Raw genomic sequence first — 72,089 nt, 5'->3', positions numbered from 1 at the left:
TCCTTTCAGGTAGTTGTAGAGAGCAATAAGGTCTCCCCTCAGCCTCCTTTTCTGCAGGATAAACAACCCCAGCTCCCTCAGCCGCTCCTCATACAATTTGTTCTCCAGACCCCTTACCAGCTTTGTTGCCCTTCTCTGGACACTCTCCAGAATATCAATGTCCTTCTTGTAGTGAAGGGCCCAAAACTGAACACAGTATTTGAGATGCGGCCTCACCAGTGCTGAGAAGAGCAGGACGACCTCTTCCCTAAGTATCTCAGTTGCTCACACAGAAATGTCTAGTTCCATCTGAGATGCTCTAAACGGTATTTTCTGGCCTTCCAGAAGACAACAGGTTGCATATAGGTTCTCTGTTATATCTTCCAAGTCCATATAGATATTTTGGATAACCTGTGACAACTTATATTGCAATAGGTGTCTATATATAGGTACCTGGAGAGGAGCTCAGGACGTAACTCATGTATGGAGGTCCAGACTGCAACACCTAAATTTAGGAGTCTGAGTCTGGAGCCTTAAGTTAGAAGACATGAATTTCATACCTAAAAATAGACACCATAGCTCCTGCAATTAGTGATGCATCCCTCTTTCCAGGAAGATATTTCCTTTCAGTTCAGTTAAAGTTCTTAAAATTTTAGAGTCTGGACAATTCAATCATAGCTTTTAAAGGCTAAACGAAAAAAGTTAAAATTACAGATTGGGGGGTTTCCTCTAAAATTTGGTTACATTTTCAAACATCTGAGGGATAATAATTTAAATGAAGAGTTGCTGCAAACAAATGGTCAAACCTACACTGCATACTGTGTTCATTTCATAAAATACTGTGGCTTTTTTAGCCACACAGCATCTTCCGCTACAATTTTTGTCTGTGAAGATTGCTTGAAATCAGACAGCAGAACATTTTAATATTTACTCAGAATCATAAGGGTAAGGTCTTTCTTTTAAAAAATATTAGGCAAATGGATGTGAAGAAAACATGCTGGTGACAGACTGGGTGAAAAGCAGCAGGAATATATCAAGGTCTTTAATTGAGCTCCATCACTCTTAAAATGTAATAGCTCTTTGGCAGTAGTAGCTGAGCTATTTTAAAGAGCTTTCTGACAGTAACCACAAGGCCATATTAATTTTCCTGACTCCTGAAAGCATTGGACCATCACATGATGCCTTAATACTCATTAGACTCTCTTCTAAACCACCTTTGATATGCTACAAGATTGTATAACAAAGAATAGACTTAGCTAAATTAATGTTCCTAATTTCTAGGACTGAAGTCTAAATATTGTTCCCCTGATCCTTTTTGAAGCTTTTTTTCCATGACTGCAACATGAAGATGAATAAGTGTGTGATATTGCCCTTTAGGCAAGAAGTGGTCGTTGACCATGCATAAGCTACTTATGAGTTGTGGTGTGAGTTAATAAAGTTTGAGAGTCCCTTGCAGTTTTCCCCTAAGAAGCAGCATCTCCCTGCCAGTTGGTGGTATCTCTTCATAATATCCAAACTTGTTATCAGCAAGCACTTGCTGATTCTATAATATACTGACAAGTTTGAACCACAACGTTATGCAACTTCTGTGCTGACATGTGAATGACAGCACCATGCCAAAATATCAAGCAGGACTTGCTGGGAACTGGTGACCAGAACTCATGTGAAAATTGTGTTTTCTTTTTTAAAATTTCTATTTGGCTTCCTTGATAGTTAATGGAGAGAGATAGTTATTTTAGGACATGTTTTCTTTAATCTATTTTGGATGATTATTTGTCAAGGAGCGAGTTGGTCATACAATCCTCTGACTATATTGACTAAATTTCCACTGTTTATAGAGGGAGTCAAACATACCGGGTCATATATAGATATCTACACTATAAACATCTACACTTTGTCATATACAACCCACACTTCACATTCAAAGTCAGACAGTCATCTGGTTCCCAAACTGTCAGGTTCTACTGCGGGTAGAAAGCAGCAGGCAGTGATCAATGGCAGCCTTCACATTAACAGAAACGGTTCCTTAAGTGATTGCACTTCCACCAGTCAACTTCCATGAGCAGATAAATGTTTCCTTTGGGGCATGCCCAGAACCATGTACATTTTGATGGCACTGAGCAGCTAAGTGTGTAATTCATATTTGTGTGCTGCCAAGATTTAAAACCCAATCATTCCTCCGAATCCAGTTGAGACATACAGAAAGCTTTTGCACCAATTGCAGGCTCAGCAAATTGAAGCATTTTGGTTTTTCCTTTTTATCCAGTAACTCATGGTCAGAGATTTTAAGTCTGTTTCTCAGCCAAGGAAAGCTAAACCCACATAAACCTGTCGTAACCATTAGACTGCAGTCTGGTGGGGTTCCATAATCCTCCTGACAGTTTTTTGGGGTTTTTCTGGTTTGTTTTTTTTTTTTTTTTTCTGTTCTACATGCTAATTAACAGTTACCTGAGCTTAAGAAAGGAGTAGGATTTGTGGTTAGCTGATGCACCCAGGAGACAGGTAGCTGCATTTACACCATGCTCTGATGAATGCATACATTATGCATATTATTTGGAAGCAGGACTGAAGTCTAGCTCTCTTCCCTCCAGTAAGTGACTAGCCTCTGGGGTTCAAAATTACATTTACTAATCTCTGTCTCTCTCAGTGGTCCAATTCATGCTGAATTATTGCATGCAAAGTGGGGCAGCTTAAGGAGAGGGTGAAAACATCTGCTTACACTGTACCAGACAAGTCCACAGCAGCTTTTGGCTGGAGTACCCTGTGCACCCATGTATGTTTGATCTCTGGAAGTACACCAAGGTTTCTCACTGTCGAGGGGGAGGGGTTCTGCAGAGCATCCTCCCAGGTAAAGGGTGGCAACACTTTGTCCCTGGATGAAAAGATTCCTGTGTATTTTGGGGATTTTTTTGGTTTGCGTGTTGGGGGTTTTTTTTAATGTAAACAAGACACTAAGTTATTTAATTCCAGGAGTGTACATAAAGCTGTGAATTCACTGTAAACAAAATGCAGATCCCCACAGTTCAGAATAAAATACTGAAATTTTCCAGGGTTGCAGAATTCAAGACACAACCCTCTGTTTTGCATGACTTATTGCCCAGCCTGCATGGTTTTCTATGGACAGAACGGGCTGTTCCAGCTGTCCTCCTTCTGCAGCTCCAGCTTGGATGCCCATGAATTCTACTCAGTGTCTTGGCACCTGAAGGCACTGTACCAAGTAGCACTGTGACACATTACCCACCTCCACAGATCTGACCCAAAGTGATTTATTAATTCTCACACAAGAAGTGTGCCGCGGACAGCAGGGTTGAACTTGTCTCCTGAATCTTAATGTAATATCTTATCTACTAGATTATCCTTTCTCTGAACTTTTAACTCCTGAAAATCATGACAATTAGATGCTCCTCAGTTGCATTTTAATGTCTCAGGATTCAGTCATGCACATATTGCCCGGGTCAAATTCCGATTTGTGGAATCAAAGACAATGATTTTTTCATGTTATGCTTCATGGGTAGGCATTTTGTAATGTTAAATGTAACTTAACTGTCCTGTTTGATGTATTGATGGTTTCTTTTCTATTTTCACTTGAAAAGATTATTATTTTCCTAAAATATTTTTCATATACAATAAAATGGAATTATTTCTTTCCCTTTTTCTCCCCTTCTTTTTCTTGTTTTTTAAACATAAAGTACAAGGGAAGTGTCATTCTGGTTACCTAGGCTTGAAAGAGAAGAGCAGTACCTCTCACAAGCCTCAAGAGGAAGTAAGTTTGAATAGCAGTAGTGCTTACTGGTCCTCAATGGAAATAAAGGTAGCTGAGCAGGATGATTGGGAGTGCCTAAAAAAAATAGTTTATTTTATTATATTTTATTTTATTATATGTGGGAGAGTTTAGTCCTCAAAACTCAGGGACACTCTACACAACAAGATAGTATGATTACTGTTTGTACAAACCAAGTAGCCCTGCATGGATCTAGTCGAACTAGCTGAATTACAATGCTTTTACCTTGAGGTACCAAAACCCCAAACCAGAGGTAGGGGAAAGGGAGGTTCTGTTCTAAGGTACATAGTTTGTTGTACTCCTGCTAAGCAGCAAAGATCACAGAGAGGCAGATAATGGCAATTGGTAGCTACTGAGAAAGCTTACAAAGAGGTATGGCTAGCTGCGGTGGGTTAGCAAGTAGCCCTACAGAGTCAGATGCGGCTAAATAAGGTCCTACTTATATGCAGACCAGTGAGAGACCTCCAGAATTCGGCACAACAACCTGCAAAAGGTGTTACAAAGGAGGTGGAGGTTATTCAATTCTTCTTCTAGTCACCTCATCAGAAAATGAAAGAGAGTTTTAAATTGCTGCTGTATTCTGGGAAAGGGGTATTTTCTTCCTGTATGCACTCTTTTCTCCTTTCTTCTTGTTTTGTCCATCTCCTCCATCTCCCTCAAAGAAGTGTTGTCAAGACAGTTGATTCACAATTTGGGAGCAGAGCTCTCTAAGTACTCAGGGAGTCAGATTTATCTTCCAGATTTCTGGGCAGGGGCTCAGAGTAGTATTTACAGAAACCTCCTGGAAAAAGAACTCAGTCATGCTGCTGCCAATGAAAAATGAAGGACTTACAGAAGGAGAGTCTGTTTACACCTAAATCCAAACCCATAACTTACAAAGGCTTAAGAATAAGAAAGATCATAAGTTGGTCTCATTTGTTCACTTCCATTTAGCCCCATAATTTCACTCAATCACTTTTCCATGGGGCCAAAGATCTCTTTGTGTCTTGGAATGGGCTCTACGTTGAAGAGTTTCTCTTCAAAACCTGAAGAAACCATTGCTGTGTTCAGAGGGAAGCTGGGGTAAGGGAAGAGAATAGTAAACTCACAGATTATTTGCCCTCATTATTAAAACTTAACTTTATCTGAATCTGTCTTTGTCTTCCTTCTATTGGCCAATGCTAGGTTTTCCTGCACTAATACTTCTTTAGGACCACACATAGTCACTTTCATAAATCCTAATAGGTGCAATTTCCATCTCAACAAATCTAAACACCAATGCAAACCTGACTCAACAGGAATATCTGAAAGAAAGTATAAACATTTATTTTTGGAATAAGAACCAGCCTCAGGATAAATTTGAAGGAGCTGTTTAATTGAGCTTTTCCTTACTCAGTATGCAAATAACAGCAGTTGAATTCCTAATGTGCCCTAATTCTTCAGAAAATGAAATCAATCTTTGCCGTTCTTAGAGCAAGCTAAATCCTTCCTTTGTCTCCATTATTCCCCCTGTATCTATCAGATCGTCAGCAGATGTTTATGCTATTCTCTGTGTAAGCTGTGATCTTGTTCTCTTATGTACTGCTCAAGAACTGCCAACATGATGAGAATATTACAGCCCTGTAGCTACTGCAAAAACAAAAGGGATGCCAATGACAGTGATTCGGTATCTATTTTAAGAAGAACAGCAGTCAGGCTCTCACTTTCCTTTATGCAGTCCTCACACTAATAATAATTATAGTCTATAGGTCTTTACCTGTAGAAAGACAGAAAGAAATTTGCCAATGTGAATATATATAAAAGAAAAAAAAAAAGAAAAAAAGAAGAAGAGACAACTTTTTAAGGTCTGGTAAGGCAGAAATACATGTTGCAGTGATGCCTTGTGTACAGTGACCCATCCCAATGAGCCATCCCACATACGACAGTTCCTTACTCCCCTCGATCTTACCGGACTGTGGTAAGGTCATGACAGTCACATATCTGAAACTCTAAGGTCCTAGTTTTATGCATATGGACACCATTCATCAACATATATCAAATGATACAATGAGTAATATCATCACCAAATCATTTTAAGTAACTTCCTGATCATGTTTCCCCCAATTTGGTGCGTATGCAAAAATTCAAAAATGTTAATTGAAAATAGAGTGGGCTTTGACTAATTTAAAGTAAAAGCTGCCTGTGATCGAAGTCTAAGTTACTTATAGTTTCGTATATTTATCTTAAGAACTCCAGCTCTCAAAGAATCATTAACTAGTGGGAGGAAACTTGCCAGAATTCTCTCTATCCACCCTCCATCCCTCTATTTGAGGGACGAAACCCTCAAATAATTTCAAGAAACACCCCTGTTCTTTTACAGATTAAAACATTAGATCCTGGCATGCTCACTAAGAAACAGACAAAAAAAAATGGATCCATTGTCAGAAGGAGCAGGAAAGAAATTTTAAGAAGTAAAATTTACGTGTGCCTTTCCTTCTAATCCTTTTTCTATTGAAGTGAGGAATTGTTGGTGAAAAATCAGTGTGGATTATCTCAGCAACCTCTTAGATATTTGATACACTGTTTACAGGGGAATGATCTGAGTTTGGGTGGCAATTAAGTCATCTGGTCTGTGATTGCAATCCAACTGCCAAGAAATTATGGGAGTGCTATTCACAATGAGCCTTGTTTTAAAAAACTTTTCTTGGGCAAATAGAGATCTGTGTATTTCTTTCAAGCAATTGTGAACACTCTTGTTACAAACATATATGTTCATTCATCCTCTGCATGCCAGGCATCCTAGGCACTTTCTATATACTTATGAGTTCAGTTATTCCTCCTTAGAGATAGACCTCATTTTGTAGGTTAAACCACACCAATTTAATTGCCTAAATATAGATATCTACCTGTGTCTAAAGTATCTAAGCGTTCATCATGGTCGATGAAGGTCTGGTCAATACTGTGGAGCCTAAAGAGCTGTTCCACTCACCAGGTGGAGGATGGTACATTAGGATGCACCTTCTAGCACCTACCACAGCAGGTTGATTTTAGTTTTCTATGGGTCCCTTGGGGCTGCCAGTGAGTCATAGCACTCAGGCATCCTAGGGCATCTCCAGTATCACTTGACAGCTATGTTATCACAACTGAATCAAGCTCCTCACTGAAGTAAAGGGGGCCTGGACACAACATACACATGTAGACGAGATGTTGTTTATATAGAGAGAGTCTGGAAATATATCCTGCCTGCTTTCAGCTGGGAAAATATTTACAGACCGTTAGCCTCTTTGGAGTTGAAATGAACAATTTCCTTTTCCAACAGAACACAAAGAAAAGGTCACTCTGATTTTGAGATAATGGCTGCTCTGTTATTTACAAGAGGGATAGGATATGAGCGTTGAAGGTCTTGCTTTGTGTATTCCAGACCATAACTTCCAGATGGTACATTATTCTGAGAATCTGTTTCAGTGAGGGCTACAAGATTTCTCTTCTCTAATGAGCAGTGAAGGAAGGAAGCCAATGTAATAGATAAAAAAATATTTGAGACAAATAAGATGCTTAGAGAACATTTTTCCTACTCTCCCAGTCACTTTCTGTTTTTCACTTTCTGGTTTTGGTGGTTTTCTTTGTGGCAACTGCTTCTGAAATCTGCTACTTAGCACTAGCACCTAATCCTCATCTCACTTCATCATGACTCACTTTTTTACTCTGGGGAAACAACTAATCATACTGCCAGGGATTTACAATTCACTGTGTCTCTGTATTACAACAAGATGACTCTCTGGAGAACTGGGTTTGATTCTTGCTTCTGACATTGAACTGTGGCTTATTTTTGGGTAAATCCCCTTTTGATTCTGTCTTGGTTTGTTGAAAAGTATCATTAAATTTAATTTACTTTGTGTCCATATTTCTTTTTCTACTCTTAGGTGAGATTTATTTATGCAAGGTAGGCAGGTTACTTGTCGAAGCCTGAACTAGTCATCCTTACATTCACCAGAGAGAAACAAACTGCGATAGGATGATTTGTCTAATTCTGAGATAAAAATGACCTCCTTGGGTGTGTATTCCTCTCCAGTGACTGTAAAAAATGGAGACTAGCATAAACTGAGAGATGTAGCTTTTAAATATTTATAATTAGGTGAGGTGAATTACATGTTTTATAAGTAGGACCTCAGGCAAAAATGCTTTAAGTATGTTGTTTATTTAAGTAGCCTGAATGGAGAGCTCTCATGATAAAATTAATTGTGGTCAATTAACATATCAGCCTAAATCATTCTGTAAAGCTTGAGAAAGCATAATAAATTGTTGTTTGTGTTTAGCATCAAAACTGAGAAGAAACAGAAAAAATACAAAGGTGAAACACTTGTTGTTGGTCAACCTTATTTTGCATCATTTATGTGGTCAGATAAAAAAGAACAGCATAACACAAAAGAATTTTTATTTGGGGTTGCCTGGTTTTTTTCTTTTTTCTGTGTCTCAGCTGTGTTTCTCTCTCTGGTGCTTGGTATCTTAATCTGTAGGATTTTCCAAATCGATCATCTGCTACATTCTAAGTAGGAAGCCTGTATGAAATGAAAGAATACTTACTCCCTTGCAATTACAATCCTACAATAACAGTCTTTTAAAAATATAAAATGTATCTGTCAAAAGGAAAGTTGCACATTCATGCTTACATCTGCTGTGGCTAAAATTAAATAAATAAAAATAAGAGTTTAATCTCAGCAAGAGGCATTTCAGGCAATTATAAAGGCATTAGTAATAAAGCATTCTAGCAAGAAGTATCTCCAGACAGATTGCAATATTCTCATTTCTGGATTTCATTAGAAGTAGACTGTATAAATACCTAAAATAATTCATTAAGTAAGCAGGGCCTCTCTTGGATAAAGAAATTAGGGTAAGAAACTTTTTGAGGCCTTTCCAGCTGTATTTTCAATGGTCTTTTGGTTTTGTGTTTAGCTGTAATGAAAAACTAGAGAGCACGTCTATCAGGACACGGATTTCATTGGGAGAAAATTGAAGAAAATCAGGACACAGGCTGCACAAAGAGCTTTAAAACAGAGCCAAGTGAATTACTTGGTATTGATACATGATTCAAAATGCACAATAATAAATTTGGAGCATCATTACAGCTTAAAATTTCGTGTTTATATGAGCTACCAAACTCATGTTGTTATTCCTCCGTTAGACTCTTCAATTACTTAACAGCACAGAACAAACAAATTGGCTCTTTTTGGACTACTTGAAAGATGCTTGACAGAGAAATGCTTGATTTACAGGAGCAATATGTGCTATAGATAAACATGCAGGTAAATTGTTCCTTTCTCTCATGAATTAATAGCACAGGGAAAAACTTTGCTGGCATTCCAGAATGTGAACAATCTTTGGGGTTTTTCTCTCTGCTCTTTGGACACCCTTACACTGAGGACTACCTTATTCCACAAAAGGCATTCCTGTTAGACAATAGGTCTAACAGGAATGGCAGAAGAAACATTATAGAAGGGTCCTTTCTCAGCGGAACTCCATCCACTTGATTAATGACTAGAAAGATGATTTATGCAATATATTAACAGAAACAGCTGTTAGCAATGATATTTATTAATGGCTGCATCTGTAATTAAGCCCTGGTAACAATGAAAAATAAAGTGCTTATCTGTAATATGTAAAATCTTCTAGAGATAGAAAAAGCGAAGAGCACCTCTCCGACGTTGGGTTTCCGTTGCGCTTCCTAGATTCAGCTGTCCCTGATTCAGCTCACTTGAATGCTAATTTCTTTCATTTTCATCCAACTTTTACTCTACAGAAAGGAAATAAGACCGGGCTGACCCATCAGGGAAAGGAAACTGCTGATGCTCAACTGGTTTGAACAGTTCTACATTGCTACCAGCTGAGAATGTGTCTTACAAAGCAGTGACTATTAGATGATAGATAGATAGATAGATAGATAGATAGATAGATAGATAGATAGATAGATAGATATTACTATCTAGAAGATATGAATAGGTAGAAAAATAGACAGACAGACAGGCAGATGAATAGATCTGCTGCTCTTTGATTGTTTCCGATGCCAAGATTGGAAGTCTAACACACTGACTGATTATCTTCCTCCTAGATACTTAATGGTTATAATAAAAGCTGGGGTCAACCTGCCAGCAGTTGCTCATGAAAAGTAATTAATCTGGTTTATACTCTTACCCAGGGGAAAATAAATTATGTATATATCTTCCTTTGGTTGTCCTTTGCAGGCAGAATTTCTCAACTTCTAAAGCACTCTCAATCTAGCTACAGAGTAAGGGTTTCTTTATTAAGAGAAACGGAAATTTAAGGTCTATGAAAGCTCCGAAAGATAATGTTAATCAACTGATGGTGAAAGCAATTCATAAACTTGAATTCATCTGTTCACCTCTGGATTCATACTCTCTGGTACCTAGAAGGAATCAGATTTTCTCTGTGTGTCACTCTCATGCACTACAAACTGCACATGTGGATGAACAATAATTTTTGGAAGAAACACTTTCTTCTTTTGGGCAGACAGATGAAGCTTCATTCATCTTATCTAAAAGCAAACTGTCTTTTGCCCTGAAATGGTCAGGCAGTTGGACCAGATGATCATTGTAGGTCCCTTCCAATGTAAAATATTCTATTCTATTCTATTCTATTCTATTCTATTCTATTCTATTCTATTCTATTCTATTCTATTTTTCAAGCTAAATTTGTAGGCAGCCAATGGAGACACACAGACACTTCCAAATGTCCATTCAATCTCCCTTGAAGACTGACTAACAGGGGTTAGATGGATTGGATTTCATTTTATTGGCTATAGAGATGGTCTATACAACCAGCTTAGATTTGATTTCTAACTTCTGAATACCTAATAGAAGGTAAAATAACTTCAGCTGCCTACTTGTTTTGTTTGGACTAATTTATTTTCACCACTCACTAAGTCTTCTTTTATCTCTATGAAGGCTTCCTGCACATACTCTTCCTGGCCCCCTTTCCCACAGCTTCCCCTGAGGCAATGTCTAGAAGATACAATGCAATCTAAATTGAGGATTTTAAGCTTGCCCACAGCAATTAGCCATGTAGGTTTAATTGCCATGTAGTCAGATTTATGCATCAAAATCTGTTACGCACCTTTGAAAAATCTCTCCCTCCACCTATGCAGTAATACACACATAGACTATCTTCTGCTTTCAGGCCTTCTGTCATGTAAGAGGACTAAACACTACAGTGATGCTGTATGGAGCCATGAATTTTAATTCTTCTGCAATTTGCATACCTAATTAAACAACTTGCCTTCATTTTCTGAGCACTGCCATCAGTGCTTGGGATTATGTTCAGTTCCCTTTACAAAGCTGCGTTAGCTTTGCATAAATTTTAAAAGAAATATTTCGTAAAAGAAGATGCTGCTTCTTCAACTTTTGCTGTTCTTATTCTTTCAGTCTTTGTTCTTCCTGCGACTCTGAAATTCTTGAAGTCTTCACGCTTTCATTTCCCTTCTCTTGAGAAGAGACTACAGTGACAGAATAGAATGAACTCTTGCCAGTGGCTTCTAACCTCCAGACAGGCATTAAAAATAAAATATTTTTTTTCTCAACTGCAACACCAAAAATGTGTTGCCATGGTAGCAACAGTGTCACTGTACAAATGCTATGATCAGTCTTCACAGATTCCATTGGTTGGGAGAGCTTTGCCTTATCATACAGCATGGTTGGAGGTTAAAAACATCTACTCTGTCATGCAGCAAGGGTGAGTAGTGCCAGTCAGTAATCTCAATCTCTCTTAGGGTACTATTTTCAAAAATAAGCAGGACACTAAGTAAAACCTAACACCTAAATTAGTGGAAAATAATGATAATTACATGGAAACTTCAAGCTGAAGTATGATCCACAGAATAAGTTATCACACAACGCGGCAGCTCAAGAAACTTTTGCATTGGTTCTTCATCTTCCAACAAATTCTTACCCCTCTAGCAGATGGTTCAGGACACAGGTCTCCTGTAGGATCTCAGTCATATCTGCTACCTTAAGTAATTCAAGGCATCTCAAACAATGAAAGAGTCCTGTGTATAGACAACTGGATCAAGTTCTTGATATTAATATTCCCACTTTTAGTGGTGTGATTTAGCTGTAAATACAGGCATTTAAATATAAGTGTCTGTGGTATAAGTTAGTTGTAATGCTTAAATCAGCTGCCTGTACAAGTAAAGAAATTTTTAGATGTGTTTTCAAAATGCCAGTTGTCTGACCTAGGTCCCATCTGTCAGTCCCGTATAACTGTCCTGGAAACCCTAAAGTAACTCATGTGATAAGCATCTCATATAATGTTAACTGTAATAGATGACTATGGGCAACTGAATAACATCTTAAGAAACTACCTAATTAGCTTTCCACATGAGATAGACCTCCACTTGCCCTTCTTGTCAGAAGGCCATAAGTTTCGTGCAGTTCCTACACTATATTTGTCAGCTTCATCTAGGTGTATAAGGTATTTCAGGACATCTCAAACAGAAGTAGGCATTCGTGAACAATTGAATTTGGCTGTTTTTTACAAGGTTAGATTTAACTGATACCATTCTCAACCCTTGATAATATCTAACACCTAATCTCTTCCGTGAAGCTAGATATAAGTGCTAATAACAACACATTTTTTTTAATTAATTAATAAGAAAAAAAATCAGTGCATCTCTAGAATCCAGGACAGAATTTGTTTCCTTTAACATAATATTGAAAGGTTGTTGTCTCAGTCTGACATAGGTGTCCTCTTGGCTGCCTTCATGAATTTAGAGAGAGAGATGTCACCAGAGGACAATTTATTTCATTTCAGGACACTGTGCCTAAGGTGATGAGTACTGCTCTCTGAAAGATGCCTGCTCCTCTCCATCACATATCCAGGGAACCTTGTTTTACTAGTGGAGGTTTAGAACATTGGTGTTAAAGCCAAGTCAGTCCTACCCATAGTATTTGAATTACATATTCAAATTCCTTGATTATGGGTCAATACGGTTCATACTTGAAATATATAGGAAGGCCACTATGAAAAAATCTTCCCCTAAGGCACGTTCAGTGTAAAGCATAACAGAAACCATAGAGCTGAAAATCTGACACTTTTTCATGTTTTATTTTGAAACTGAACTCCTGAAGAAATAATAAAGCAGATTATAAGGTTTTGTTTTTTTATTTGTCTTTTTATGTAAAACTTCATTTCGTGAGCACTGACCAAGCAGAGTTGTATAGAAAAGCAGATAGGAAAAATCAGTTTTAAGGACCATATTGCAGATCTATTTGATATTTTTAGTTTGCTCCCTGGAAAAAAATCAGAACATACAGCAGCAGGGTTCTCTTCTTCAAAGCCCTAACATCTGAGAAGTGAGAGGAATAAATTAAACATTTCACCTGTTGAAAGTGTCCAGGGGTGTCTCCTGAGTCTCCTGCAGAGGGCTGTGAAGTAAGCAGCATAGCAAACAAGAGGGGCAATGGAACAGGCTTTGACACTTCTCAGCAAGTTCACTTTGTTTCACCTGTTACAGAGCGATTGCCCTGACTTTCTGTCTAATGTGTAGGATCTGTCACTTCTGGTTTTCTTTTGTGGGCAGCTCCACTTACCGCCTTCTTCACCTTCTGCATCTGCAATGTCTCACAGAGCACCTCCCCTCTTTATTCTGTTTCTCCTTTAACTTTCTTTCTCATCCTGGGTATCCTACATGCCTTGTTTCTTTAGAAAGCAATGTGATATTGGAAAAGATTCAGCCCACTTTCAGCTGAAATTCAGTTAAAAAAAAGCTTGCTTGCAAATACGTGTAGTAGAGACAGAATTCAACTTTGATTCTTGAATTTGGATTCATATGCTGTAATTTAGACACTAAAAGTTAGACACCTAAAAATTAAACTTCTAAAACCCCTTTTAATGCCACTGGTGAGCGGTATCACGTCTGCAGTGTGGTTCATCTCAGTGTCTTACATGTTTTGCTTAGCATGTAGCTAAGCAAACTAAGCATGTAGCAACCACCCCCTGGAGGTGCCTGCATAGCTGGTTGACTGCATAGGAGGCCTGTGACACCCACCTTCGTTTGGATCACATGAAACCCAGCCATATGGAACAGTATTTCTGACCCAAGACAGTTTTTTATTTAAACAATTATTATTAAAGGTTATCAGACTTCTGCCATTTTAGTTTTGTTTTGCCACAATATTGACAAGAGAATCAGAAAAGGGTACACATGGGTTAGGAGGTCTTAGACGGTAACTTTTAAAGTTTACATCCCTGCAAAATGAAGAATAGCATGTATTTTTCAGCTACCTTATCAGGCTGACTTTTACCAGTAAGAGGTCAAGTTGCACTCTGCTTCTTAGGCTTGATTTCCTTTATATTTCATACATTGGCTCAAGGCTTAAACCTGAGCCTTAGAGCTTAATTCGCATGATTTCCGATACACCTGTACTGAAAATTTGAAGGCAGTTTTCTTCAGACTTGGATTTTTTCCTAGAGATTTTGGTGACTTATATCTCAGGCAGGATTTAGAATCACAGAATCATAGAACGGTTAGACTTGGAAGGGACCTTAAAGATCATCTAGTTCCAACCCCCCTGCCATGGGCAGGGACACCTCCCACTAGACCAGGTTGCTCAAAGCCCCGTCCAGCCTGGCATTGAACACCTCCAGGGATGGGGCAGCCACAGCTTCTCTGGGCAACCTGTTCCAGTGTCTCACCACCCTCAGGGTAAAGAATTTCTTCCCAATATCTAATCTAAATCTACGTTCTTTTAGTTTGAAGCCATTACCCCTAGGCCTATTGCTCCGCTCCTTGATAAAGAGTCCCTCCCCATCTTTCCTGTGGCCCCTTTAGGTTCTGGAAGGGGCTATAAGGTCTCCCTGGAGCCTTCTCTTCTCCAGGCTGAACAACCCCAACTCTCTCAGTCTGTCTTCATAGCAGAGGTTCTCCACCCCTCTGATCATCTTTGTGGCCCTCCTCTGGACCCACTCCAACAGGTCCACGTCCTTCTCATGCTGGGGGCTCCAGAGCTGGATGCAGGACTCCAAGTGGGGTCTCCCCGGAGCAGAGCGGAGGGGCAGAATCCCCTCCCTCACCCTGCTGTCCACGCTGCTTTTGATGCAACCCATGATACGGTTGGCTTTCTGGGCTGCGAGCACACATTGCTGGCTCATGTTGGGCTTTCCATCAACCAGCACCCCCACCTTTATATCAATTTAACTTGATATAAGCACCCCTTGCAGAAGGGAGCTCCTCACCAGCACTAACCATTTCCCTTTGACTGAGTCTAGCCCATGTGCCTCCTCTGCCAAAATCCCTCTTATGCCACCACTGCAGGAGCCCAATACATGCTCTCCAGCTGAGCATCTTCAGCAAAACAGTTCGTGACTACTCACCGTGTTCAGTTATTTGGGCTGCCCTATTGCACACCCCCCTAGCAATAGGCTCTCATATTTTCGCCCAGCACATGTCAATTCCTGCAACTCCTTCACTTACAGGGTAAACACAGACCAACCACAAAGGCCATGCACTCCCCTGCTGCCTTTCCCTCTGCACATGTTTACCCAATGTGAAATCAGCTACTTGATGTTTGTCCAATTTTGCTGATAAAAGCCCTGTTTTTCTCATCGAAAAAGCTTTTCACCACTCCAAAGCCCAAAAGCCTGTTAGAGGGGACATGTTTTTTATGAGAATCTTTTATCAGACTATATTCCAGTGTTGCCTGTATCCCCTCTTGCTGATGCCACACACTGGCACGGACTCTGGTTACAATCTCTTTATTGAGATATTTCCATTAGTTATGCTTCCTGGAGCTATTTTATAAATGCTTGGGTAAACAGGCATGCAGGGGAATAGTAATTTGGAAGAGGTGGAACTGTATGAATATACAGGGAAAAAAACATCTCTACATAGGGAAAAGCAGTAGAGGTACTGAGCAAGGCAATTCTGGGAAAATTGTGTGTGTGTGTTTGTGTGTCTGTGTGCCTGTGTGCCTGCTGGAACATTTTTACAAACTGAAAAAAAAAAAAAAGAAAAGCCCAATTTTTTCACTTGAGGAAAAGGAAAATAAGAGTTTTACATTTCTCCAATTTCTCCTTGAAAATATGCTGCAGATCAATGTTTTCAAATAGTTTCACATGGTTTAAGAATAGCCTCTCTTTGTGAATTGTCATTATGTCATAAGCAAAAGCAATATTAAGCAATAGCTCATAGGAGCCCTAAGGAAAATGTAAAAGTAAATTATTCAAAATTATTTCATGGAATTAAATTGTATTGAAATGGTCAGGTCTGATATTTGGGTCTGCTTTTTACTTTTTCAGATAGATCAAACATTTAAGCGTGAACTTGATAATCCTTCTTCAAAATCAATAATCTGTGCAAAACATCTTATATCTTGTATTCATTGAGGGAGGATTTTTGACACACGTACTAGTTTCCAAAACCAACCAAAAAATCATTAAAGGAATGTTCCAGCCAGCTGTAATGGAAATATTCTTAACTTTTCTTTCTGTAACTTTAATATTTCATTGCTCAAATATGTGCCTGTAAAGAAAGGCAAGTACTAATAGAAATGTAGTACATGCCCAAATACTGAGCAGCCACCTGCAAAGTGAAAGAGCAGAAAAATTAGAGGAATTTAGCTTCTTTTTGTCTCAGTGTGTCATTATACGTCATTATATATATATATGACTCACCAAATGTTCCTCTCTATCACATATCAGAAGTCGAGGTAGCAATGTTCTGGCAGTTTTCTTGATGGGTACAGAGGTAACCACTTCCTGCTAAAAGCATCTGAATTGTTTTCAAATAGCTGATAAATGCAAGTGCCAAAAAAGAAAGCAGGGGAAAAAGAAAAAGGAAAAAATAAACAAAGAGAGAGAGAGAGAAACAAAAAGTATCCAACATTTTAAATGTGAGCCATGAATTAATCCAATTAAATTATTTTCTCCACTGTGTCTCTGGGAGGAAAAAATATTACTGGTGTTCCAATAGTGGCTACTTTATTAAAAGCCATGCTACTGTTTTTGCAAAGCTTTTAAAGCAGAGAAAGACCAAGATTAAAATCCAGCTGGTGGTTTAAAGCTATTTTCCTTTTGTTAGTGAGCTTCTGAAAGCACACTCAGGACAATAGATGCATTAAAAGCTGAGGGATAAGGATAGACAGCACTTGCACCTGGTTGCTCCAGTGTATTTTGTCCTATGTCCATGCAAATGCCCGAAACAGCAAACCAAATGTCACAGGCCAGCAAATCAGGTAAGCACTTGCTTAACGTAAGTACTGGAAAAAAAAAAAAAAAAAAAAAAAAAAGGGGGTGAATTTTCTGGGTGGTTCAGTGAGATAAATCTGGATATGAAAAGGCGCCGGGTGTACTTTGCTATTAAACCTACAACTGCACTGGGGACCAAGGCCGGGCTATAACTTCATTTTTAACGTGGCCAGGAAACCTTCTTCAACACCAGGAGCAGACTACAGAGAGAGCTGGGCTATCACTGTGCTTATCTGTGACAAAATTGTTTGCTGCAGGCAATGATTCTTGAGCAGCAATACACACAGGCATATCTGTTGGAAAAAACAGAGGAATTAAAAAATCACAGAATGGTAGGGGTCGGAAGGGACTGAATCACAGAATCACAGAACCTTTGGAGATCATCTAGTCCAACCCCCCTGCCAAAGCAGCGCCACCTAGAGCAGGTTGGGCAGGAGCAGTCCAACAGTCCACAGGACATTCAGTTCCTATGGCAGACACAGCTTCAGCTGGAAAAAAAAAAAATGGTCAACAAGAGGGAACCCCACAATACATTTCTTAGATTGATAATTAAGGCATTTTGATTTTTAATGGTGGTAGTTGTCCGTATTTCCTGCTCAAAGATGCTACAGCAAATTTTACGTCAACAAAGATATGAAACCCATCATGTCTTAGATTAATATAGTCGCTGTTCCAGGAAGAGACTTAAGTACGTGTGTAGCATTAACCATGTGAGTAGGTTGAGTTGGTTTCCACAGCTGGTGTGGACTGTTTTCCAAGGATGAAACACCTCTTCAGAAACATTACAGAGACTCTAAAATCAGTACAAAGAATGTTTGGTTTTCAATAAAACATTGTCATTTCCAAAATATTCCATCTAGCCCTGGTTATGAAATGAATAGTAAATTAATGTTTCCAATACCATCATTTTTGCAGCCTTTTCTTTATCAGAAGGAAAGTGAAAAAGCTTTTTTCAGTCAGAATTGGAATGGTATTTTTTAATCCCCTACATACAATACGACAGCTCTGTAATCTGTGTAATCTGTGATGTGGAAAATACTATTAATATTCATCTAGATATAAAATTTACCTTTTATTCATTCTTTCTCTTGTACCTATTCACAAACACTCAAAGGATATTACTTTTTTTTTTTTTTTTTTCAGATGAACTCTACAAATAAACAACTGCCTACCAGAATCAGAAGAATCAGAATCCATCTTCATATCAGGTCTAGTCCTTTTACCAAAACTAAGCCTCACAGAGGTCAGTACAAGCCTACAAGGTTTTCTCACTAAATCCACTGAAATGTATTAAAACACCATAAATGCACTAGTAAAACAAAATAAACTCAGGGAACTAACGAGGTTTTGTCAAAATACTAGAAAAAGGGGCACTATATGATTTTTAAAGCTGATTTCATAAATGTATCCACTATTGTCACAACCAAGTGACCAAGCCGCCATGGAGACAGCCGTGAACAAGTTTCCTACAACTGTGAACAGCCAAGCAGCTGTGGTGCTAAGACCAAGTCAGCTGTTAATCCACTTTTTTTGGCATCTCTGGTGGATTTAAAAGCTTGAATTGAGCTCTGTACAACCACAGAAATACTGCTGCCTGTACCTGAGGTGCAGGTTTTTGCATCGAATCCATGTTTCCTGATTGATGGATATAGCTTGAGAGAGCCCTGCTTCTGGAAGGAGTTGTTTTCACCCAAACACTAGCTCTGGGGCACTGATTAATGCATCCAAATAATTCTGCCTTTGTTTTGTCAGCTTTGCCATCTGCCTGCTTCTCCAGCATCTGTCCAAATGGGAAGGGATAGCCCCACAGAAGTCCATCTCCTCCCAAATGCTCCCACCAGCAATGTAAGGAGTCTTGGCAGTTCCAGCAGGGACTGCAATATATTACCTTCACTCTTGGAGATGTCATGGAAAGTCATTATGACCCTAGTGGTGTCCAGTGTGGCTGTAAAGTGAAGTGATACATATTTCACTTAGCTCTCAGTCAACAGTGGCCTTGCAAACAGATTGTAGGCTGCTCTCCAGTAGCATTTGGTGGTCCAGGAGCCTGTAGACCATGCTCAGGGATGAGTATGATCTTCAGCCATGCCTGAATCCACACTTGCAGTCTCCCAACCTATATAAAGCTTGACAGCCTGGCCTCAAGTGCACCTTGGGCTTGCTCTGCTAAAGGGATGTCCAGTGTAAACACATGGTACTACCTTGCAGAGACGCTTCCAGGTCCTTTTATGATCATTTCAGCAATCCAGGACCAACAGAAAGGGAAGGAAAGATGTGATGTCCTGTCTGTAGGATGGATACTGGAGTCCATCGGTGCTGTGCTGAATGCTGAGAATCTCACTGGAAAGACAGTGAAATAATTCGTCCATTGAATGGAACATCTTAATTGGCATGTGTCAAGGGAATCCATCAAAATTATAAACCGGTTTGAACTGGTCTCATGCCATTGCACGTCTCATTCTGTGAAGTTCCCGGCTGCCATCTAGTGGAGTCGTGATGTATCTTTAGACTAAAATAAATATATAATTGGTGCACGTGGGAATAACAGAGAAGTAGCCTGTAATCTGTAGGTTAAATAGCCTCATTATTTGAGAAAAAGTCTTCAAAAAAATAAATTAGCTTGGACACCAATGAAGTCAAGGACAGAACCACATCATAACCACAGAAAATCGAGTATAAAGGAACACTGAAATGGTCTCTCCCACTACTTTTGAAACAGTTTGTGTCCTCCCTCTCACCTCTATAGGAAAACGCACAGGGGTTTTCATTGCCAACTAAAGAAAAGTTGGGCTGTTTGCAGAGTAATCATACAATATTTTAATTCCCCCCATGCAGCTTGTTTTCTAACATGTGCACTTTGCAACACAACTGTAATGGTTTTCCTAGAAGAGGTGGCAGATATTTTCACTGAAAGTTCACTTTGCAATTTTCTGACCAGCACTGTTTTTTCATCCCCCTAGCAGGTCAGAACATACATCTGTCTGGCCTGTACCTGGGCACTGATTGTGGCCAAAACTCACACCTAGGAAACAGTGCAAGCATAGAACAGGCATATCCACTGCTTCCCTGAACCTCCTAGACTCGAAACTTCTTGTGGCTCTGTCATTTTCCAAATTTTCTGCTCATTTGCCCAACCTTGTCTTGAACCCACACAAACTTTGCATGTCTGGCAAGCCTTTGCAGAACAGTATTGTACAGGGATGAGGGAATTTCTCAAGGAAAAACCTCTCACCTCCACACTGACACTGCTCATTTTCCTTTAACATGCTTTCATGTTCCCTTATGAAATTTTACTTTCTTTCTGTAGACCCCACTGGATACAAAGGCACAGTTAACAGAGTATAAACACAATATCATGTGTTTTTTTTCCCACCAAGCTTATTTGGACCCAATGTTCTCTTTTATACATTGTTATGTTCAGTAAGGTGATGGAGAAAATCCTTAACTTGTTAAGGCATTTGGTGGGGATTAGATGTGGATATCTTTCTAGTTTCTAAAATCACTTCAAGTTGTAGGAAGTTAGTGCGGTTACAAAAAAAGATGTTTCTACCATTTTCTGTGTTCTGGTATCAACACTTATGCAGACATTGTCAATTGGATCAAGGAACTTTATCTAGATGGAAACCAATCTGAGTTATTAAAATAAAGCTTGTGTTCCTAATTTAATGATGTGGTTCCAGCTGTTTGTGCTGATCATGGGGAATCTCGCTCAGTCATTTCTGCTTCATCCAATGTTATTGGAGAAAGGGAAAAGGACCTCTTCAGAGTGCTTCTTCCCACCTTCCTAACACAGCTCCATCAAATTTCAAGTTGAAATTTGTCTCTGAATATTTTCCATCTGTGGCATAAGGGGTAGGTGTTATAAGAAAGAAATATTTTTTTTTTTTAATATTTTAAACATGCAAAAAGTGGTGAGAGATCAGTCTGACTCGAGTCGGGTTTGGGAAAAGGAAATGGTTACATATAGCCCTCCAGTTTGGAAGTGAATTGACCAGAAGAAAGAACTGTTTAAGCTAAGCTTGGAGCAAGGAATGTCATCATCATCTAGACAGCTCTGCACATGACCGACTGTGGTATAGGTCAAACAATCTGTCAAGTTATGTGAGCGCACAAGGGGAAACAAAGAAACACAGATTTAGTACAGACATTTGTGTGTAGACTGCAATATTACGGATATATTGTGTGTGTTCCTTTAAGAAAGGTATTTATTGTCCACTTGGAAACAGCAGGTTTGTTCAATCACGTAAAAAATGACGGGAAAATCTTATTGCTACATAAAATTACAAATAATTTTCACTTTCTTTTTTCATATTGTAAAATATTAATATATATTAAAAATTGTCAGCATTTGAACCAAAATATAGTAGAAATAAACATTTCCAGTTATTTAATATTATGACATGAAATATGATCATTATTTATTTTTATTTGTCATTAAACAACATTGATGTTCTGCAAGCATGAAAGTAATGAAATATTCATACAAACTGCAATTAACTTTTTAAACTCTTTCATTATAACGGTATGTTATAAAATCATTTTCACTAACGAAAAACCTCACCATCCTTCTGACATATTTTGCAGAAGGCAAGATCTGGTTAAAAGCTTCGTTCTTCATGGATAATTGGAAGACATTCACCTTAAGGATACCATATTAATATCTTAATTTGATAACATAAGAGCGCAATTCAAGCTAGACAGTGATTGTATAGTTGTAATTGTCTCTCTTGCAGCTGAAGCTGATGTGGATTACCTGTGTCTGATCTCAGTTTCAGTTTCCAGCCCTCTCCCTGATCATCGAGGAATGGTATCATTATAATTAAAAGATGTTCCATGCTTGTTCCCAATCTATTCTACAGGAACACCTCCTTTTTCCTACAGATACAGGCAACACAGAAGATCTGGGATATTACTACATGGAAGGATTTCAGGTACAAATTGGTTTAGTTAACAAATCTTGCCAGTAGAATTTTTATTAGGATAACCAATCTAAGGCTCACTGAACACTTTGGGCCACTTCTAATATGTTTCTGTTTTCTCTTCTCGACAATGTCCTACAATAAGAAAAATGTCCTTAATCCCTGTAGGACATCCCTTGGTACAGGTACCAAGTGTTTACTGTATTACAGATTGAATCACAATTCAAATAAAGCAAAGCACTGAAAAGCTGCCTTTTCTTTACTCAAATCTGAAATTATTTCATGCTGTAAAAACAATGATAGTAATCCTGCCTTGATGCTAAAGACAGAAGAGCCACAAGCATACACTGTTAGTCATGATACAATGCACCATTTTATTTTGTTAATATAAAATATATACCGTTAGTAGGAGAGTCTTTGACATTGCCTTTGATTGCCATTGAAGTTATTAATGGTTATACTGTGTGGGGAAGCAAAGTAAGGCACTAAGCTAGGCAGAAGAAAACATTGTGAAAGGGTGATTGCCTGACTGAGAAAACAAACAAAAAAAAAACAGTAGGGCAAAACCGAAATACAAGATCATAACAGAAAATGCTACCTGAATATGTAGTGTAGAGGAAACTAATTAAATACTCTACAGTGGGATATTTTCATTAAAAAAAAAAAAAAAGGAAGAAAAGGAAGATGGGGTCTTTAGTGATGCCATGCTGCCAAAAATATTAATTATTTTTAGGAATCTGGCATGTGTTTTTGATGGTAGAAGGACAAAAGTCAATCAATGGCATACAATTGGTTGTGATAGAACATGAAAGTCAAGTCCATATGACTCAAGATACACCTAAACTGGCAGAAACCTGGCAGACACACCTAAAACTGCTGATCTTTTATTCCACTGCAGCCTGCAGTGAGATCAGCTCAGCCATCACCCTTGGAAGCACTTTTTCACTTCTGTCTTTATTCGTCATAGTGTAAACCCTGTAGCTATTTGTACACCGTGGAAATGATTCGCTATCTTCAGTTCAGTTTTCCATTGCGCTGGCCCTACTCCAAGTGAAAGTAAATCACACTTGTCAAAATTTATTCTTTAAAGGTTAAGGAGTTTCTGTTACTCACACTTTTCATACCTATTTTATCAAGCTTTGCATGTGACAGACAAGAACTTGCAGGAACATAATCTTGTGCAATAAGTGTGCTAAACCAGTGTTAAGCTCGGTAAAAATTATCTAGATTCAATGCAATCCCCTTCCTGAAAAGCTGAACATTTTTAAATTTAATTTTAAATTAAAAAATGAGTTTTTAAATTCTGCTTAAGACTTTATAATCAAGATTGAATTTGCTATAAATGTAATGTAACCTTAATATCTATGTGATGCCTAGTCATAACTGATATTAATATTCTAATTAAATAGAGCCGTGTCTTCTGATTTTAGCCACTTCTGTCTCCAGTTTCAGCTGTCCCACAGGGAAGTATTCTCCCTGTAGTGGCTATTTATTTCAGGAAGAAAGGAAATTCTCTCTGAAGATTCCTGCCTCTGTTCCTGTTAGAAAAGGCTGAGATGACTAGAAAAGGACAAAGACCTAGTTTTTTATAGCCCTATTTAGGTGAGAATGGATGCCACAGATACTTGAATGCAGCCAAATAATTGTCTGTTTTATATACGATACAAAGATGATGGAAATTATTTGGACAGACGGATAGTATTCTTGATTCAGAGGGATTTAGGGACAAGCTCTTAGTGCAGGCTTCTCTAAAAGCAGAGAACAAGAGCCCTGAGAACTCCATGCATTCACGTGCTTTCATATCTGTTACAAATGTGTCCAGTTAATGTCAAAGTCATTATGGTAACACCATTTCAGTATTGTAGGACTTAATTACAAGGCAGAAAATCCAATTGATACAGTCAAGACTTACAAGTCTTAATGTGACATGTTGTATCACTGGTTGAGACGTGGAAATAAGAAAACGCCATCACACATTCCGAAATCAGCTAAGGCAGACAAAGGTTGATCTGTTCAGCAGAAGAAATAATTTTATTTGGTTTTTATTGCCTCTTCTTTTACCTTCCAATTACAGTGTGATGATCTTCACAGTAAATTTGGCACTTCACAGTTAGTTGTACAACAGAAGTGCAGAAGCTGTAGGAAATTTTCTATCTAAGCATGTATGGTAGAGATGTGTAAAATTTAGGCTTCCTAGTTGAGCTATTACTCCAGGCTCCTTTCAAGCTGATAGAGAAACTGATCTTTTTGAGGCTGAAAACATCCATCTCCAGGAAAGAAGACTCATTTAGCTACCTCGACACTCATGCTTACAGGTTATGCCACTTTTTCACATTAGCTGGACTCTATATGACACTGAAAGCCATGCAAAACTCATCTGTTAGACTCTAACTTTCAGCAGATCACCAACCATTTGACACATGCTTCCATCCTGCTCAGCGTGATTCCTGCTGGATAAAAGAAGGAAACCAATACAAACAATATCTTGGGCCCCATATCGTAATATGTGCTCCAAAGAGTCACTACAAAACTGGAAATAAACACCTTCCTCCCACAGCTCCCTCAGACTCTTCTCCCACCCTCAGATCTGAATTCAGCCACTACTGTGTTTTTCACAGATGGGAGAAAAATAAGGAGAAAACCACTTTTTTAATGGAAAGAGGAAGACAATTCCTTGGCAGTCAGCTTTTACATAAAAACTAGATGGCATAACGTTCCACTTCTACAAGGTAGCTGTAATTGCCTTGATACAGCAAAGGAAAAAGGAAGGCAAGTCTACTTTTCTCTATTATCACTTGTATTGTTTAAATGGACTTGACAGGTCACTGGAATGACCGGAAGAGCTGGGTGAAAATGTTTTGGTCTGATAGTCCTCACTGTTTGACACAGTTTATCTTGCTTTGCTCTTTTCCAAGCCCTGATGTTCCCATCAATGAGGTTAATCAATCCGTTCATCTGCGGGTTACAACAGCCATGAAGCGGGGGGGCAACAAAACCAACCAACCAAACCCCCTCAAGTACAAACACTGGAAATGCAACTTTATTTTCAAGCTTCTGAATGTTTTACAACACTGGAGAATAACAACAGTCACACATAAGAAAATACTTAGCAGTATTCCTAGCAGTCTTATTGTCCATCTCCTGTGGGGCTCATTTTCTTTCTGTGCAAAAGTTTGCTTTTCTTTTTAATTTACTTGCAAAGAGCAGTTATTCCTTAATAACTATCTTATGGAGCATTGTCCTTCACAACATTTCCATCTTCTGATATTTGGCTATCAGAAATGTTCTAACTTGTAGCTACTGAAATACCAGAACCTGAGTGTATTGAATTTTATTGTGAACTTTGAATCTTTTTGCTTCTAAAGACACAATATCAAAAGACAATATAAGACTTTCTAGTTATTGTATTCGGCTTCTTATTTGCATGTCTACTGAATCAAAACAAGGAACAAAGCTTGAACTAGCTGGATAGACTCCATTTCTCATTGTGTAAGGATGGAATACCATTTTCCAGAGCTGGTCATCTATGGTGTCACTGAAGGGTACTACTGGTGTCCACTCTCTAGACACGTTATGCTCTATGGTTTATCAGTGAAAATGCACAGGAAGTGAACCCAGAAGAGGTGGGTTTTGTGTTGGCTGTGATGCAAAATACATCAATGAGGTGTAAACCAGTCAGTGTTTAATATGTCACTGCAATATTTGCCCTGCAAGAGACGTTCAGTGGTCAGAACTGCTGTATGAGGGGATCATCATCCAATTTGCTCAGTATAAACTGCAATCATTACATTTGGTGGGTTTTTTGGTTTGTTTGTTGTTTGGTTTTTTTTCCTAATCAGGCTTTTATATGTGATTACCCCAGATCCTGAAGCCATCTTTAGCACACAGATGTGGTCATTTTTACTCCAGAACTAGATGGCACAGTCCATCTTGTCCTCCTCCACACTGGCATAAGTCCATATCTCTTACCGTGCCACCTCCGGCCAATTTCCGTTTGTACCTCAAAAGGAAAGGAGAACGCTGTTTTGTGGTCAAATGTTGCTGGGGAGAAGACCATTGGGAAAGAGGAAAGACAGAAATGGTGGCTAGAGAAGGGTAAAATTTAGACTTCTCAGTCCAAATTAGTTCCTCTGGGCTCCCTTTCTAGCTGATAGAGAAAAGTAGGATCCTTCGGAGAACTTTTCATCTATCTTGTCTCAGCACCCTCATCCATCTGCACTGATGAAAATATCTCAGACTTGGCCTCCCATGTTGAAAAGAGTAAATGAACCCCACTCTTCCTTTCAAGAAGTAAGGACATACTTTATGAGTCCTCCCAGTTCTGTGTTCCTACTTAATGACTATGGGCCCAATCATCAAAGTATATTATTAGAGCTGTCACACACCTAAATAAATGAAAAAAAGTACCACTTCCATTTTTAACTTACTCAGTTTCAATTTCTACCTGGTGGTCCTCAATCCACATTCCTCTGCTGAACTGAGAAGTCTATCAGCACTAAGTAACTTTCTCCCATCGAAGTAGTTAAACTTCGATACCTTTATGCATAGTCAAGTCACCTCAATCTTCCTAGAAATAAAAGAGCTTGAGGTCTCTAACTCTAACACTGTAAAACATTTTGTCCATCACTAGAATATTTTTTCAGCTTTTTTTATATCTTCCCTCTGTTGTTTTTTTTTAAATATCCGTTTGAAGATTTATTCCAGTAATCATCTCACCAACATTGCCTACAGAAACACATTGCTTGCTCTTCCTCAGTTGCTAAGTGATGTTGTCTTGTTTCCACCCATTTCTAGAACAGTATAATTTGCAGCAAATTTCTTAATCAACATTCACCAATTTGTAGATGAGAAATAATATTACTTTGCTATTTAAGATGGTGAAGGAAAAGCTATCAGCAATCATGAGAAGTTTGCCCTCTGTTGTTGACAGCTATGTATGCCATGCATTGGCACGTTCACAGAAACATACAGTGAGTCCAGACTGGCCATTAAAGCCTGTTTTCACATCTGATTCTTACTAGAAATGTGCCTTCCCATTAGTTTAATAGGAAGGAAATTTCTAGACTGAAGTGCTTTTCTTTTTTAGGAGCTTCAGGTAAAAAACAGTAGATTGTTAACATAGTCTTAAACCAAATCCCAGTCATACTATAAAATAGCCATCTCAGCTACCCTGTATTCAGAAAGAAGGGTGAAATTTCAGGGTTTCAACCCATTCTAAAATATGGAGGATAAACTGTTATGTTGCCTCTATAATTCATTTAAAATGTAAACTTATCACATCTAGACTATATAAATAGATCTGGATACTAAGCTAAATGGAATGATTCATGTCCCATCAACAGTAAAATTCTGACTTATATATCCTAAATGGAAAAACAAATTTATCAACATGAAGAAATACTGGGAAGCTTCATGAGCAAATTAAAAATATTAAAGAATAATATTCCCATATTGGACAATCAGCATAAATTTAATTTCTTTCCAATTTAATCATCGACCTTTAGTAAATGGAGATACCTCTGCATCACTGCAGCAGCTTGTACTTTCAGGTCTGGAACTAGCATGGGTTTTCCAAGCCCTGCTATAATACAAAATTATTCAGAAAGGATAAAAAATGTGTGATGGAATAGCAAAGTAGTAAAAGTTCATTTGTCCACTAGATGGCTTCATTCCCATGAAGATAATTGAAATGAATTCAACTGCATTGATTCCCATGTTAAAGTACAATCCTAAGAAACTAAAAGATTTTGTTATCTGCTTGTATGAAACTGATTATTAGCTCTATATATCTGTAAGTGAAAGCAATATTTTAAAGGATATAGTTTCCTTACCTCTTGGTTCAAGAAACAATAGAGAACTGCTACAATAAACCCCTGAAAAAGGCCAAAAAAAAAAGAAGGGTTGAGCATTAGCACAGTTTGGAAAAAGCCACTTGCACTATCCGACTTCATGATGGTACTGTGTATGTGAGTTAATGAGTATCACTATAGGTTGGAGGATTTTTACAAATTGGAAAATTCTTTATGTACCTCCAATAAAGTTGATCAGTCAGATAATCAACTAGTTAGTGGCATTTCACCAAAGTCGGTAACGTGGAATGAATTCACAAGAACAGATGTTATGGAAATTGAAGTTCACCCACATTATGCTTATAAGAATACAGTTTATTCTACAGCCGAACACACTGTGAACTAATGCTTTACTCAGTGTAAATCAGTAAGGAAACATAGACTTCATAAGGAGATCCATGTATGGAGCTCAAACAGCTTTCTAGTCAACTTTGTGTCTTTGGAGTTTATCAGATAAGATGAAATTCTGGCCTATTGAATACTTTTGTTAGGATTCTGAGCTGAGATAAACCCGGGAAAATCCTAGGAGGTCAATGGTCCTATGTGATCAGACACCACCTAAACACCTCATCCTTTTATTCAGTTAATTTATTGCTTACATTGTTAATTAACTCAATGAAAGCCAGGTATGGAGGGTCAGGATTAAGGTGTGCAGGTGCATCAGACAATTGACACAATGGATTAAATCCTCAAGAGGACTAAACCAGACCAACTACTGGATATTTGGTGGTGTTCACAGATGAATGGTGCCATGAAACCATTCAGAGGGAGGTGTGCTCCCTTCTGAGGTGTGGCAGGATTGCCTACCACTGCTTCTTGTAGACCCTGTGATGTGTCACAGGGAAAGGGAGGAAAGCAAAGGGCAGCTGGGTGCTGCCTTGCTCATAACTCAAGTACTAAAACCCCCTGGATGGTACAACAGAGAAGCCCCAGCAGCTGTTATAGTTGGCACCAAGCTCCTTAAGCTGTCCATACCCTATGTGTCAGTTCAGAGCTGTTGGGGACATCCTAAGTACACCAAACATTTTGCCTACCCAGGAGGGAAAAGCAAGTAGCATTCCTCAGGGCAGTGGTCTGTATGGGGCCGATATGTGCATTAGTCACTATTCTGTATTTATATGCTTCCCTATCAATTTATTCTTTGCCAAAGAATTTGAAAGGGGGCTGGACCTACAGCTTTGATTGCCCCTGGATAATTTAACATCAGCCCAGAGCAGCTTGGTCTCATCAGGAAAAGTAAATGGATTACCACTGGTAGCAAAGAAGGTTTTCCATGTGTGACTTTGACCCACCATCCAATTTACACATGCATCTGAAAGAATTTGCCTTGTATTTACAAAATCTACAAATATTGTCTATAACCAGATAGGCTGCAGGTCACACCTTCAGATACCATAACTCAGCAAAGAACCATGAACTCTGTGGGGAGATATTAGCTTCAGGCTCCAATGATTTTTTGTGCAATACTAGTTGTCACGCGGACACTAGATTAAATTAGAAAATCTGCTAGGAAGGAATTGAAGCCTCTGCAGTCGTTTTACCTGAAAAGATCCAATACAGAGCTCTAAGTAAAGCCGAACCCCCAAGGTGGTATATTCCGGAAGAAAGTTGAAGACGATATAATGGGTTCCAAATAATGGAATTAGAAGCAGAGTTGACCTTGATAGACGTCTAGCAAAGGACATGAGAAGAGGTAAGATAATATTATTTTCCTGAGTAAAGACTAATGCATGTAATATGCAACAGTAATGAACAGATGTTAAAAAGAGGATCTAAATATCTACACATGAAGTTCATATCTCTTGGGACTACAGTGCTGGGCAGAAAGCATAATGAGAAATTAGCTGGAAAAAGTTTTTTGTTGCTTATTGCCTTATTGGCAGAACCATGTTCATGGCAATACCATTTTCATGGCATTCCTTATGGTACTTTGACATTCTGTCTTTCTGAATGAGATTGCAGTTCAGGAAAACACAAAGGAGTAGAATACGTTTTGCCTCATCAGAGCCTTTGAAAATTCAACATTTATTTGTAAACAAATATAGAGGAAATAATATGCAGATGATACAAGCTTTTAGTATTAAAATAATTGATTTTTTTTTTTTTTTATGCCATACGCTACCTGTACTGAGAAGAGTTATTGAAGTTGATTTGTCTTGGGTCTAGTTTTTTCAGCAAAATTCTGATGATATTGATAAATAGGACAAAATTGACCTGTTAACAATTTGGGGGGAGAAAAAGAAAAGGTTACTTTTGCGTGTAAAACTTTGCAATGAAAACCTGTTGTTCTACTTCAGTTATTATGTAATTTGTGCAGTTTCAATGATAGCAGTGAAAGATTATTTAAAGTCATTCCTATTGGCATCATTCAAGCATCTCAGTAGGTTACAGTCCTTCTTAAAGAAATACACTATTTTTGTCAATAGCTTATGTGATTCTTTTTATTTTTTGCAGCTCATATAATTTTGATTCTCTTTTGAGGTGGCTACTGCATTAAATTCTGGCTAATATCTTTAGACATTATTAGTAGAACTCATCTGACATCCTAACTTGTCAAGTGAGTTTTCTTCAACTGCAATTTGGCACAGCTTTACCAAAGTCCGTGAAGCTGCTCAGTTTTCCACAATAAGAATTTCTCCCCATGAGTTTTGTATGTGTCCATAAACACCAGCTCTTCAGTAGGTGAGGCTGAATGCTTAATTTTGACTAAGAATGTCCACATTTTACAAGAAAGTCAAGTCTTGTTTTACCCACTGGTGATAAATTAAGCAGAAAAATCATCACCGTAATTCCCTGATTCTCTTGACTTCAAACATGGATGTCAGATGGGGGTAGAAGGAAATGTAACGTTTTATTGAAACATGGTGAACTATGACCAGAATTCAACTTGAGATTTTTCATGCACACTCTTTGCCTATCTATGCCTTATTTGTATGCATACGCCCTCCAATTAAATTAAGCTTTTAATAGAGGGATTTAAGGTCATCCATTAGTTGCTTTTTCAAACATCGCTTGGGTTTAATGACATGTGGGAGTAATCATACACAATAATCATTTAAAGTGCATAAGTTTATTCGATAAATGTCAGGCTCAAGAGCTATTATCATTGTTATGACCTATGAACAGAAACCCCTTGCCTTTGAAAGTTTGTATTAAAATTTATTAATTATTCTGGACTGTTAGGCTAAAACTTGTGTTTTCAAATAGTGTAAGGATGGCCTAGCCTCTCACCTGCCATTAATTTCAAACAAACTGACAATTCTATGAAATCTTTCATCTTTTTGAAGGATGTTTACTTGGCGGGGGGGGGAGGGCAGGCAATTCTCTGCCTCTTTTTAGTTTGCATTGGACATAGGCTGGTTTACAGTAAAAGTTCTACCATTCCTCTTCCTTCTTTCAAACAACATTTAAGCAAACAGTAACCAGATTTTAATTTAAAAGTCTTTTTTCTTCTAATTAATGTTGGCAAACTTAGAAGTACCTACCCCAACAGAAATTATAATAGGTCCTTTAATTAGCCACCAGTATGGAGAGCCCTGATTAACATCCCAGCATCTAAGAAAATAACGGTAAGTTTAGAAAAGTCAAGTATGTAATCACTACAATCAAGACACCACCTAGCAATGTGAAAATATGAAGAGAGATATTTTTGTGGAAATGTAGGTATAGCACAAGTATCCAAATATTTAAACTTTGATCTGAACAGGACATACTCTTTACAGATTATCCTACTCTTTTCAAAAAAAAATAGTGATCTCAATGTGTTAAGTCACAGCCACGGATGTAACAACTCTGACAAAAGACTTAAATAGGTGATGCCATGACAGCTACAAAGATACAGCTTTTTTTCTTCAAAGACACTTATTTAAGAAATTAAACATTTTATCTGTGTAAAATAGTGAGCACTCCAGGCTTCAGAAACATCAAAAGGTATTTTGTATCAGAAACTCCTAGAATTTTGTTTTCTTACTTTGTTATATGATTAGAATCTCTTTTTTTTCTTGCAGCACAAATAAATATTTCAGGTTCCTGGGAAGGATCCCCTGCACAATTACAATATCATTGCCATGTTATACTCTAATGGCGATTGTAATCTCCACTCGCTATGTCAGTAGTGGAATGGAAATCCAGAACTCCACCAGAGCCACTAATTGATGTAGGGAAAGGTGCATAACATACTAATATAATTTTCCCATGTAATTGAAATTACATAAGCCTCCATCACTATCATTATTTTAAATATATAACCCAGGAATCTAGAATAATGTAGGAAACAATGACTTACGCTGTGTCTTCAAAGTAGAATTTCGCTAATATCCATATAAGGGTGAAAAGCGTTGGAAAACCTGTTAGACAGTTAAACAAAAACTGTGATTGTCTAATTTCATCAATTAATCCAAATCTTGTCCACTGAAACTCTTCTGAGATGACACAGATCACTCATTTTCAAAATTGGAATTACCCTTTATGGCTTGTTCGTGTAACAGGAATTGCTTTAGACTCATGGTAGAAACCTAAAAGGAAATTTTCTAATACCCATGATGGAATAACACAAGTTAAAGCATTGACTTTTTGGTGATTATGTATCACTGTGAAGATATAAAGATATCACGTTGTACATGATACAGTTCTACCACAGAAGACTGACCTTGCAACCCCTTGCTAACATGAACACAATTCGCATGTGTGATCTCACCTGGAGTCAGCACTTGCATACTGATAACACACTAAAACCCAGTTTCAGTTAGTAAGTGTGCTTTTTGCATGACAAAATATTGGGAAATAAAATTTACCAAATCTTAGAATAATAGTAATACTACCACTTTACACACACGGAATGTGATGCAGCCTACCTTACATCTTCCTAAAAAGCCACTTGAAGTCTCCCTAAAACACAAAAAGTGATTCAGTCTGCTTAGTTGTCAGGCCTACCTCAACTTTTGGTGGCAATATGCTGGGATTGCCTTCTTGAACTGACCAGAAATTCCCTTGGGCAAGGGCATTCACCTCCTATATACCCTCAGGAGTGTGTTCTCTGCTTTTTCCTTTACACAGCAGCTTTATGTGGGAAACCACTTAATTTCTGATTTCTAAGTCACTGCAAAGGTCTGAACAATTAGATTTATTGCAGACTATAAGAAAAAGGAGTGGGGTTGTTGCCGTCTCATGCCCGCACTGTTATTGAGTGGATGAAGCTCCTGTATTCACACAATTTCCCAGTGCAAAAGATGGGGTGTAGCAACATCAGGACTACAAAAATTCCTGCTATTAAGTTAAGTGGACTGGCTTTCTCTCTGCGGGTTCCCAAATGCACTTCATTTCCCACTTCTTTCATAGGGACTTCAATGCTGTTTTTAAAAGACTTGATTGCTCCTCACTAGTATGCATATAAAAATAAAATCAAAACAATGCCCAAGTTGGGCACTTCAATTAGGCAGACTAGATTTCCATTTTTACTGGGATGGATAAAGCCTTTTGTAACATTTTACCTTTTATTAATTTCATGTAAAAGCCTTACTTACCCCAGCCAAAGAGAACAAGCCACCAAAAATATCTTCTTCCATGAGAAAGAGATGAGAGTAGGAGACAGTTTAGGTAAAGAGCCTCTACTAGCAGCCACATGAAGTTTGTCATCATGAAGTAGTGACAGAAAACAACTGAAATCTTGCATTCAGTCTAGGGAACAGGATAGTCATAGTTTTGGCATTACTTGTGCATACATGTGTTTGATTTGCAGAGGTATTAGGCATCTGTAATTCTGGTTGAGATCTACAAAGAAGATCTCACAATTACATGCATGCTTAAAGGGAAAGCTTCAAATATAATACAGCTTTCTGAATAGAAATGCCTTAACCATCATAACAGCTTGGAATCTCCACTGTATTTTGTATTATATCTGCATGCTAGAGATATAGCTTGGTCTCCCAAATGTGATTTCTCCCACAAATGCACTGCCTTCGGTGTAGCTTATATGAGTAGAGTCAAACGCTTCATAGCTACTGGACAAAAGTACGTTCAAGGACCCATCATATTCCCCTTTCCTACTTAAGCCCAGTTTTAAATTTTTGTGTGGCCATAAGAAATGCAGAAGAATCATCCCATAAACGTCTGTTTGAAAACAATTGCCATGTTCCCAATATTTGTGTCTGGACCAAAGCTAAGTTAATTGTCTAGTACCTTGTGTGTCTTGTGGTTTATAATTCAGAGCTTCCAGTCCGAACATGAAATCCGACATTTGCAGAATAAACATCTTTTAAATGTTGTGTTATGAGATACTCAGAGATCTGAAGTTTTAGGCTTCAGATTATAGAAGTGTAACAGTGTAATGATACTACTTTTATCTATGGCAAAGTCTATATCTCATTTAGAGTACTACAGGATCACAAATTGATGCATTCAGAATGTAGATATTCTGAGGTGGACACTAACGGAGGCAAAATGTACTGATAAAAGAATTACAGAATTTTCACTACCAGGTTAGATGGGAAAAAAACAAGTAGTAAGAGCAATGAAAAGTGAAACCAGACATAGACGGTATGTAAAAACAACAAGTACCACAGTATCCTGCTTTTCATGTGCTTACTGTAGAGAAGCTGCAATGATCAATGTCTTCCTCTTGGAAAAGGACTGCATCCTTAATGAAAATGGCAATAGCTTTTAATATAAAAGTAAAAAAGAGCTGTACATGGATGTAATTTCTGGGACAGTGAAGCCTCCTGGAAGAAAAGAAGAAATGTGCTTCTGAGGTAATGAACTGACTTGTGTTGGCAGCCATTCAAATACGCAATAAGACCTTCTTTCATCTCAGGTACTTCCAGGCATGTACAGAAAGAACACTTCCATTCACTCAGCTCCCTCTGAAGGCAAGCAGAGCTAGAAACTTTCCTTGTGTAAAGCAATTCACCCACAGACTACATCTTAATCTCCTCCTGTGTTAGGTGGTACCCCGGTGGTGTTTCTGTTCTGTCAAATTCCAGGAATCTCAGTTTTAACTTGTGTTTAGTACACCTGAGACAGGCTTTTGGTTGGCATTATTTTGGAGTCAAAAGAAACCTGCATTTGAAAATGATCTTTACTGATACAATTCTGACTGTGGCTAAACCACTCCCAAGAACAAGCATGCAGAGATGCCCTGGACTAAGTAGGCGGTTTTCTCAATGAACACATTAATGATTTGCCATTTCCATGGAAAGATTTTCTATACACCAAAATGCCATTGGTGAATGCAATTGTGTTACTTCTCTGCGCAGACAGCTTTATCCAGAATTAAGGAATTCTTCCTTAATTTAACAGTTACAATTATGAATTAACTGAATGCAGATAATTGCTTTAAAACAATCTGGCAAATCTACTCTAAATTCTCACATTCAGTTAATTCAGATGGATTTTTTTTGACTGTTATTAAATTAAGACTTTTGGAGGAGTTATACAGCTTCAACTGTATGTTTTCATTTGGAGCTGAAGACTTGCGCTAATTAGCAAAGAGACCCATTATAAGCTGAATTCCATCTCAGGGTCACCTAATCTTAAAGCTTACTTAGAGCGTGCAGAATTTTATTACCAAACTCAAATGACAACCCCATTGTTAACTATAACTTTTTCCTCCCTATTGCTAAATCTCTTTATGTCCATTGTTTCTTTCTTTCCCCTTGTTTGGGCTGGTTTGTTCTCCTGAGGTCAGAATGGATATCAATAAACATATCTGTTGACTTCCAGGCATGAGCTAGGAACCAAAAGGTCAAGAAACTTTCCCCAGAGAAACCTGATTCTCACAGCATAATACTAAAACTCTCTTTTGTCCTGCACAAATACAAGAAATAAACAAAGATTAAATCCTACAAGGCAGAAAACATCAAATCTACATTAAAAGAGAAAATGAACAATCAATTTTACTCTACCCTAATTTATACATGAAAACGTCAAATAACTGGATAGTTTGGTAGGAAATAATTTTTTCCAAACATAGGCAAATTCAGAGCCTAACTTTCAAAAGATGTCTATAGATGTAAATATTTCAATATTAATTTATACAATGCCATAGGAACATTGATTCAGAATCAATTTCTTTGCTTATATTCTTCTCTATAATATAAAATTTACCGAGCTCATACAAGGCAAACACACATAGTTTTTCAAAAATTATCTTCATTCCAGCTAAAGCAAGCAAATAAATCTATTGGTTATTTAGGGTCAAAGTGAGCTGGTGACTTTTGCCAAAGACAGTCAAGGTTTAATTGCCACTTCTTATTTCTGGCTTTATCTGTTCACTTTTCATTTCTAGACTTAATTTAATATTATTACACCAGTATAACCTGACATTTTTATTTTATTATTCTAGATATCTAGCTATATTACTTTGTTATTTCTAATATTGTCTTATACAGACATACTGAGTAACTAAGATACTGAGAACTATTAAAAGGATCGAGGTTAGAGAATAACTTTACATACCTGAATGCAATAAGAACTACCACGGCAATAATGAGTGAAGTGATAGATACACTGTATCCTATAGTGTAGATAATCTTTATAGTAGAAAAGTAGGATTGCTATAAAAGAAGAGAATTATTTGTCACACAACTTGCAGCCAAATGACAGCTGTTTTACTGATTCTGGCAGTTTTGCTTTGTTTGGTGCTTCCAATCTGTTCCCATCCCTGACTGCCTTTTTTTCCTCCTTTTAATCCCACGGTGAAATTCAACTGAAATCAATCGTTACTTTTCTTTTGTGAAGACCCATTCCATAGCTACATGGATACAGCCCAGTTTGATAAAGAAACAGGTATTGATCAGGATGGTTTCCAGCTCATTCATATACCCATAAAAAAACAAGCCAGTCTTTCACAAAAGCATTGTAAAAACTTTTACGCATTTTTCTAAGCACTGCATTTTATACCATGTTTTCTCCACAGCACCTGCCAGTTGGCTGAATGATGAATACAGAATTCTGTCAGCCTTTCCTTATGTTTCTCTACTCTCCTTCGCTCTGCTTCCTTACTAACAATTTTGCCATCTATTCTCCCTTGCCATTTTTATTATATTGTGGGGTTGTTTTTTTTCTTCCTGGGTTTGTTTTTTTCCTCTTTTTTCTTGCTGCCAAACTCAATTCTTAATCAGAATGTCAATCAAAATCCATTTCAATTTATATGGCACCTCCATCTGACGTGACCTCTGAGTGAGATAAGCTGACTTCAACTATCACACGTGAAATCAGGAAATAGAACAAATAAGCTCTAGGCTGCGAATCTTTCCCTTCAATCTAACATGGTATCTCGCTTGGGTCCCACTTCAATGTTTCTATAGCCTAAAATCTACGCAGCTATGCAGTGCATTGCTACAGTTGACTGTGAGGAAGGGCAGATGCTTCTTTTAAGCCTTAAGTATAACTTAAGACATTATAAGGCTGACATCGGGTAGGATTTATTTCGTTTATTTTAGGTGCTTAAAAATTAGCTGCCTAAGTATGAGCAACTGAGTCTATAGTAAAACAAGCAGTGTGAGAGCATGGCCACAAGATTGTACTATCTAATTATTAATACAATCTTGTTTCTTTTTATTCTATTTCTTTTCTAGGCAATGAAGGGAAATAAGCACCCCCAGAAGGCAATTCAACTCACTGTATGATGAGAATTTACCACTTTCTGTCAGCAAGAAAAAGGATCTATCGCTCCACCTGCCCTAACAACTGGTGCAGGTCAATAGGTCTGGTTTAGTAGAGCAAAACCTTTGGTACTGAGGACCTTAGGACTCTGTGTCCATGGAATCATGGAATTGTTTAGGTTGTAAAAGACCTTTAAGATCATCAAGTCCAGCCTTTAATGTAGCACTGCCAAATTACCACTAAACCATGTCCCTCAGCACTACATCTACATGTCTTTTAAACACCTTTAGGGGTGGTGACTCAAGCGCTTCCCTGGGGAGCCTGTTCCAATGCTTGACAACACTTTCAGTGAAGAAATTTTTCCTAATATCCACTCTAACCCTCCCCCGGTATAACTTGAGGCTGTTTCCTCTTGTCCTATCACTTGTTGCTTGGGAGAAGAGACTGACCCCCACCTGGCTACAACCTCCTTTCAAGTAGTTGTAGCAAGTGATAAAGTCTCCATGTTGTGTGCATTTTTCACCAGCCATAGTCTAGTCCCAAAGAGGGAACTTTGATTATTGGTCAGAGCACACCAGGTGCACCCTACATTTGTCTCCCGGGTTAGTTTCAACCACAGGAAGCCAGATCATCCTTTCTGAGAGCACTCCTCAGTGTAAATGCAGTAAGTGGGGATAACCAAGAGATTCCCTTGAAAAGCTCACGCCTGATCCTGAGCAACACGCTAATATAGATCCGCTGTGTAGTGATTAGCTTAAACCTATACAATAATTGAAGTTAAATGAAGTGGAAGCTACACATAGTGGCCCTTTCTGGCTGGTGGATGAACTGCAATTACCCATGTACCTGACTATGCACAATCCCAGGCAGAGCTCAGAGGAATCCCTCAGAGCTACAAAGATAGCCAGTAAGTCTGGAACGTACCAAAGCTGTGCTATACTGACCTCATTTGGCAACCTCCACTTGCAAATCAGAGATGAAAACCACAGAAAATAATCAAATCCTTAAGTGGTTAAACCTACAACTGAGGAGTTTACCTTGAGGTAAAATGTGGGTTACTACTAAAAAAATCCATAGATTAATTTATTTTTTTTCTTTTTTTTTTTTTTTTTACATCAGAAATGTAAGGAAGCCATAAAAGAAGAAGGGTTGAATTTCAATGTAGGTGTTTATTTATGGAGCGCAGCAGTTCCTGCGGCTCAGAGGCTGGAAAGGAATTTTGAGTTAAACAGTGTGATAGTAGTCAGTACAAAAAGTAGTGGGAAGACAAGAGAAATCTCCATGTGATGATATAAACTAAATTCTCTCCAGCAAGTTGAATGGATTTCATCAAATACAGTGTAAATGTTATTTTTGTTGTCTCCATAGTGTACAGAAAAGGATAGCATTCACCTGACTTGTACAAATAAAGACAAAAGTGCAGCTTGTACAGAGGAAGGGTAGAGATCTAGAGTTAAACTAGGCAACTAATTTTTAGTCACTTGAAGTTATTTTTTTCTCTGGAAGAGGAGTTACAGGAAGCAAAGCACATCTATGCAATATGTTTGTATCCTTGTTAGAGCTCAAGCACCATGTTTTCCGTGTACATGTAACCTCTAAATATCACCAATTGTGCAAATCTATCTGAAGCAATATGTCAAATTCTGATCTGCATTACAAAGATGTAGATTTTGAAAGGTTTTGGGTTGTTTTTTTTTTCCTTTTTGAATTAGATATTTTATGCTAGGCAGGATGAGAAACCAGAAACCCTTCTCGTCCTTAGATATTGCTGAGTTTGGAATAGTGGTGTTATAACAGCACAGTTGCTGTACTGATATTGTGATGCCACAAAATCATCTTGCTGAAAGATATTATTGAAATATCTTAATTCATATTTTATGAACACTTTGGAATATAACTCTAGCTGTTATATCATATTGTTTATGATTGCATGGAGTTTGCCACTGGCTTTATTTTTATTACACTCTTATACCTGAATAATAAAACATCCTTGGTAATCCTCCAAAATAAGTGACTAGAGTAAAATTTGAATCATATTCCATACTTAGTAAGAAATTTGAGCTTCAGCTGAGTTTCCCTCCCCAGTGATCTGCAGGAATAGAAAGGAATCCTATAACGTCAGCACACCACTCATATATTTATTTAATTAAACTTACTTCTTCAAGCGGAATCTCATCTTCTACTGGACAAGCAATATCATAGGGAGGGAATGTATCAGACCAGCCTTTCTTTGTGCAGTTCCTTTTCACTATCCCAGCTGAAACAGAAACATATTTTTTTCCAATGAAGAGCCACATAACAGAAAATAAAAACCAGGAGAAGATCTCTTGCTGGTATGAAGGCCATACCAGGAGAAGTTGTTCATCTCCATTAACATCTGACAGAGTTGAGAGGACATTTTGCATGTGTACATTCAGGTAGTCAGATACAAAACTTTTCACTTTACCTGGAGGCAAACAATGGGAAAAAGTGAGAGAACCTAGGTGACAGAGGTAGAGGTGGGAAGGAATAAGGAAGGTAGGGAAAGTAAGGAGTGGGAAGGACAAGGAAATACATTGAAGAAGACTGGGAAGTACAGCTCCATCAGACTTCTGCCTTGTTCAGTGGCTCACCCCTCTAATGAATTCCTTCTGACTCCCACCTTCCTTGGGGCTTACTCTTTCTTTGCAGATCTGAGGCTGGAATAAGCAGTTTGTTCTAGGAGGATAGCACATTTCCATAAAAAGATTTCTGAGTAAGATGAAGGATAAGTAAGAGAATCCCAGGTCAGGAAATGAATCTGCACAGATGAAAGGGATTTTCCTTATCCCTCATTTATAACTAGCATGTGTTGGGTGAGGCAGAGGTTGGGCTCTGTAGTTTCTTTTTCTTGTGGAACTGGCAAATCTATGTCTTTCCTGGAAAACCATTTCCTCCTCATGGGCTTGCAGTTTGTTCCTAGCCATATTTACCCAGGGAGTAAGCACTCATAAAGGCATTGGGTTGCACAGTCTTGCGTTTGTCCCAACACATGCTACTTCAATGACAAAATTCTGCTTTGAATCTCCAACCTTGGTTTTAAAGAACAGTCACATTATTCATTCCTCTGCCTTTCATTTCATCCCACACTAATCAGAGCATAAATCTCATAGAGACCCATGCTTAAGTTCTGATCTAGATAATCCTCATACGAGCTCGGTAGGAAACTCACGCAATGAGCTGATCCCAAAGCCGATGGAAACCGATGGAAATCACTCTATTGATTTCAGTGTTCTTTGGCTCTGGGCCTCATCATAGACTATGGGATCATATCCAGTTATGGATAATGCTTAAAATATGAGAAGAACTGCTAAGGTTCCACAGATCCTATTGAAATATTTGCAGCTATGCTCTGATCCAACTAGAGAGTAGGAACTTACAATGTCCTACCTTCACCCCCCATTTTTAGAAATGCTCTTGCCAGGCATGAAATGCAGCAATAGGAGTACAACCATGATAGCACATCACCTGGCTCCTTCATGAATTGAAAGAGGATGTTTGGGCATGGTAAGGCAAGAGTCTCTCCAGCATCTGCCTCTGGCCAGCACAGTAATTTGTCCCAAGTTCTCTTGCAACCTCAGACAGAAAGTGAAATATATTTTTAAACATAATTATATTTGAGCAACACAGAAAATAATTAAATAATCTTTCAAAACTTTGATCCTCCACCCTTTACTTACCTTATAAAAATAATTTAGCCACAATTTTTATTCTATTGTGAGAAATAAATACCTCTAGAGGACTATTTAATCTGCTTTAGTTAGACCCTCTGTGTTAGACTGGGGTGGGTTTTCAGACATAATGCAATAACTGAAAATGTATTGTGGAAATGGGAGAGACTTTTTCATCCATCAAACATGGATACCTGGTGGTGTTGCATTTCCACGCTCTTCTGGGACCTCCAGACATTCAGCCTCCTTTTTCTTCAGCTCTGTCATAAAATCACATTCTGGGTGGACATTCCCAGCAATCTACATGGAGAGGAGTTTCATGTAATTAGTAAGAAGAGGTTGGGTAGGATCTTATGAGCCATTAAGTCCAGACCCACTGTTGCAACACAGCTATGTTAAGGACATAAAACACTACCTTCAGATTTAGCAGTTGAAGAGAGCCACTGTCTCTGCAGAAATTGCAATGCTTTGCTCAGAACCCACCTGAGCTCTGCCAAAGGCAGTTGAGCTGTGCGACTTTACATCAAAGCAAATCCTTAGGCAGAGTAGCTGTCGGAGGTTGGTAGTGATAGCTCTATACTGGAAAGTTTATAAGATTTCTCTGGCTATGTTCATAAGGAAAAACATCTTTGCTAGGGCCTGGATTTGAGTGCGGGACTCATTTGTATCTTGATAAATCTGGGCCCAGGGAGACAGAGTGCACTTGGACAGGATCCTTTTCTTGACAGTGAAGGGCCCAGCACTGCAGGTATTACTGCACAGCCCACCTCTCCTCCACATAGACATGCCTCTGCCAACCTCCAAAGAAACATTTTAAAACCACATACAATTACTGTAAAATTGCCTTTTGAAAGAGCTCTTCACTTCAAAAGATATTAATCTGTTGTCTCCCTTCTGCCATCTGCCTTTCTTTACACAAGGTGGGAGGCAAAACTCCTTTCTTTGGAAAAAAAAAAACTGCATCAGAGCGTTTGTTAGTTTGGTATGCTGATGCAGAGAAAAAAATTGGCAGCCAGTGTTTTAAGAGCAGGAACCTTTTGATTGCCTTAGTCCTTATGTAGACTTGTGCTTAGGTGGACACCACAAGAGAATGACAAGGGATCCAGAGTACCTCGGCCACCAAAGGACAAAGCCTGCAGGAGGCTGTTACACACCATGACTGCTGTGGGTGTACCCACTGTGAAGAAGCACACACGGCTACTTGTCACGAAGAAAACAATATGTGCCTTGTCCAACCATAGCCATTGTCCCCAGGCCCAGAAAGCCAGTCGTCATCAGAAGCACTCTTGTCTTAGCTCTGTACCCTGGCTACTGGTGCCAGCATGCTCTGTATGTGTGAATATAGATATAAAGACACAGATACACACAACAGAAAACAAACTCAGGATGAGACTTGCATGGTGAACAGGTGTCTGGCATATGGCTCAGTTTTGTTCCACCCAGGGAAGATTAATATTCAGGGAATTTGGAAAATAAATAGCTGACTTTCAGTTCATTCAGAGGGCAGATCGTATCAGTTCCAATAAGCTGGTGTTTCCCCTCCGTGTTAATGTCCATATCTCATGTTGGTCTGCAGAGCATTTGAACTGCATATTGACTAACAATTTGAGGCTCCCAGACTGCTGGAGGATACCGGATTAATTGCACAGCCTTTGCTCTTCTGGCGTTTGGACCCTGGCAGTTGAAAATGGCACATATCTGCATGTATATGCTTCAGGGAGTTGGTCTGCTTCCCTTTTGCTGCACTTTTAGGAGGATGTAGTTTTCTTGCCAGACTGACAGGCAGTAGTGCCATGGATCAGTTTAAGGCAGCAATGAAAAGGAGGTCCCGTACTCAAGGCTGACTGAAGTTTGGTGCATGTGAGAGATGGGTAACTATGAATAATGGATGGATCAGAGACCAGCCATTGCCTTAGCCCCAGGAGGTGAAGATCTGATGTGCAGGATGCCTCAGTGATGTCAGCCCTGATCATTAAAGACAGGTCTAGGGAGACCCTCAAGTCCACTAAGATATGCAATGGTAGGCAGGATGACAGAAAATTGGCATCTGTTTTGAATATCTTTACTCATTTGACATCTCATGCCAACATATATTCTTCATCCATTATACTCACCCTGGACAAAGTAATCTGCTGAAAACCTTATTAACCATCATGTATGGCAGCTATTGCAAAAAGTAGTTTTATTAGTCAGTAGAAAAAACAGTCATCCCATTTATTGAAAAACTATTTTACAACATTCTCTTGGTTGGGTGAACTGTGCCCAGAAAAACCTCAGTAGGCAGGAAATGTACCCATTTGCACAGTCCTAAATTATTTTTCCTGGCAAAAAAATGACTAGATTTTGCCTGTGAAAACTGTTTTTGCTCACTGAAATGTTCATGGCAAGAACAAAGCTTGTTTGGCTCATTCACCAGTCCAGGAAACCTTTTTTTTTCTTTTTATTTTGAAGTCTCCAGACTTGTGAGAACACTTTGCCACATGCATCTCAAATAAAAAGGTGAGGCTGATCAAGTGCCAGGTATTTAAATTGTTACCAAGAAGACCTGACCTTAAGAGATGCTCTCACAGTTTATACTCAAGTTAGTGCTAACCACTGCTTGAATAAACACTGAGTGCAAGACCTGCTATGACAGAATCTCAAAATAAACTAAAAAGATTTATTCCACTCCTAGGCTCTGTTCTAGATATATCCACCCCCTAGAGCATTTGACTATCTCTAGAAGACACTTATACTTTCAGAACTGCTCCGAATACTATTCCCAAATAAGGTGTAGAAACAGGTACCCAACTACTCTGAAAACATCTATAGACTTGTTTAATCTCATTTTCTACTGCCTTTCCTTCTGTCCACTTCTGGAAGCATCAAATAATGGGACAGAGGTATGAGCCATTCTTTAAGACAAGAAAAAATATCTGTGTACGTGATTCTTCTCCCTTTGTGTTTACATCTACAGAGACATTGTTATCTGACCAAGTCATCTTAGGTTCCTTTCATGAGCCTAACAGAGAAAGGCTAGCATTTTTGTGCATAAATTAATTTAATTATTTTATACATTTACTTTTGGATGGAACGAGCTATGGTTGAGACTCAATTTACTAGGAATCCCCTGCCTATTAAATCCATGGTTACTTTCTAAATTTGGGCTTCAGCTCTGAGTCAGATGAATCCTACTAACTACAGCTGCTGCCATTATGTAGGCTTGTGTGTAGATCGTTACAGCAGAGCTGTTTTGCCTGATAGCTCAGCTTGATAATAAGTGTTTCTGGTTTGTAGGATCCCTAAAGAAATGAAACTCCATAAAATCTTCTAGTGTGCCACTTTGCTAATTCACTTGTCTTAGGATCCTCCCTACAGAAACTCCCTGTGTAGCTCGCAGATCACAGAATGGCAGGAAACTCTGGGGATCATCTAATACAACTTCCCTGCTCAACACAGGGTCAAGCAGAGCAGGTTCCTCAGGGCTGCATCCTGTTGGGTTTTGAGTATCAGCAAGGATGGGGACTCCACAGCCTCTCTGGGCAGATTCTTCCAGTTTTGGGCTACCCTCACAGTAAAGAGTGGGGTTTTTGTCTGTAAATGGAATTTTCTGTATTTCTGTTTGTAGTCATTGCCTCTTGCCTCTTCATTGCATTAGCCGTAACAGAGGGCCAGTCAGATTACCTAGGCACTGAGTTGTCCTCAGGAGAGAGGTCTCTCTCCATGGACTAGAGGGAAAGCCCTAGACAACTAGGTCTTACTTTAGGCTCCTCAGCAAAATGTTTAATATTATGGTGGATGAATGTGGGCTCTTCCACCACAGGCAACACCCTTTGTGTTGTGTACAAGAGGCAAAATAGGAATCCAAACTTGTTTCTTTTTCTGAATTCTGGTGATTAGGAAACCCAAAACACAGGTTCTATCACTTTTCATGGTTGTTTACACCCATGAAGATGGACAGATGTAAAGAACTTCTTCCCTGAGAGGCACTTAACATATAGTAGGTGAGATCTGCAGGCATGCCTGTTCTGCAGACCTTGCTGTGTAGCTATACCATTTCACAAAGCTGAGCAGAACATAGGTGTCTCCTTTTAAAACTGTACTGTCACCAGTTGAATTGCTCACATTTTTAAGAGTCTGTTGGTTAAAATAGTCATGTGGAGTGCAGCAAATCTAGTTGGAATTCCCTGCCAAACCTGAGAAACTTCCAGTTTTTGTTTCTATTTCTGAAGGGAACCAGTACCCCAATAAGGTTTGTTTAGGGAGAAGGTTCCTAATCACACGGCGTGAAACCATTCTGCATCTGCACATAAAACTTTCAAGTAAAAAATGGGATGTGACTGATGAATTTTGGTAAATGCTGCAGAACTTGGAAGAGGAGGAAGCAGAAGGAGAAAAGAACAGATGGACAGCAGTTTTGGAATGCAACTTCCAAAGCCCCTGCCATTCTAAAGATATCAATTTTGGATCAGTCTTGTAACTGATTCTGTGATAGTTACTGTTTGGCATTACTGATGGGCCTACACAGGGTCTCTTAGTAGGCCCTGATTTATCAACAGATTTGTATTCCTTGAACACCCATAACGATTCACTAAGGCAGAGCGCATTGGACAGCAAACTCACTGGACACTAGGTACCTTTTAAGGGCCTTGACATGTGGCAGTCAGATACACCTTCGTGATGCTTCCACTACCATAAGGCAAAATAAACGAATAACAGCTTAGCCCCATGCTGAGCTGCTAAACTACAAATGAAATAAACACTGACATGTTCCGAATAGCATATGAATTTGCAGTTGCTATATTCATCAGTTAATGTATTAAATGGAGCTGTGTGCTAGCACAACCAGCAAAAATCAAGAGAATCTTCACCCCTATCAGAGGTCCCCTGCTGAAAGTCTTGTTAATGGGATAAAAGTAATAAAAAAATAATAATAATAAAAAAAAACCAACAAAGTAAAACCCTCTTACAGATAAGGCTCTAAAGAGGGACATGAAAGGCACACATAAGAAAGTAAAATTCTATTTTTTTCCTTATTGTCAATGTTTTCATAGCGTTGTGCAAAATTTGCTGCTTAAATGATGCTTTTCCCATTTTCTCTCATATACATCGGAACAGCTCAATATTGGAATTCTTTTCACTTTACAGTGGGCACCATACAAGCAATGACAGCAAAAAAATCCCCGTTTATGGAAGCTGAGAGTCAGCATTTAAAACCTCTCCAAAAGTTGAGTTCAGCTCTTCTAGGGAAACCATACTATCAAGTTACAACAACAATGAAAACAGATGGCTGATTTTCCACCATTTTCTGCTCAAATAAGAGTTGTTTGCCTATCTTCTATTATAATAAAACATGCAACACATGCTAGGAGATTTTTACTATACCCTCACACATAAACTTGATTTTGTTTAGTGCATAATCCTGTTATAACCAATCCAAGTTTATAGAAGAAAATACCTTTTCTCTTCGATAAATGGGACAGGTTCTTACAAGACCTTCAGTGATATTATTAACTATTAGCACTGATATTCTAGTTATGAGCAATCATACTTATCTGCTTATGCTACAGGGAAGTGGAGTTTGTCACATAGATGATACAAAAGCTTCACATCAGTAAAAGGTCTTTTCAGTCATATCACAGTATTTCTCTTGACCCACAAAAACCAAGCTGCTATGTCTCCCATCATGAAATGTTCTTCAGAGAAGATATTCCAAGGGAAGAGAAAAGGATATAGATGAAAGAAGACAAAAGGAAGATGCTGAAAATGTAATTACTCTCAAAAGCAAAGAAAATATCCTTCCCCCACTTTTCACAGAGCTTTCCTGATATCAATGAGCTCCTGAATGCTGGTTTACTGATCATCGTCCAAAGCAAAATATCAGCAAGACCCCTAGGCTTTTTAACTCATTTGGATACTTCTAATTTTCCCGTAAGCATCCCTGCTGGTTTGATTCATTTTTTACTTGTAGCATCTCAGCTGCTGACATATTAAATAACATTAATGCTACCAACAAGGCAGAGGAAATTTTAACCCATAAGACTGCATAATCTGAAATTTAAGAAAACTCTGCCAGAACTCAGCCGCTCTGATGTAACAGCTCTCCTCCAGTTTCTTCTTCTTTGTTACTGTCTTTTAAAGGCTACACACAAAAAAAGAAGGCTTCTGCTAATTATGTTGTTTCTCCTTAGTGAGTGTGTGGTAGGAAAACAGTGAAATGCATTGATATATAGATCCTACAAAATGCGTCCCTTCTGCCGCTGTTCACACTTTTCATAACATCTTCCCTTGTTTAACTGGAATCCAAAGCAAATAAAGAGAAAAGACTCAAGCAAAAAGTAAAGCTCTATCTGACCATCTGCTCCAGGAAGAAAATGAACAATTATTAAAAAACAATTAATTAAAAGCTTTTTTTTTATGCAATTACTTACAAGCACTGCCAGACTCAGGATGTACAGAGCACAGTGGTATAAAGCACTAGAGTTCATGTTCCAAAGCAAGACTCAGACTTCACTTCTTTAGCTTTTCTTAGCATCTTCCACCAGCTTTTTTACTTCCCTTTCTCCTATCAGTTGCTGATTAGAAGCATTTATCTTTTTTCACAGAAGTGACGTCACAGTACAGTGAAGTAGGCAATAAATATTAACAACTCTCTAAGCTGCTTTTAACCTGCTTTCCACCTTTTTGACTTTCTGCATGCTCAAAGATTGTAATGGATTAATTAAGTGAGTGTTCCCAAGATTAGGGGAATCCTGTACCTCCCGGCAAGACTCCTATTTCTTTCTTTGTAAGACAAAATCATTTTAGGAGGAATAGACACCTCCAAGTGTTGCTAATCCTGCACTAAAACAACATGTCTGGCATAAGATAAACCCTCTCCAAACAGCTATTGTTAATGTCAATTTATTCTAATAAAATACACTTGGTAGTGTGGCTTCAGTGTATCTGTGTGTGAGTGTGTTTGTATGGAATATGTTGGCCATAGTACTATGTTTCAAAATACAGGATCAAAAACTACTCACAGTTGTGTGAACACAAATTCTGCTGGATGCCTGTTGGACATTGATTTGAAAGCAAAATTCACAAGAGATTCTTCTCGCTTTGCTTCAGACTTCTGCAAGTTCAGTGTCTAAATCTGAACTAGTCATCGTCTCTACTCAAAGTACAGACATATGTACACTCAGCTCATCCAGCTCATCCTAACATAACCTTTAAGACAGGGCAGGAGAATCCAACTCCAGAAATAGCCTGTCTCACTTGGAGCTAAACAAAGTCTAGACATCATAAGGTCAGTTGTACTCCAGCCATGCTGTGTATATATCAGTTTGTCTATTAATTTATACTATCTTGGAGGACTTCAAATTCCATATGAACATTAAGCAAAGGTTAACATTGCAAAATCAGAGACATAAGATATGAAAAACCTTTAAAATGCTGTTCTCCACTCTTCTATTCTCACATCATGCCATTCCTCAAAATCAGTTCTTAACCCCAGCTCCTATCTTCCTGCCATGGTCCATCCTACAAGTCTGGTTTAGCCTGTGACACTGTTTTTTGTCCGTTTTCCCAGCTCATCTTTCTACAGTTTAATAGACTGACGCCTTACTGCTTATCTGCACAGGCTGTGTATGCTGAGATCTTGGAAAAGAGCCTCCCAACTCCTAGATTCACTCCAGCCATGAGGAACTAAAGTTGAACTTCTGCAGGGCTCACCTACACTTGGAAACATCTGTGGGGATGAAGCCTTCAGGGCTTGGTTGTAGTTTGGAGCTGTGAGGGAATGGAGTATGTGCTATGCAAGGTGTCTTTGGAGAGCTGAAGTTGGCAGATTTTCTTTTCAGTGTGTCCATAAGGATTTATTTCTTTTTTCCCCATAGCCTTATACCTTGCCTAAATTAGGCAAACTTTCACAGGGCTGCCTAAAACAAAATTAAAGCTGTGATCCTGCCAATTTTTTTTGTCTAGTTCCAGAGGATGAAGCTCTAGACCTTGTAAATGAACACTTATAAGTGTATTTATTGTGGGCAAATTCTCATATTTTCCAAACCTCTTTTCAGAAGCTACAGAATCTCGAGAAATGAAAGATTTCCTTGCAGAAGTATAACATGGAAAAATTTCAGCCCATAGTGTTAAATTTACTTTTTCAGCTTGTAAGGTTATGAAAAAAAAAAAAATGGTAAGAGAACTTAAACCTACAAAGTCTTAATTCCCCATGCCATATGCCTTCAAAATAATGTCTGGCAACAGTATTCAGTTCTTACCAGTGTTTTGCTGATTACCTCATATTTCCATTTGAGGAGGCAGACAACACGAATATTTACTCAAAGTGCTTTCAGTAGTAAGACTACAGCAGGGAGGTTTAGCAGTCTTACAAATATTTAATATTGTTATATTCCTTGAAAATCTTATAAAGCCATAGTGACTGGTGCTGTCATCACAAGCTCATGCCAGCAGAGGCTGTGTTACAACACTCGGACACATTTCCTCTCCTTTCCTTCAGATTAAAGAAAAATCTGAGTGTCTATCAGGTTTCCTAACAGTGGTACTGAGGTTAATAGTCTTTAGCCTATCCCACAAAAGGTTTACCAATCATACATGCTACAGTCATTTCAAATAGTGTTTGAAAAAGAATCATAAACAGTCCTGTTTCAAATGATTAACACCTCACATTTCATGGGGATGAAAGTTTTTGTGCATGTTTTAGAAAAATATGCTGCCTATGAATAAGCTTTTGGTGTACACATTAGAATTTTCCATTTCAGCTACCACATCTGAACCATTATATGTGTTTATTCAGTGCTGTTGAAGTCCTGCCTATAAAAACCGCAGAAACATTGCTTATCACTTTTCAATGTACCAGAGAACGTAGAGAGCCCTACCTAAGACATTTGAAAAGCCTTTAATTTTTCAGGGAGAGTGACCATTGTTATAGAGGGGGATCATGCTGAAATCCACCACACAGGAACTCCGATGACCATTTTGGAAAACGTGGCTTTTCTGTATTTTCAGCCTTATTCTGCCAATCTGCAGCACAGACATTCCATTAAAATGAGTTCCTTCCTACTGTCGCAGTTCTGTGCAAATTTCCAGCTGTTTGTGGTTAAGGAGAAGGACATGTGTAAAAGAAAGTAATGGGCTTATGGGTCTTTTTTTTTTTCCCTTAAAAATGACTTTTTTTTTTTTTCATTAAAACAAAGAAGTTTCCTCAATAACTTACAGAACTTTGGGCTTCTTAGTTTCACCATAAAAGCACATCTGAAGGACCAGTATTCCGCAGGCACAGACAGTTATCACTTCCTACCAGTGCTATCCAAGTTTTTCAGTCTCGAATATCACCACCCCTGCGAGTCTGCTTCCCACACTTCTGAGCAGAAGCAAACATTTGATAGATCAGTAATTACCACATCTTCTCTCCACTCATCACCTCGACGATCAATGCACTCCATACCGCACGCAGCCCCTCTGCCAAGTTGTTTCTAGTTGTGGCAGATTGCCTTTAGGACGGCAGAGCTGCAGAGGAGAGACTGAATATGCAGCAGAGGAAATGTGTGGCTCTCCAAAGTGAAAGGCTGACATTTTCACAGCTCTCTCAAGGATACTCTTGCTGCTGTTTGCAGAATGTTTTTAGCTTGTGCTACCAACTCCCTTGGCTTGTAAGTCACCAACCAATTTCACAACAGCGTGTTGCCTCTTCCCAGCCCCGACACCCCTGTTTTTGTACTTCTACCTCTACACATAGAACAGCATTCTCAAATGTTGTGGTCTGACCCCAGCTGGTAGGTAGGACTGCTCAGGCGGCCGCTCAGGCAGTTATCCCCCTTCCACCCAAGAAAGGCAGGGAGAAAAGGGAGAAAAGGAGGGAAAACAGAAAGGACAAAACCCTGTGGGTTGAGATAAAGACAGTTTAATAGAACAATAACAGAAAAGGAAAATAACAATAATAATAATAATAATAATAATAATAATAATAATAATAATAAAAACAACAACACCACCACAAGGCATTCTCACTACCCAGTAAATTGGTACCTTCCTGAGCAGTGCTCATGGATTCCCCTCCCCCAGCCAACCCCCATTTATATACTGAGCATATTGCGTCTATGGTATGGAATATTCCATCGGCCATTCCATTGTTCTCTCTTCAGTTTCTACAGGAAGCTGAAAAGAGTCCTTGAAAAGTATAAACATCACCTAGCAAGAATGAAAACAGTATGCATTACTGACATTCGTTTCACAGCAATCACTAGAAAGAAAATTAACTTTTTCCCCACTGAAGCCAGGACACCAAACTTATCTAAATCTCTTATTTTTTTCTGCCACTTTTTATCTCTCTGCAAGATATGCTCCATTACTGTAGCTACAAGGACATTTACACAGAGATTAATCTTACAAAGTTTAAATGTGGATATTTGTTTCATTTTATCTAAATGGGTTTTTTTAAAATGTCTATGGAAACTGCACTTTTTTGGACCAAATTAATCTGATTTGGTTACTGACGGCTATGGTACAGACAATAGGCACAAAAAGAATAAAAACAATCTACCAAAGCTGGATGGCATCACTGAACAAAGTAGTTGGATTTCCTCAGGCAACAAGACTGTAATTATTTTAGACTGTCCTTGTCCTCTCTTCATAGCCTTGAGAACTCGGTGCTCATCTACGCCTGATTTGCTTTAAGCAAGACTTATGTTCATATCTCCTTTTACCTTAACCGCCATGTTACTGCAGTTACAGGTAAACACATGAGAGTAAGTTGTCTCTTCCACCACTATGCAAGCCTGGATGCTGTCTGACTCCTAGAGCACGTGGTGCTGGTTGATGGTGGTAAGGCTAAATTTCACGCCAGTATGAAACATTAACCAGCACAATATAGTCCAAAATTTATGAAGAACATTTCTACAGCAATTGGTAATATCTAACTGTCTTATGGCAATGCAAAGTTGGAGAAAACCTTAATACCATAAACAAGTATTTCACGATCTTACTATTTACCTAAAAAAGGCAGTAACAACAACTTTTTTAATTGACATTGAGAAAACAGAGAGCTTACAAAGTTAAAAGTTAACAACTTGAGTTAAATATTCAAGGTTTCTCAGATGACATTGCTACAGCTTCATATTTCCCAAGGATCATGCCCAGAAAAAGGTATTAGAATTCATCATTGAGAAAAGGGCTATAGTTAGCATTTTGTCCTGAACTCGTTAATCCCATCAGCAGGGTCAAAACTAAGTAAAAATGGAGTCAGAGCTGCTTCAGTGGTCTACCAAGGTCAGACCCATGGGTACAGACCATCATGATGAAGTTTGTAATACTGAAGGTAAATCTACTGTGGAACAAAGCGAAATTTCAGTCTCTACGGTTTTCTCTCCAGAGGCTCTTATTGACATTACAGTTCTTTAAAACTATTGAAATTTAGAGGAAAGGTGTGGGAGGGCAGGGGGGGAGGAAGGCTGGGTCTAAGTCATTTAACCACAACTCCAAGAATAGGCAATTTTGTTGTGCAGACGTGACAGATAATTGTTTAGTTTCTGAGGAAAAAGGGAACGTTTGAAACAGGGCAACTTTAGACAATCTAGAGCTTCAAGAAGTTTTATAAATGCAACTTTGAACTATTATTTAAATACTGAAGGTCAAAAATATGGAGAGTGGAAATATGCAGTGGAATTAATTTTTCTTTGCAATACAGTGTAAAAGGATGATCACTTTGCTCGCACCGTGTATGAAATGAGCAGATGGATTTTAATTAAAGCTGTTTAAATGTAGTGCAAAATGTAGACCATTAACTCTTGATCATGACAAATTAAGTTAAAACTGTTTAAGTACTTGTATACTAGGGGTTTGCACCAGTGAACTCGATTAATTTTGTTTCCACTGGGATAAATTTTCTAGCTTGGCAGTAAGGATATGGCACAGCTTCTTGACCACAGTGCTAGCTTCAGCACTTCTTTCCTTTCCCCTTTCAACTTTCCTTGGGCTGCTTACTCCCTGCCAGAGTTATTTGTGGGCATAGTGGGGAACTGGAGCAGGGAGCTGATCCAGGCTAGAAATAAACATTTTTTTTTTCCCCAAGAAGAATCACTTCCCCAGTCCACCTCACCATGTCTCGTAAATGTTGGCAGTGTAACGGAGAAGGCAGTCCCTGGGAGAGGAGCTGGGGCCAGTTTAGGAGAGGGTAGGCGCCGCTGAAACAAACCCGAAACCATGTCCTGCGGCTACCTAGGGAATGTCAGGTGATGTTTTCAGATACGCGTCTTGTCATTTGAGTGCTGTATTTAAAACTTCTCTTAAGTGGAAAAAAAAAAGGTTTTGCATGCAGAAGTAGGAAAATATAAACTTGTGCACATAATCTGGTCAAATTATCAAAATAGGCTGCTTAGCTTTTTTGATGGCAGCCTGTTACTGAAAAACTATAGATTGAAGGGGATGCATCATGCACACTTATTACCTTCATCTTTGGTATAGTCAAAGATTTAAACAGTGATATTTGACTTGATTTCCTTATTTACAGGTAAAAAACATTTCTCTTCCATCTGCTTGTTATGAAAAGTTGAGGCTGCAATGCAATGGTAGGGCTGTTAATATTCATAGAGTAATGTAACAATAAAGATTTTATTCTGCCAGGTAGTCTATGGAAGTCTATCCTCATCGATACAAGCACATTTCGTAAAATTTATGTATCAGGCATTTCTACAATCACCCAAAGCTGGACAAAGTTTTCTATATTTTTTGATAGGGCCAAAAGAAATTTTGGAGGATGCTGGTTTTTTATTTCAGAGAAAAACAAAATGAAAAGAAAAAAAAAAAGGTAAAACAAAAAAATTAAAAATCAAACCAACTAACAACCAAAAACCAAGTTGAACATAAAATGAAAATACTGTTTTTAAAAATAAAAAAAAATAATTCCTGCACATAAACATAACCCAAAACTTCAGAGTTTATTGTAATGATAAGTAATGAAAATTAACACAATGTTCAGCTTTAATAGCTTTCATCAATCATAATTCATCAATGACCTGGAAGAGGGGATAGAGTGCACCCTTACTCAGCAAGTTTGCCGATGACACAAAGCTGGGGGGGGTGGCTGACACACCGGAAGGCTGTGCCGCCATACAGAGAGACCTGGACAGGTTGAAGATTTGGGCAGAGAGGAACCTTATGAAATTCAACAAGGGCAAGCTCAAGGTGCTGCACCTGGGGAGGAATAACCCCATGCACCAGTACAGGTTGGGGGTGACCTGCTGGAGAGCAGCTCGGTGGAAAGAGACCTGGGAGTCCTGGTGGACAACAGGATGACCATGAGCCAGCAACTTGCCCTCGTGGCCAAGAAGGCCAATGGCGTCCTGGGGTGCATCAAGAAGAGTGTGGCCAGCAGGTTGAGGGAGGTCATCCTCCCCCTCTACTCTGCCTTGGTGAGGCTGCACCTGGAGTGCTGTGTCCAGTTCTGGGCTCCCCGGTTCAAGAAGGACAGGGAAGTGCTGGAGAGGGGACAGCAAAGGCCTACCAAGATGATTAGGGGACTGGAACACCTCTCTTATGAAGAAAGACTGAGGGATTTGCTTCTCTTCAGTCTGGAAAAAAGATGGCCGAGGGGGGACCTTATCAACACTTCTAAATACTGAAAGGGTGGATGTCAGGAGGATGGGGCCAGGCTCTTTTCAGTGATGCCCAGGGACAGGACAAGAGGTAACGGGCACAAACTTGAGCATAGGAAGTTCCACCTAAACATGAGGAGGAGCTTCTTTACTTGGAGGGTGGCAGAGCACTGGAACAGACTTCACAGAGAGGTGGTGGAGTCTCCATCTCTGGAGACATTCAAAACCCACCTGGACGCAGTCCTGTGCAACCTGCTGTAGGTAACCCTGCTCTGGCAGGGGAGTTGGACTAGATGATCTCCAGAGGTCCCTTCCAACCCTATGATTCGATGATTCTATGATTTTGTATTTTGAGGTGGGAACATAATTCTCCTCTGAAATAGTTTTGAATCAATCATCATTTGATTGACTTGTCCATTGATTAACCATTGTGTAATGTCCGATGTTGGCTATTCATCATACCACGAAAATTACCAGTAAGTTTAATTTAAATTATAATCAAAGTTAATTTTTAATCATAAAGCTCAATAGAATGTTCTTTGAAGCATCTCCATGCATCTTGTAAGTTCTACAGAAGATCATTTTCGGCTTTCTAGTATAGTCTATGAGATAGTTTCTGTCTTGAATTGTTTACAGGTTTCTGTTATTTGCACTTGACACCAATAGATGAATGCAATAAACACTTATTTCCAAAGCTGGTTGTCACCTGGAGTCAATAAAAAAGGCTCTGAAATTTTTCAGTTGAGGAAATTTCATTTCTTTTTTTAAATGAAACGTTGTCTCAGACAAACAGAACATTCATTACTAATAAAAAATATATGGATTACTTTTCCATGCTACACAGAAACATGATTATTGTGTGGTTCAAAATGACTCTCTCTTTTGGTTCTCATTTAATCAGCTGCTCATTAAGACCTTGCAAGATCTAAAAATGGTCCTTACATGATTCATCGCCCATCATTATCTGCTGGTCATATCCCACCAGTGCCTTACATCAGAGAAGGAAAGTAATGCACCTTTTACATTAATAATTTCCAGATATTGCAAAAAGCAATACGGGGCTGGAAAAAATGAACACACAAACACAACCTATGAGGCTGTCGTTTACAGAGCAGACCTCCAGGAAAGCATCTGAGGGTCAAGACCGCTAACAAGGTGTCAAGGCTAAATATTGTTGTCAATGATGTTATAGTATTGGTGAAATGCAAAATTATTTGGTGTATAAATTAGGGTATTACTTATTTCCTACATTAAGTAATACTTCATGATGGTAAGCAGTCAAATGTGACCCGTCTATGATGAGGACTCTTTTTTAAGTGTTTTCCAAGAAAGCTTTGGTTTTGCTGGAAATAATCTAGAGGCAAGCAGAGCGTTTGAGGAGAGGCCAGGAAACTGCAGCGCAAGGGGAAAGATCAGAAGGAAAGCAATGGTTTTGCCAGAAGAGAAGATGAAGGGGGTACATGACACATCTTGTATTGTAAAAAGAGCTTTGGAAAGGACACCGGAATAATTTTGCCCATGTCAGATAGGACAAAAAGACACTGGCTAAAGATGCTAAAGGAAAATTGTGACTGGGATGTCAGGAAAAATCTTTCTGGCAGTAAAATTGGTAAAGCCTTTGATAAATCAAATGAAAAAAATATGGAGTCTCCATCTTTGGAGGGTTTTGAAAAAGATCAGACAAACTTCCATGGGAGCAATGACTGAGACTGCCTTGGGGCTGGACAGTGGATTGGTTGACGTCTTGAAGTCTTTCCAAGTCCTGTTCCGGTGAACTTTGATGGATTTCCACCAGTCACAGGAGACTGATCCTTGAAGTGCACTGCCAATAGTTTTCAGGGGTGGGCAAAGTAAATGGCCTTTGGAACAAATGAGAATTTAAGGGTAGAAAACAGACAGTTTATTAAAGTGTAGTATTTTCTTTTTCATACCAGTAATCCATTTTCTGGTCAAAGTGGCAATAACAATGGATTTAATTCTTCTAGTTTCTTTTTTTTTTTTTCAAATTCAGAAGCTAATGGGAGAAAAGAACAAATTTTCTTCCTATTTTTTTCTAGAAAAGAGATTAAAAGCTGCCACTACCTCACATGCCTTGGAGATGAACTTCAGTATGAATTTGATTGTGCAAATGTTACTTGTAAAATCACAAAATGTCTTCACTGAGGAGAGGAATAAGAACATGAACCTGATACTACTCTTCCAAATTAATGGAACAGTTCCTGGCAAAAAAAGTGCTAGTCAGAGGGAACAAGAATGTCAGTCATGCTCTCAGTAAGGAGCAAACCCATGTACACTTGGTACCCAATAATGTGAAGGGCAGCATTCTGTCCTTAGCTGTTCTTTCTCCCAGAGTTCTCCTCTTACATGGATTCGTCTAACATCTTTGATGTAGTGAATGTGTATAAGGGGACATTGTTTGGAAAGGTTCAAATGAACCCAGAAGACAGTGTTAATCTTGGGGGAATTCTGCTTTTTTGGCCATGGTAACGTGACTTTTCTGCATTCTAAGAGATCTTGTGGAAGCTCAGGTCGATACACTAACTGAGCTTGCTTCTGAAACCTTACACAGTAGACTGTCAGCAACCACAAATATCTGTGCCTCTTTTCTCCCTTCTAATAGTAAGAATGACAGTGAACGTGAAAAGTGTAGAGGAGACAAAATGTCACTTTATGATGAAGAAATTTCTGTGTCAATGTGAGTGGCTTATTGCTTTTTTATATACATTATTAATAGAAAATGTGGAAAATATTAAGACAATTTTCCATAGATTTAAGACAGATGTAGGAAACGTGCAATTACATTAGGCTTTTTGGATTACTGTTAATATCAAATAAAGCCACAAGACTGTACAACAAAAGATGTCTTAGGTATTGAATGCTAAAGGCTATTAAAGAATAGGACAATTAGTACAGCCACGTATGATACAGAGAATCATGTATAGCAGTAGGATGTTAATAATAAACTAAAAAGCCACACAGAAACAGTTATTAGTTGTCTTTATATTTTCACTGAACCGGCTAGTAGTGAGATATTATTTTTCTAACTATGCTCTAATAAACTGCTGCTGTCCTGACCAGGCACTAAGCAAAAATCACTGGTGAAGGAACATTTGCATTTAATTAAGCAGGTGAACAGTGATTTCATTACCAGACTCAATTTTACCAGACTCCAACTATTAAAGATGGTTATTACTCTTGTCCAGGAAGAAGTTTTGGCAATTAAAGCTACATTGAAAAGTATAACCTACTGTATAACCCATTCTTTTACAAAATTACATTTATTTCTTTTGAGCCATTGCACAGCCAGTTTTAATCTTCGGAAGGTCACAAACTCTTCTTTTGGTTGTATCATTGGGCAAAGTTTAAGATAAGTCAGTCCCTGATCATCGTAATCTTGGGGGAAGTTGAGAAAAAGTGGTCCAATGACACACACCTGGGAGGCTCTTTTCTTCCCCCCCCCCCGAGTACTATGCATACAAAAAGGGATTTAATTAACCATGGCTGCAGGGAAAGGCAGGACTCTGTGGTTCTGCTCTACTGTCTGTGCTGCCCATTAACAAATCCGATTCTTTTTATTGTGAACACATGGAGTACTGCTGTCTCATGATCTGGAGTGAAGAGCAGTGATATTGGACTCTTGCCTATTAGGAATGGCTGATTATCTTTCTTTTGGTTTTTTTTCCTTCCTAATGGAAAATTTCCTCCCGATGAATTGAAAAGGTCTCCATGGACTTTAATGTGAGTTCAGACGTCTGGGACAGGATTCAGTTACCTGAACATATGTGGCTACTGATATCTGAGATGTTCTGGTTCATCCTGCTTAACTTCCAGCTGGTCAGGAATAGTACAGGTGTTCCCTAGATCCATTAATGTGGGTGTCTTCAGTACCCTGGGGTTTCTCAAATGTCAATAGACATCATGTTAGGGCAGGTAAATTAAGCACCTAGGCCAGAAATTTCTTCCCCTGCATACATGTATTTAGATGCTAAAAATAAGGTGTCCAAATCTCATTCCAGATCCTGTTCCTAACTGTATTGGGTGTGGCTGGGACAGAGTTAATGTTCTCCATAGCAGCCCTCATAGTGCTGCACTTCGTACTTTTAGCCAGGAAGGTGTTGGCAACACACCAGTGTTTTGGCTACTGCTGGCAGTGCTTGCACAGCATCAGGACTGTCTCTTCAACATTCCTCACCACCAGTTTGGCGTTCCTCAAGATCTTGGGAAGGGACATAGCCAGGACAGCTGACACAAACTGACCAAAAGGATGTTCCATACCATATGATGTCTGCTCAGCAATAAAAGCTAAGAGAAAGCCGTCTGTGTGTGTGTGTGTGTGACATTAGTTATTATGGTGCTTGTCTTCTGGAGCAATCGCTATGAATACTGAAGCCCTGCTTCCTCAGAAGTGACTGGACATCACCTGCTGATGGGGAGTAGAGAATAAATCTTTTGTTTTCCTTTACTTCCTCATGTGGCCTTTGTTTTTGCTTTATTAAACTGCCTTTATCTTGACCCATGAGTTTTTTCCATCTTATTTTCTCCCATCCCTGTCCTGCTGAGGATGGGAGGGATAGAGCAGCTGGTGTCTACCCAGGGCCAACTCACCACACATAAATGGAAAGCAATTCACATCCAGAAGAACGGTCAAACATTGGGTGAGTTCAATCACTTGTTCGGCGTACTCTGAGATCTTAATTTCTAGAGACTTAGAAATTATTAGTCATATTTATACAGTGCCTAGCAGAATGAAAGCTTGAACTGGAAGAAGAGCTAGCCCTGAGCACAAATAGTTAAGTCAGTGATACCCAAGTGGGAGTCACGGTGTTGACTATGTAGTGTTGGCAGCAGCATAAGATAAGTCAAGCGTTCACTCTTGGTGGCCCATGTACCACAGATAAGACTGTGCCTGTGGTTATTCTGCATATGGTTTAACACTGTAAAATGCTGGGCCAAAAAAGTAGGGGTTCTGGTTGCACTGGTTACAGTAGTAATGAGAAAAGTAAGAAACATATTATTATTTTGATTACACAGTAGTAACTGAGAAATTACACAACGTGGTAATTCAGGAATGACTGAAGAGAAAAGAGAACCATAATTAACTACTCTATCTTGCAACATAGACCCTTATTTGAGGAAATGACATAATAACATGGAAGTAATCTCTCCTTACAAACCTAAGTACTATGGAAATAGTTCTCAGCTCAGACAATTTGTTCACCTCAGAGAAGTACTAGCATAATAACTTTTGAAGGAAAACAACAAGAAATATATACATATGAAAGTATACATGAGTGTGTAAATGGGCTGAACTATGATGATTATGATGCGTTTTCAAGTTTTTGAGAAAATAAATTCTGAGTGTTTTCCAACTAGCCATCAAATTCAATGTCTTTTCATGTGCTGGTCTGAACTTCCTTTTTATAATGCTCAGGGGTTTAATTTTGAAGACAACATATTTCGAATCCTGAAACCATCTTCAGGCCTCAGTAGAAAGACCCAAGATGAGATTAACCCAATAAATAAACACTCCATTTTAGACATTCCAGCCTCTTCAAAGAGTTCAGGCTATCTATGATCTAATTATCATACTGAGTCTGACCCCTGACTAGCTCCATCATTTAATGAGAACTTTACACAGATTCAAGGGTTTCCTCTGCGAGAAATTATTTTTTTCTACAAATTCTCTATTTTCCCACTCTTCAGCTTTATCTTGAAAAATCAGAATTGGTCAACATTGTTCTTTTACTTACTTCATAAAGCTTCTGGTACCTTTCAGAAGTCTGTATCTTCCTGGACTAAAGCCCTGAGTGAGTAAATCACCCATACTTGCAACAGAGAAGGAAAGAAGAGACATCTGTCAAAATAGTGATACATGTGAAACTAGCTCAAGAAATTTACCCCGGACAAATTCTGAGCCTTGTGTCTTTCCCACAAAATTGAACTGTCACATCTAAGTGAACCTCCTCAAAGAGAAGTTGTCCCACATCTGATGAATATCTTTGAAGTATCTCTTAGCACATTGTGATATCAACCTTACGGATCCTCATTTTTTACCATCTCACACATATATCTCCTCTCTTAATATGATGCCAAACTGTGACCATTTGGACAATGCTGTATTGTAACCACTAATAAACAGAGAAGCAACACCTTGCCATGACATTTCTTTCCACTGTTATCTAGTCACAAGACATCTCTGCACCTCTTTTCCTTGCAAGGGAGTATCAGCTTGCTTAGTTTACTGGGCTACAAACAGATTTTGGAAGTTTACTGAAATTACAAGACATATTCTCCACCTACCCGTTGTGTTTGCCATATTTTGATGGCTTTCAATGACGGATAAATAGGAGGAAAAAAAGAGTACCAGTTGTTTTATTAGGCAGTCCCTCACAGACACAGGGAGTAAGAAAAAAAACAAACAAAAAACCAACCCCAACCCCGAATAAATGAAGAAAAGAAGGTTTCTCTTGGCTTATCCATAATTACGAATACCAGTTATGCAAGACTCAATCTTAGCTACAACAACTGAGGTAACTAAGTATTTTAACCCTAATCTAACACTATGGCAATGAGGATTTAATTCTATGACAGATGGCTGTTTAACTACAAAGATCTGCACTGATAGTGATTCACATCCTCCCTTGGCAACAAACTTCACAGCCCAGTTTTTCTTGTAGTTATGAAGTTTTTCCTAATATTTGATGTAATTCCTCCCTGCTGTCTTGTAAACGCATTTCTTCTGCCCATTATGGACTAACTGATTCTTGTCTCTTATGTAACATCTTTTACAGCCATCCCCAGTTAATCACCAATGTTCCTTCCTCTCTGGAATCACATGCCCAGTTCTTTAAGGTTTCTCTCTGAGACCTTACTTGCCCAGCTTCTTTGTTCTAGCAGCTTTCTCTGAGCTCCTTCTGGTCCCTCTGTCTTATTTAACAGCAAGTTTACAGTGTTTATAAGCATATTGTGACAAAAAGAAAATATAACTCAACTTTAAAAATTCTTTTGAATGCCGTGTAAAAGCCAATGCCATGTCAAAGGATTCTCTTCCATTAAGACATAAATGTGACCAAAAGGGCAATGACACTTCATCCAAAGATGGGTTAAAAACACTAAGAAAAAATTTATACTTTTATACATTATTTCAGAGTGCAAACTGCAGCTATAGCTCTGCCCAAAAGACAGAGGATCATGGAAGGATCATGCAAAATCACAGGTTCATGCAAGGATTCAAGGTGTACTGCACAACAGTGCCTGCATTCACACAACGGCACTGTAGTTGAATCTGCAGTAGCTGAGATGTCTCAAAAACTAACAGAGAAACATATGCTCAAAAAAAAAAGGAAGCAAGATACAGCCTCAATTTTTTTATTTCTTCTACTGTCATATTCTTGGCAGTAACTATGCCAGCAAGGACTTGTAGAAGGGATACAGAATAACGCCTCCAGGCAAGGTGTGGGTGAAGAGACCTTGCCTAGGAAGAATCGATCAACTTCTATCCTCCATGTACAAGAATTTCTCTCATTTCACTCTCTAACAATTCTGGGGTTTGCAGCCAACAGATCTGCAGATCAGCTGGCCATATCTGTAGTATTATGTCCATCAGCTGACTTGAGCCTGCTGCTTTTCTGCAACTTCCCAGTCCCTCCCGCTCACTGAAATGATCCGTTTTTGTAGAAATATGGAATATCCTGATCAATGAGCTGTCTAGAAAGATTTGACATTTTAGTTGTAAAGAAAGTGACTCTATCATTATTTTCTCCTATCTGATCAAAAGCCTGCAGGAAGCTAAACTGAGGGCATTGTCTTGATTTTCTGGTTTTCCAAGCTTTGCTCCTCATAAAGACAAAAGAAGAGGGTAGAGAATGACTGAACCATAGTACTGGGAACAAACAGTATGACCAATTGACCTCTGAAATAGCAAAGTCATCAAACTTCCCGTTTGTTCTCTGATCAGAAAGGGGGAAGTGTAGTAATTTCCCTTTCTCATTCCCCTCTTACTATGTCAGGATACCCACACACCAGCAAAACACCACTTCCATGCCAGGGTGGGGGCAGAGACTTGTACAGAAAGAAATAAACTGCAAACGAAGAGCTGTAAACTTATCAAAGAAGTCCTGTCAGAAGCAGGAAAACATTTATAAATCTAGTCCACTTCTGGGAAGTTGGTGGTGTAGGACACAGGAGTGGCAGAACTTTTGGCAACAGTGATTCTCCTCTGGTATGTTCTCGGAGGATAAGCAAGGAGGCTCAAAAATTTTCTTCTTTATCTGTGTCTTGCATGACACATAGCAATGAGGTGCAGTAATCAGCATGAACACGGAGTAATTTAAGATCCAGCATTCACTGTGTAATAACAATAAACAGCATTTTGAATGTCTGGCAGTTACAGTGAGAGGTATTACTTTGCCCTAATGAGTGCAAAGAAACACACATTTCCCCCTTATGTGAACAGTAAGGAGACAGAAGAAATCTGCCTTCCAGACTGATTCACCATTTCTGTAAATGACACTGAGCATATCTCATTTCCTGGGAAGTTCCAAATAGTGAAGTAATTCTTGACACCTTGTCCCTACACAAGAACTATGTGTAATTTTCGCACCAAAGTGACTACGTGATCTGAAGTTTGGCCGAGGCTAAGAGGGCAAAGTGTCAGGGACAGCTTGATTTGTGTGACACACAATGCTTGAATGTCTCAACTGGAATGTCTCCATAACTGTAGACATTGGTGTTGACAGCAGGCATCTCACCATGGTTATTAGATCGCTGCTTGCCTCTAATCACACACATTCACACGTTGTTACTGAAATTCTGAGTATCAGCTGAGAAAGAAGTTGTCTACACGTGGTAAAATGAGCAATATAAATTTTTTGAAAACCTTCTAGATGAAGAGTTTGGGTTTGGATTTTGGTGTTGTGTTGCTCCCCACCCACACCCCCACCCTTAATACACAGATAATTATTTTTAATTTGGGAGGGGGAGAAATTATTGGTTGGGGTTTTTTTTTGCTTATTTTTTAAGGATTTTTATTTTTCCTTGAATGTTACCATAGTATGCATTGGCCATACTCCTTTATAAACTTTTTTTCCAAAGACTGTGTGACTAATATAATTTTTCTTTTTTAAGTTTGTTTTCCCCTTGCTATAGAATAAACAGATTTTTTTATTTTTTTTTTTTTTATTTTCTCTCTTTTGGAATCTCATTTACCCAAGAATGCAAAGGTTGACTTTTCAGCTACCCCAGTATCTTGTGAATTCTCACTGATTAACTGGAGTCCCATGATTTTCAAGCAGAAAAGGTTCTCAAACATTAGTTGTCACACCAAGCTCTGGTTCATGGGGTAAAAGGTTCTTGTGCTCACTGTTTTTTGTGCAAGATCCAATCATCTGGTAGATGTGTTCTTATCAGCTATGAGAGCCAGGAAACTCACCCCTTGAGGTGTTCATCTTATTCACAGTACCAGTACATACATGCGCAATCACTAGTTTTCGGGTGACAAATTTGCAGCCCTGCCAGTTTCACAAGAACATGTCTATTTGGATTTAAGTCTCTTACTACTGGATCTATCTTCTAGGTGTTCGAAAAGGTCAGGAGTTCATTCCACTTAACTTAGGCAAAGAGGCAGACTTGTGACCAAAGACAAGAGTTTGAGCAATAATTCTCAAAGGCGAGAAGAGGAACAGCTGTGAAGGAAGAGTGCAAGATATTTATTCAGCATGGTTTATCAGAAACCATCGGTGAGATCAGAGCAGTGCCAGCATAGTCGTAAAAGGGCACAAGTGAGTTCAAAAATGTGTTTAAAACAAACAAAACAATATAAGTAGTCTCGTCATTTGCTCTGAAGCATTTGTAACATTACGCAAGTGAGGGAGTTATTAAAAAAATCTTCAAAAGGATCAAAAAGGGCAGAAGTACCGGATCATAGTGCTATCAGAGAAAGTCGGGCATCTTAAATACTCAAATATGTGATGTTCATTGGTGTTTATTTCTGTTCTATCCTTCCAGCTTGGACAAAGAAATGAGAGTAGCTCAGCTACATACTATTCCAAAACAACAATTTATTTTTTCTTCCTTGATAATAGCTCTCAAGAGAAGAGTTGATACAGCATTCAGCAAGCAACATGTTGTGGTCTTTTGTCTACAGCCACTTCACAGATCACTTTTTGAGTAATGAAAAAGAAAAAACAGAGATAAGGTACCTGAAATTTTTTAAAAAATGAGTTCTGCACAATGTGGAGAGGAAAGAAGAAATCCCAGACCAAATGGGACATGAGAATATCCTTATGATGAGTTGCACGTTATATTGTATGATGTAGAACTTGCTATGTCATTGCCCTGATCTTTGCCATACCTTTTTATAATATTAAAAACACCATTAGAACTTCAGTGCAACAAGGACCATGTTTAAACTCTCAAAACCAGACTGATATTAAGCTAGAAATACTGGCTATAACTTTATCCCGTGTAATTATGTCAATTAAATAATGGCAATAAACATGATGTGAAACCTCACAGTATTTGCAAGTCAATAAGCAAACTTCACAGCACCTTTGTGAGGTAATAAAAAGTTACTTTTGCAGTTTTAATATTAAAACATTCAGAGAGAGCTTGCTGCTAGTGTCATAATTGCTGTATAAATCCAGGCAATTAATTTCCATATACATTCCTTTGCTACCGCATAGAAGTCCTGTCTAAGTCAGAGGAAGGGAAACTGAGGCAATGATATATCACAGGCTAGGTTTTCAGAAATATGAGTGAATTAAGAGAATAAGTCTCCAGAAAATAATGTTGAGTTCCTAACTCAGTCCAAAGTCTTTGAAAATCTCACTTCAGGGGAAGAAAAATCAAACTTGGGTGTTGGTCTTCTATATCCATATTTAGGTGCATGTTACGGTTTGCGGTTTGACACTAGAGTACTCTGAAGTTCTGCAAACATCAACCTTTTTTTTTTTTTTTTTTTTTTTTAACCAGGTCTTACTTGAACATTGCTTCTTTTTTCTTCAGGATAGCAAATATTGCCTAACATGATTTGTCCGAGACTAGAAATGGAATTGGTGGCTGGGCCAGAAGCAAAATTCAGGGCCCTTCCTCTGCTTTTATTTTCTAGACATTAGCTCATGTTCTTTGAAAACTACATGCTGCAACTTCATTGCTATCACAGTCTGCATTAAGCTTTAATTGGGGATGACTTGGCTTCTGTTGTGATTAAATTGAACTCTTATCATAACCCAAATACAAGTTCTCGTTGTGCGTTTTCCCAGAACACAACAATATTGGCTCTACACCAAGCTGGCGCTCTGCACCCTAGACCTTGGCTAGGAAATTGTATCTGTAGTTATATACACATGCAAAGACTCCTATATACACATGCACACACACCCTCACACACGCACATCCGCACACTATTTCAAGCACTAAGACAGCAACAGAAGACACTTGAAAATCCCCAGAAGACATATGGAAGCTGCAAGTGTATCTGAGATGTAAAAAGCCACCTTGATCCAGTTTGAAATACCAGCCTCCAGTCACTCTGAAAGTGAAGTCTTTCAGAGACTAGCATTAAGCAAGTCCATATAAGGGAGTTGCTCCAAATCTTTAAATAAAATATAAAAAATCATTCTTTTTCCTTTTATTTGACCACAATCCTGGTAGCACCCCTTCCTTCCCCAGCCCCTTTCTTTGCTGAATATATTTATTAAAGGCAGGCAGCCCCACTTTCCAACTGTTTGTTATTAGGGGTGGACAAAACACATTGGGCATCCCACCCATCTGAATATCTTGGCAAGTCATTTGGGTCTCACTGTCTCCTTATTCTGCTTGTTTGAAGGACCTATTTTTTTTAAAAGAACAGAGCCAGTCAGACCGGTTAGCAAGAAGCTGTGTCTCCGGATGCCAAAGGGACAACACAGAGCCACTTTGTGAAGAGGTAGATTGGCTGTCCTCCCCGCTCAGAGGGAGAAGGACCTTGCACTTGGATGGCACTGAAAACAGTTTGTCAAGTCATCAAAGGGTCTCTGCACTTCGTCGGAGCTGGCCTTGGGAGAGGGAGGAGGGAAATCTCCATCCCAGGACTGTCTCTGTCACACTGGGAGATTAAGAATTAGCCTTTGCCTTGGTAAAAGTCAGGGAGAGGAGGGAAAACTCCTGGGATAAACCTCACGGTGTCCAATACACTTAGGCCAACATCGTGGCAATTTACCTTGGCAAGCCCTACCGATCTTATCCCTTCCCTGTATCTTCGGGCTGCTTTTTGATTGTCTTCAAAGGGCATTTCTCATCTGCTGAATCGCAATATGTTTTGTTCATCCCTCTTTCCCAGACAGTAAAAAGGATGCTTTGCAGGAAGCACCCAAGCGAAATAAATGTAATAAATTCCTGTGATGCAGGAGAGCAATTGTTTCACAGGGCTCTGACACATGGCAGCTGTGAATTCTGAATACAATGCACTTTCCACTACAGTAAGCCTTTGCTTGGAAAACCTTTTCTATCAAATGACTTATCTGCGTGGGCAGCGATACTTCCCTCTTGGTCTCATTCTTTCAGCTTACCTCTCCCACCTCAACCATTGTCAACTTTTCAGTCACAACTGCAGCCTAGTCTAGCAGTCATCATTTCTTTTGGCCCCATTTCAGACAAAGACTGTTTTTAAACTAACTGACAAAGCTGTATGAGGTTCACAAGGCCTTGAAATGACTTAATCAAAGGAAAAAATGTTTGCAGATTACACTTGCTGGAGTAAATGCTGGTTTTAGATTTCCTGCCCCTCTTTTATCTCCAAGGAGGAGGTGTGATCCCCACTGACATAATGCCGGCAAGCAACAGACCGAGTAACGTATCCATCGTACGGTGTGCCGTTCTGCTGCTCACAGATTGCATCAGCAACAACCTGCAAAAGGCTCACAGGCTTTGAGTCCTGCCCTGACAGATCGGGGATGTGGTTTGCTCTTTGCGCTTGCTCAACACAAATGTTCTGCAGACCTCCATCATCAAAAGGATCTCTGATGTGTCCTTCACCACTGCAATTTCATTGAATGTTTGTCACTTGCTGGACAAGATGTGAGTTTTGCCATCAGATAGTTCAGCTTTTGCTAAGTCCCCATTTGTTTATCAGCCTAATTTTCATAGGCACTTCAATTTCTAATGAGATGGGTGGGTAAAAGCAAGAAATGAAGCAGGATACCCAGATATTTTCAGCCAGCTGCGAGTTAGCTAGTAACTTCTACACTGTGCTATGAAAATGCCCTAGATAAAAATTAAGAAGGAAAACCAGGTCTATAAAATGCTTTAGGGCATCTTTTTCAAACCTCATATATTTAAGGAAAATTGCTTTCTTCTGTGGTAAAACAAAATATAAAGAGAATCAAGATAAAGAGCATTACTGAAACAAAAGAAAAACTCCATCATTTGTGGTCCCAGTCAAAGCTGTACATCTGGGAAAGATACTGGATTTTTTAGCAGGGAAAATGAGAGAAGAGGTTGATCCAGGAAAAATAAATGCATAGCACCATCAAAAATGTCTACAGCAAAGCAGAACCCAGACAGCAGATACATATATTCACATATATTGTGTGTTCTCTGGCACACTTTAGGAACCAACAGATGAACTTCATAAATTTAAGCCTTTGGCTACTTGCCTCCTGCCTCTGAAGTGGGCTGTCCATCCACTTTCTTCCTCTTAGTCGTCTCCTCCCCCTGTCTCCCCTGCATGTTGTACCTTTAGTAATTAGATACCACTTATAAGCCAAATTCATTTTTTTTTTTTTTTTTTTTCAGGAGGAAGGGACTAGACAGAATTTTCTCTTACTGAAATATCCATATTAGAGCACACAGTTGGTGTGAGAGCACACATGGTCCCAAGGATTCTGTAAGGTAAAATATAAGATGGAAACATCTTCTATACATATGGTAATAACCGGCGTTCCTCAGAGGACAGCATACATTACGTGCACCAAAGCATAAATTAGCCTAATGGGACCAGACTGGATTCAAGACAGATATTTACGCTGCCTTACACCCCAGTTACTCCCAGTTGCTGCTCTTTCACACCTCAACAGAATCCAAATTTAGACTGTGCCTTTTCCGTCTGCTGCTTGTCTCCCTTGTTGAGTGCAGCCTTTCATTCCACATCCACAGGTTCTGATCTTACTTCTTGTACCACTTGTGGAGGTGTAGTAAGAACTTGGAGTCAGGAACCTTGGTGTGCATTATATCCAGCAAATGAAGAAACATTAGAAGAAAGAGCTTGGGAGGAAAACAAAAAATTTGTATATGTCTCTCAAAGTCAGGTTGTTCACCAACTGTCTAGAAATTATTATGTTAACCAGGCTGCATCATGGATGCTGGCTGTATTTCAGGCCAAGTCTCTTGAAGTGCTAATCATCCTTATCCTTCTTTCTCGTTTCTACTCCAATGTTTGTCTCCTAATTTTCCCTACTGCCAAATACCTCCTTTCATCAGTCCAGGTTAAAATCCAAATCTATCCTCAAGTCCTTTGCCAAGCAGGAGTATGCTGGAATCACCAGTCTCAGTGATGATATGAAATTTGATTTTTAATTTTGGTTTGGGTCAAAAAAAGAGGACTAGAAGGGAGAAGAGACTTCAATTTTGGAAAGGTCTTTGGTGCAGGACGGAGTTAAGTCCGGAGCATACAGTGTGTGCAAGGGAGATACTATGTCCTGAAATACCAGAGGTGCCAGAATCCCGGTAAGAAGGGTGGGAGCTGAGAAACCCAATTCCTGTTTGTGTGGTGTGCTATGGTGAAGAACATCTTCTCTGAAAGTCAATACGGAAAGATGCTGCAGAGCTGGGAGAACTAATTCCTATTAAGGCAGTGACAAAGGTCATCATCAGAGCCATGTACTACGAAAAAGGAGACTGATCCAATGATGTATACAAGTATGAAGCAGAGGAGAGACAAATCATATCGGGGTAAATGTTAACGAAGAAGATCTGAAATAAAAAAGGATGGAAATATTATGAGGTGTGGGAAAAAGAAGAGATGCAAAAGGGATGCAGCATTTTGACAAGGGATGTTCTTCGTAGAGCAGCAAACTCAATCCCATCTGCAGTCTGCTTGAACGAAGGGAACAAAGCAGAACAACCTTTCTAAAAGTGTCTGAAAGGAATCAGAGAACAGTTCCCGCTGTGGCTCATTTTTCAGTCTCCAGTTCAAACACACCATGGCCTGTTTGTTCCCACAGTGCAGGGCTGACCTTAAAATCTTTCACGAGCTTTTGCTAACTGCAGCCCAGCTGGTTGCAGCGTTCCAGCCATCTGCTTCTATTTTTAAAACCCCAGGTTGCAGACAGTTTGCTTTTGCTACCACTCCTCTGGGGATTGTCTTAAACGGAACTGCCCAAAGCAGCAAGAACCTCTGTTAGCATCCCTGGGATCCTGAGGGATTGAAGTGCAGCAGAAAAGGAGAAAGGACTGATCTTCTGCAAGTGAGAACATTTAATGGAAGATCCATTCCTATGAAATTTCAGCTCCGGGTGTCTGGGACAATTCATGCTTCAATCCATAAGTCCCCAGGCAGCAGCTAGGCCTAGTGAACTAACAGCTGATTTTGGGTAAGGAAGATGTGGAAAAAATGGAACTTTTTTGTCATCTTCAGAGAAAAATTTCTTGGCTTTAGGTGAGCATTGGAGACCATAGACGTAGACAGAGAAAGTTTGCTGTTCAGAAAGTTCATTTGCCTTCCTGTTAGAAACACTTTATATAGAATCATAGAATCATTTATGTTGGAAAAGACCTTTATGATCATCAAGTCCAACCATAAACCTAACACTGTCAAGTCCACCACTGAACCATCTACCCATCTTTTAAATACTTAGAATCATAGAATCATAGAATGATAGGGTTGGAAGGGACTTCTGGAGATCATCTAGTCCAATCCCCCTGCCAGAGCAGGGTCACCTTAGAGCAGGTTGCACAGGAACACATCCAGGTGGGTTTTGAATGTCTTCCAGAGATGGTGACGCAACCACTTCCCTGGGTAAGCATATGGCATATTGCAGGGAAAGACAAGAATCTGACAGAAACACCTCCCCCCTCCATGAAATGAGTGTGTCATTAGAACTAAGAAGGATGCGAAAAGAAAAGGGAAAAAACCCAAACATGTAGAAGTATGTGAGAATTCTTGAATTCCACAGCTACTTCAGGTCTGTTTCTCTGAGATACCAAGTACTTGGCGGAGAAAACGTTCAGGTAAGCAAGTATACCCATGTTCAAGGTTTCTCCTATAGCCTAGCAGCCCATAGCCTGCCTTTCCTACTTACATCGCCATTAGAAGAGGTTTTGGCTCCCAGTATTCCCAGGGAATGCCCCAAGTGTGCCTTGGCTTTCCTGCCCCATGTCTCATGAAAGACTGAGATCTTGAAAATCTTTACAGAACAATCAAACTGCTTCCACCAGCCCAAGGGATAGATTAATCAGACAACTAAATATTAAAATGTTAGTATTCTTCTGTATTTCTATTACAGTATAGGCAAATATTTTCCATCTAAATCTAGATGTGATTGGGAGGCAGTTGACACATTTGAATAGAAAATCCTTCTTTCGCACCAGACAGGCTTTCTTGACTACGTGAATGTGTCTTCTCTGGTGCTTGACATTCATGCTGGCAAGGAATTGTATTTTATTTTTAATTAATTATATATTTGCCTGTTATATGTTAAACTGAGCTATAAGTTCAAAGTTGGAGTGTAAAGATCAATGTCAAGTATTGCAAATGCTTCTATTTTTGTTGATATTTTAATATATTTTTTTATTTTATTGTATTTAAAACTACAGGTCCTGTCTTGGTGTTCTGTTTGTGTGTGTATGTATGTATCGGCATATACAAGGGAGACGGGTCTCTATTAAAGTTGATCAAGGCCTCATCAATAATTTCAGGGAAGTTTCCAGTTATTCAGCTAACCTTAATTGTCACCTGAATAGCACTTCTTGTTTCATTAACTGAATTCAGCAGGTCTGCAGTGACTTTAACTAGTGCTTAGAAAATTACCTCACACGGGGACTCCTACCTTGCCAACACCTAAATTTAGATGGCTTGGCTTGCCACATCTTCTCTGGAATAACAGAATTACACTGCATCTCAATACTATTAAAAACAGTAATGTGATTCAAAACATTTGCAGAATGCAGTATGAAAAGATAATCTTTTCCTCCCCCATAAAAGCACAAGAATTAAGAAAAAAGTCAAAACCAAACCAAAACAGTACAACAGATCTGTCCAAATCAGGGCTATGAAAATAATATCAACTGCAACCTGAGCCTTCATCAAAACTCACCCAAGAACTGTGTTATATCTTCATTGGGATAGCAGGAGTTGGAAAAGTGTGTTGCACACAGACTCATTAGTAATTTTATATAATTCTGGCCTACATATGTGCTTTGCCATATGGAAGACCACATGCAAAAAAGTTTATACACCTACACATACACACTTTTTACTGAGTCACATGAAAGTCATACACCAGTCTGAGAAT

At 38.9% G+C, this 72,089-nt stretch overlaps 1 protein-coding gene across 1 annotated transcript; it reads right to left on the bottom strand.

The window, feature by feature from the left end:
• Nucleotides 1–25,768: 25,768 nt before the first annotated feature.
• GHRHR (growth hormone releasing hormone receptor) lies at nucleotides 25,769–47,496 on the bottom strand. Its single transcript, XM_054192482.1, has 13 exons — nucleotides 47,440–47,496; nucleotides 41,224–41,329; nucleotides 40,827–40,934; nucleotides 39,497–39,597; nucleotides 36,192–36,289; nucleotides 34,324–34,456; nucleotides 33,263–33,416; nucleotides 32,026–32,086; nucleotides 31,226–31,295; nucleotides 29,863–29,954; nucleotides 29,282–29,411; nucleotides 27,723–27,764; nucleotides 25,769–25,891 (listed from the first exon to the last, which is right to left on the bottom strand). The coding sequence occupies exons 1-13, from the start codon at nucleotides 47,494–47,496 to the stop codon at nucleotides 25,769–25,771; spliced, it is 1,275 nt and encodes a 424-aa protein (XP_054048457.1).
• Nucleotides 47,497–72,089: the final 24,593 nt, after the last annotated feature.

This window comes from Rissa tridactyla, chromosome 2 (assembly GCF_028500815.1).
Source record: "Rissa tridactyla isolate bRisTri1 chromosome 2, bRisTri1.patW.cur.20221130, whole genome shotgun sequence".
Lineage (NCBI taxonomy): Eukaryota > Metazoa > Chordata > Aves > Charadriiformes > Laridae > Rissa > Rissa tridactyla.
Note: the sequence above shows the minus strand (reverse complement) of the source record. Positions and strands in the feature narration are given on the sequence as shown.

Bases quoted from the DNA above. Each gene is read 5' to 3' on its own strand.
- GHRHR (XM_054192482.1), bottom strand. From the start codon at position 47,496: ATGAACTCTAGTGCTTTATACCACTGTGCTCTGTACATCCTGAGTCTG. The intron at 29,955-31,225 runs GTAGGTACTTCT...AATTGTTAACAG, and splicing joins CTATTATAATTTCTGTTGGG to GTCAATTTTGTCCTATTTAT. The intron at 29,412-29,862 runs GTAGCGTATGGC...GTCCTTTGCTAG, and splicing joins AATAACTCTTCTCAGTACAG to ACGTCTATCAAGGTCAACTC.